This window comes from Quercus lobata, chromosome 2 (genome assembly GCF_001633185.2).
Source record: "Quercus lobata isolate SW786 chromosome 2, ValleyOak3.0 Primary Assembly, whole genome shotgun sequence".
NCBI lineage: Eukaryota > Viridiplantae > Streptophyta > Magnoliopsida > Fagales > Fagaceae > Quercus > Quercus lobata.
In genome coordinates this window covers 103,247,473-103,317,554 of record NC_044905.1, presented here as the reverse complement: position 1 = coordinate 103,317,554, position 70,082 = coordinate 103,247,473, and the positions used below count along the sequence as shown (strand labels likewise).

At 35.4% G+C, this 70,082-nt stretch overlaps 6 protein-coding genes and 1 pseudogene across 20 annotated transcripts in view; 5 read left to right on the top strand and 2 right to left on the bottom strand.

Moving 5' to 3' along the window:
- Positions 1-1,344, bottom strand: part of LOC115977648 (mitotic spindle checkpoint protein MAD1) — a 17,967-nt gene extending 16,623 nt beyond the window's left edge. Inside the window, exons 1-2 of the mRNA XM_031099650.1 lie at positions 978-1,344; positions 796-895 (exon numbers count right to left, since the gene is read on the bottom strand). Of these exons, the coding sequence (XP_030955510.1) occupies positions 796-895; positions 978-1,163 (286 nt within the window). The 5' untranslated portion in view covers positions 1,164-1,344. The remainder of the gene's footprint in view (positions 1-795; positions 896-977) is intronic.
- A 19,063-nt stretch (positions 1,345-20,407) lies between these two features.
- Positions 20,408-30,139, top strand: LOC115977645 (auxin response factor 1). 4 transcript variants are annotated; one of them, XM_031099647.1, is made up of 15 exons: positions 20,408-20,812; positions 21,727-21,824; positions 22,392-22,507; positions 22,981-23,076; positions 23,205-23,261; positions 23,363-23,515; positions 23,634-23,718; positions 24,294-24,384; positions 24,474-24,638; positions 24,978-25,097; positions 25,178-25,253; positions 27,073-27,238; positions 27,324-27,811; positions 28,602-28,792; positions 29,478-30,139. In XM_031099647.1, exons 2-15 carry the CDS (start codon positions 21,779-21,781, stop codon positions 29,647-29,649), a joined length of 2,022 nt encoding a protein of 673 aa, XP_030955507.1. In that variant the 5' UTR covers positions 20,408-20,812; positions 21,727-21,778; the 3' UTR covers positions 29,650-30,139. The 4 variants fall into 4 exon arrangements, with proteins under 4 accessions (XP_030955507.1, XP_030955505.1, XP_030955506.1 ...); XM_031099645.1 differs by having other exon boundaries at positions 20,408-20,813; positions 21,730-21,824; XM_031099646.1 differs by lacking the exon at positions 20,408-20,812 and adding an exon at positions 21,493-21,630 and having other exon boundaries at positions 21,730-21,824.
- Positions 30,140-30,999: 860 nt separating this feature from the next.
- On the top strand, positions 31,000-32,150 carry LOC115977647. The gene has a single exon (XM_031099649.1). It carries the CDS (start codon positions 31,151-31,153, stop codon positions 31,751-31,753), a length of 603 nt encoding a protein of 200 aa, XP_030955509.1. The 5' UTR covers positions 31,000-31,150; the 3' UTR covers positions 31,754-32,150.
- On the top strand, positions 31,869-34,340 carry LOC115974106 (annotated as a pseudogene).
- Positions 34,341-36,143: 1,803 nt separating this feature from the next.
- LOC115977641 (zinc finger CCCH domain-containing protein 5) lies at positions 36,144-45,739 on the bottom strand. 4 transcript variants are annotated; one of them, XM_031099630.1, is made up of 10 exons: positions 44,845-45,739; positions 43,719-43,865; positions 43,479-43,616; positions 43,187-43,375; positions 41,847-41,912; positions 40,467-40,559; positions 39,524-39,640; positions 38,752-38,826; positions 38,317-38,537; positions 36,144-37,657 (listed from the first exon to the last, which is right to left on the bottom strand). In XM_031099630.1, exons 1-10 carry the CDS (start codon positions 45,241-45,243, stop codon positions 36,451-36,453), a joined length of 2,652 nt encoding a protein of 883 aa, XP_030955490.1. In that variant the 5' UTR covers positions 45,244-45,739; the 3' UTR covers positions 36,144-36,450. The 4 variants fall into 4 exon arrangements, with proteins under 4 accessions (XP_030955490.1, XP_030955491.1, XP_030955492.1 ...); XM_031099631.1 differs by having other exon boundaries at positions 36,144-37,636; XM_031099632.1 differs by lacking the exon at positions 41,847-41,912 and having other exon boundaries at positions 43,217-43,375.
- A 123-nt stretch (positions 45,740-45,862) lies between these two features.
- On the top strand, positions 45,863-54,179 carry LOC115977643 (exosome complex component RRP43). 8 transcript variants are annotated; one of them, XM_031099637.1, is made up of 11 exons: positions 45,863-45,994; positions 47,083-47,158; positions 48,455-48,513; positions 49,914-50,093; positions 50,222-50,271; positions 50,383-50,452; positions 50,558-50,663; positions 51,463-51,529; positions 51,692-51,767; positions 52,936-53,231; positions 53,788-54,179. In XM_031099637.1, the coding sequence occupies exons 4-11, from the start codon at positions 49,934-49,936 to the stop codon at positions 53,869-53,871; spliced, it is 909 nt and encodes a 302-aa protein (XP_030955497.1). In that variant the 5' UTR covers positions 45,863-45,994; positions 47,083-47,158; positions 48,455-48,513; positions 49,914-49,933; the 3' UTR covers positions 53,872-54,179. The 8 variants fall into 8 exon arrangements, with proteins under 8 accessions (XP_030955497.1, XP_030955499.1, XP_030955494.1 ...); XM_031099639.1 differs by lacking the exon at positions 48,455-48,513 and having other exon boundaries at positions 49,922-50,093; XM_031099634.1 differs by lacking the exon at positions 48,455-48,513.
- Positions 48,492-64,403, top strand: LOC115977644. Of its 2 annotated transcripts, none has more exons than XM_031099643.1 (5): positions 48,492-48,513; positions 59,730-60,000; positions 61,483-61,588; positions 63,471-63,614; positions 63,761-64,403. In XM_031099643.1, exons 2-5 carry the CDS (start codon positions 59,744-59,746, stop codon positions 64,013-64,015), a joined length of 762 nt encoding a protein of 253 aa, XP_030955503.1. In that variant the 5' UTR covers positions 48,492-48,513; positions 59,730-59,743; the 3' UTR covers positions 64,016-64,403. The 2 variants fall into 2 exon arrangements, with proteins under 2 accessions (XP_030955503.1, XP_030955504.1); XM_031099644.1 differs by lacking the exon at positions 48,492-48,513 and adding an exon at positions 58,717-58,827.
- The last annotated feature ends 5,679 nt before the right edge of the window (positions 64,404-70,082 follow it).

The window sequence follows — 70,082 nt, the reverse complement described above, 5'->3', positions numbered from 1 at the left end:
GAAATCCAAGTCTTTCTTTTCAAATACTTCCACCCAAATGAACACAAAGGAGTTTTGTACAAAACCGCCATCAATGATCTCCTCTGATTCGTTTTTTGTTCCCTCATTAGTGCTTTTTAAAATCACTTGTCTCTTGAGCATTACATGATTACTAACTATAATTTAAATAAATAAACAAGGAGTTTCAATCACAAGGAAGTCTACAAAACTACATAAATAAATATCGAAAGCATAATCATGTATTTAATTTGGAATGCAACCCTATTTGCTTAACCCGAAGTATATGGAGGGAGAGGAATAACCGCATCATCAACAAGTGGAGCTTTCGGGAGAAAAAGATCCCCCCGTTTAAATCCTAAAATTTCCTCTAATTTTAATTTAGATGTACAACGCGCAGCATTTAAAAAATTCAAGTCTTAAAAAACCCATGCAAACCACACAAAATCGAATAAATGCCAATTGAAAGGAATTGAAGGATTTAAATGGGAGGAGATCTTATCCTGAGCTATCATTTATACAGTTTTGAAATCTGAGAGTATTCGATATCGTTGTTTCAGTGGTCCCTAACCCTAGGCACAAACAGTTGTAGATTTTATTGATTCCCTTTCCTGTTGTATGTAAATTTGTGTACATGAGCTTAGCTATCTCCTCCATTCTAACAAAAATTCATTACAGTTCCATTAATTTTGACTTGTGAAAGCATATACAGCAAAATCTTAATCCATTGAAATGCAAATTCCAAAATCAATAATGTAAAAGCAAACACAAGTGGAAACCATTTTCTTCTTAACTCACCAACTTTGCTGAAATTCTCATTCATTGTCTCAAATCTGGATTGGTAATCACAAACTTGCTTCTCTGCACTGCTTAAAGCATCTAGAAACTCCGATTTAACCTAAAAACAACCATAGCAAAAAACCGCTTCAAAAAATTTGGTCCAAATTTCAGCGAAGAAAAAGCAAAATGTGGAACCGTACCATTTGGCGGCATTGGTAGGTGCAGAGGAGATGATCGGAGTGCTGTTGCGGCGACTCGTGGAGCGGCGCCGCCAAAGGAGAGTCCTCGTAGATGACCATACGGCGGTCCGACCCGGCAGCCGATGGGCTCTCCGGGGGCATCGTTTCGGATCGCGGCCTCTTCGGAGGCGGAGTCCGAACTATCATCTTCGTCTTCGCTCTCTCTGTCTCTCAATCGCAGATTCCAAGGGATTTTAGGCTGTGTGTGTGTGTGTGTTTTAAAAAGAGGGGTTTTGAAATGAAAGTGAAGAGCGCCACTTTTCAAAAGGGTGCCTGTGAAGCAACAATGGCCGACAGTGCCACCTCTAGTGTGTAAAGTGTGCTAGTGCACTGCTCGCTTCACAAAAAAATAATTTAAGAAACAGACAAATTGTTAAAATTTAAAAATAATTTTAGTATTATTGAAATGTGTTTTATTAGTATTATAGAAATTTTAGAACAATAAAAAAACAAATTTTTTTTTTATATAAAAGATAGAATTTCTATTCTAATCAAATATAAGTGTATATATATATATATATATATATGTGTGAAGTTCTCTTTTAGAGACTTGAATCTCGATTTTTGTCCCTCATACCCATAAGCACTTATACTTGTGGAATAATTATCGCACCCAAGATATGCGGTGATCAAATAGTTAAATTCTAGTTCAAATGCAACTTTAAAAACTTTTTATAACATTAATAATGCAGTTTTAACCATAACAAATTATACATTACTAGTCTCTAAATATGCATTCACGTGCGTGTTTAGAGGCTCTTCTAGTTGTTTAGGTAAAAGTCAATAATTTACATAAATTATAATTTGGGGTTAATATATTTTCTAATTACAAAAAAACCTAGGGGTGTGATGAGTGTTAAGTATTTGTGGTGAAATAATTTTTTCATGGGTAAACAATATATTTGGTCATTATCTTTTACATCATATTTCAATTTTAATCTCTAACCTTTCAATTGTATCAATTTGGTCCCTAACATTTTAGTGTTGTGTCAATTTAGTCCCTACCGTTATCTCTTTGATGAAAAAGTTTGATGTGTCAAACGGAATAATAAAGAATTAATTTACCTGCATGTCAATTGCCAACTCTATAGCCACATCATATTAAAATGAGAAATGAGATGTCCACAACATTTTCACAGTATTTTTACAACAAATCCAAAGTGGCAAGTTGTTACTGATTGTTATTATTGGGGTAAAAAAGTAATCTTAGTGTTAGTTACAAAATTGAACCAATAACAACTAACCACCTGTAATTTGTTATAAAAATGTTGGGGACGTAGTAACTCTTTATTAAAATATTTATAAATAAATAAATAAATTGTTGTTCTCGCGGAGACTGCGTTTGGGGAAAAAATTAAAATCCCTCTAACTCTCATGTACGCTCATCCTAACCCCTGAACCCTAAGAGCATCTCCAGCAGCTTCTCCAAATTTTTGTACTGTTTGGAGAATGAACAGTGACATTTAACTTTTATCTACCCACTTTTTCAAATACACTTTCCAACAGATTCTCTATTCCATTCTCTATTTCATTTAAATATTATTTCTTCATTCTTTCTTTATTTTTTTTTTTTATCATCATTTATTCTTTCTATATTCATTCCCAACAATTGTATTTTTCAATGGAAAGTGTTATATTCACAACATTTTTCACAATACTTTCATAAGAATCACATCAAAATCTTATGTGAAAAATTGTTACTAGTTCTAATTTAAATTCACTGCTGAAATTATATTTTTACTTACCAATATTAGCTAATAACAATATATTATTTAAAATTTATTGTAAAAATATTGTGGTAGAATTTCTAAATTATCATTTCTTTTTTTATATTATTTTTCATTTCTTTCTTTCTATTCTATCATCCATACGTTTCTCTCTTTTTTCTTTTTTTTCTTTTTTTTTCTCTTGATTTTTCTCCCCCACACATGTATACCCATATATCCCATCCCCCCCCCCCTTTTTGTTTTCTCTACTTTCCACTTTCCAGAACCTCCCTCTGGCTTTCTTTCTTTCCCTAGTTCTCTTTCTCAACTTTTTTTTTTTTCATCTTCTTTCTCTCGTTCTCTTTCTCAACTTTTTTTTTTTCATTGTAATAAGAATCAGAGAAATAGGTAAAGAGAGAAAGAACAGATGGGTTAGATGGCTCCGCTCTGCCGCCGCCGCTCGTCGTCCTCTGCCGTTGCCGCTCGTCTTCCTCCCAACACAACCCAGATGGTAGATAGCTTGTGTCTTCTTTTTTTTTTTTTTCTTTTTTTAGCTTTTATTGTTATGGTTTGATTAATTTTAAGATTATATTTTTGAGTTGTATTTTGATTATGCTTGAGTTTTTAGAGATGTTTGAGAGGAAGAATTGTTATGAATTTTTTTTTTCCATATTTGCTTGTTCTGATTCAATTTTATTTTAAGAATTGGATTTTGTTTTGTGTTTTGTGTTTGGATTCTGTGAGAAACGGAGAGAATGAGAGAAAAAAAAATCCGGAGGAGAGAGAAAGAATTGATATAATAGTAATTGAGATAATATTTTAAGCAGAAAAATAGGTTTGGAGTTGCTACAGTGTTCTCTAAATTAAGAGAATTACTGTAGCAACTTCAAAAATAAATTTGGAGAATTTGGATGTTTGGAGAATCTACTGGAGCATGAACAGTGCTGTTTGGTGGTCCAAATTTGGCTTTACATTAGCTGTTGGAGATGCTCTAACTCTCTCTGCTAAAATATAAGTTTCAGACGGTAACAAGGTTTGGCAGCGATGACTGCCGGTTGATTTTTCTCTTTGGCGGCAGAAGATTCATCTCTCTCTCTGTCATATGTTTTAGATGATGATTTCATATTATAGTTTTGTGTGGAGCTCAGATTGGTTATGGCTATTCTTTTATGCTTATGTCTATTCTTTTGGGTTTTTTATGGTTGTTCATTTGAAACAAAATTATACTCAATCATACGTTCTCATGTACGCTCATATGGAGGCTTGCTAAACAGTGATGTTAGGTGTTTTTGAGGTATTACCGTATTGCCCCACGCTTGAGGACAGATTTCATTATTTATTTATTTGTTATTATTATTTTTATTTTGTAACAATGTAAAAGGAGATTAGTGCCAAAAGGTGTGCACACAAGTCTGGGTTACCAATTCCTGGACTTCTTGGAATATTGAATTGTATGCTTCGGAACGTTCTCCTTTGGATTCGAAGGACAGCTTTAACTAATGTAAATCTTGATGTACTAATGTATGCTTTGGAACTATAATAGTTTACATGGTTTTGTGTTTGATAGCTTAAAGATCAACTAATGTACTAGTTTCAAATGATGTACTAGTGTCATGATATAGCAACCCCCTCATATTCAACAGTTTCCATTCAGGCTGCGTTCGGTTCGATGTAAATCGAATTCCGAGTGTAAAATGAATGCAGGGGAAAATGAATTCCCGTAAGGAAAATGAAATCCAAGTGTTTGGTTCTGCAATGAAAAATAGTTCGAAAAACGATTTTCGGTGTTTGATAACATTTTAAAAATGCTATTTTCCTACAAATGCTTCACATTTTCTCAGTCATTTTCCCAGCTTCCAAACAAATGTTATAACAAAAAATTTCAAAATATACACTTAACACAACCAAAAATCAAAATAAAATCATTTATTCATAGTATATATATAATATACTCAGTGAGAGGAGGAAGAAAGAGTGAGAGATAGATCGGGAAAGTGCGATCTCAGTACCAATGGAGGACTGTGGCTGCCAGATCGAGAAAGAGAGAGATCGGTACCAACGGAGGACAGTGGCAGCTAGATCGGGTGGGTGTGGGTTTGCCGAAATGGGGATTGGATTATGTGGGGAGATGGGTAGCTTGGATGTGGATCAGAGCTCATGGAGGAGTGTAGCTTGGACGATGGTGGGGGTGGTGATGGCAGTGGTGGATCGGAGACATGCAGCAGTGAAGCATGGTGATGAGATTGAGTGGGTCTGATCTCGCCGGTGCTAGGGTGCGATCTCGATGGTGCTTTAGGTGGCGCGATCTCATCGGTGCTGGGGTGCAACGAGCCGGTGCTGGGGTGTGATCTCGGTGGTGCTTCAGGTGGCGCGATCTCATCAATGCTATGGTGCAACGAGCTGGTGCTTGGATGTGTGATCTCTTCTTGCTGTTTCTCTCTCTCTTCTATTTTCCTGGGGTGTAATTCATTTAAAGGTAAAATAAAACCTGAAATTGGTATGTTTGACCCAATTTTCAGTACATAACAAACATGGAGCGTGGTGTAAAAGGATTTCCTAAAATCGTTTTTAGCCGAAACAAACCCAGCCTCAGTTCAATCTATACTCTATAGACAATTTTCTAATGAAGAGAGAGAGAGAGATATAAACTTGGTGCTGCTGGAAGAGACAGGCGCAACCGGAACGAGAAAGAAGGCGCCACTGAAAGGAAGAGGAAGGCGCTGCCGTCCTCGCATTAGGCAATTTGGATTTTAAGGAGATGCGTTTTAGATTGGGTTTGCCCCTGTTTAAAGAGATAAGTGAATTTTATTATCAAACTAAAGAAGATTTGATTTGGGCTGTTTTCAAAAACATTGACATGGCGGTAGAGCAGTTTTTTTTTTTTTTTTTAAATAAAAAAATTGATGTGGCGGTACATCTATTTGTTGATGTGGCAATTTTTTTTTTCTTTAATTTATTCCGTTTGACACATCATATTTTTCCATCCAAGAGATAATGGCAGAAACTAAATTGACACGGCAATAAAAAGTTAGGGATCAAATTGATACAATTGAAAGGTTAGAGACCAAATTGAAATATGGTGTAAAAAATAGGGACCATTTATGTAGTTTTCCCATTTTTCATCACACCCCTTTTTTTTTTTTTTTTTTTTTTTTTGTAATTGGAAAATATATTAATCCCAAATTATAATTGTGGGGCCCAAACGATTTATGGGCCAGGCCCATCTACCCGAGGAGAATCCAAAGGCCCAAGCCAAGGAGGGCTATGGCCCAAGCTCGACAAGATAGCCTATGGATACCGCTGGGGAGAATCCGAAGGCCTAAGCCAAGGAGGGTTATGGCCCAAACTCGGCAAGATAGCTTTTGGATACCGCCGAGGGCAGTTCAGTTCTCAGCAGACCCAGAGTCCCCCCTGAAAGAGGGGTAAAAACGGTATAGGACTGAAACTTGGAAGAAAGATCTAAAATATCCAGGGAAAGCTGCCCTTACTGCCATTCAATGCTCTGAATCTGACAGAGCCGCATTCTTTGGCTTTTACAACCACCCCCAACGACTTTGAATATGGGCTGATGGGACAAGTATCAATCTTGGAAATGTTGACCCTATACGTGGACGAAGGACAATGAACGCAGGCAAATATAAAAGGAAAAATAAGTAACCTAAAGAAGAGGCTGGGAAAAATGGCCAAAAACCAGAGCCTCCCAGCCCACCTCCAGGAGAAAGACTCCATGGGTGAAGATAACCTAGACACGCACGAATACCACGAAAAACCCACCGCCTGGCGATCAAGGCCTAGCCTTTTAAACTCACGCTCTACAAATGATATTGTTTGGGCCTTTTTACGTGGCGCGAACCCGATACTGTTACGGTCCGTCGCGAATCGCGTCCTTACAATTGGCACCGTCTGTGGGAAAGGCTTGTGTGTTGATATAGGAGGTGGGTCGATAGAGTTTCTTTGTTATTTCTAACCGTTGGTTATAGAGTTCTAGTATAAAATTCTGCTAGGGGCTACGTTTCTTGACTAGGGGCTTGGCTGAGGAGCTAACTCCCCTAAAGCCAAGGTCCCCCGTAAAGAGCAAACTAGGCACTTGGTAGTGTTCATCGTATGGATAAACTCTAGGGGCTTGGCTGAGGAGCTAACTCCCCTAAAGCCAAGATCCCACACAAAGAGAAAACTAGGTTTTGGACAGAACCAAGGCATTGCATAGTCCTCGGACTCAAGCCTATGGGAAAACCAACTACCTGGATGTGGAAAACTAAGTTTTGGATAGAACCAAGGCCTTGCATGGTCCTCGGACCCAAGCCTATGGGGAAACCAACTATTTAAAAAAAAAAAAAAAAAAAACTATGGCACATAAACCTCAAAATCCACCCGAAGAGAACTCCTCGTTAACAGTTGGGTTAATCCCTTAATTGCACGGATTCCCCGGTCTACCTTCGGATCCCCAATACCAAAGGGGTTGATGCGATACGGTGCAATATATTACCCAAAAGCACAATCAAAGTCCCTCGCTACTCGGCTACCCTCTCGGACGAATTATTTAGAGTTTATCGCTCTCGGACAGTGGTCTAGCATGCATCGCACAGCACTCGGCGGTTATCCCGGTTGGTTCCAAGAATTTAATTTATTGAGGATTACCCTTGTTATACTTGATAATATTTGTGAGTTTAAACCAGTAGGAATCTGTGTTAAGGCATTTTTCTGCCCGGAATATCATTAAGGGCAAGCTTACATTTAATATTCATGCACCAAGTAGTTGTTGCAGAGAAGAAAAAGTATATATAAAGAAATAAACACATCTTTTATTAAGACAAAGGAACAGTACAGTGTACAATGAAAAGCTGAAACAAGCTTACATTAAAGCTAACTACGTAAGTAAAGAAAAATACAAGAAAATGAAGATAAAGCCGAGGAGGTAGCACAGAGGAGAGGTTGGCTACTTCTTCGAGACCTTATTCCTCCTCAATGCTTTTGCACGCCCATAACTCAGGCAGCAAAAGAACCCAACTTGAGCCTCACACCGCTGAAGGAAAGGTGCAGGGAGCCGGAAGTTGAGGAGCCTTCACCAAAAATTTGCCTGCAACAAGGCAGAGGCGCTAATGGCAGAAAATCTTTCTTCTGACACACCAAAATTCTGGCATGAACAGAACCTGCTTCGAATTTTGACTAAAAGGGGGAGAAACACCCTTTCCCCTCCGTCGAAACGGAATGTTCCCTTTAAATTATGCCTCCTTTGCCCGTGCCTCACTGCTTTGGGTCTTAGGAGGACACGGCGCCTCCGTGGCGGATAGAGTTCCTTTTCCCCTACCCTCGCCTCAAACATGATACACTAAGGGAAGAAACTGAAGGATTTGCGCGCAGGTAAGGCAACTTTCTCTCCTATTTATTTAAAAAGATAAGGTGGTGGCATTTAATTCACGCAGCGTCCCAAGGAACGCTACAGACAAAATGTCTCCGGCTCGATTTCCCACGCCATCTGCAACCATGAGATTAAAGGAGTCTCGTGAAGGCGCACCTCGAACACTGGGACGTCAAAAAGTACCGCGTGACCAAAGACTACGGAAATACCCCTTGATTTGTGGGCCCAGTAAACTCGCAGCCCAGGCCCGTTCTGCATGGGGGCCCAGGGACAGAACCAAGGCCTTGCATGGTCCTCGGACCCAAGCCTATAGGGAAACCAAGTACAAAAAAGAAAAATTTCAAGTTTTGGACAGAACCGAGGCATTGCATGGTCCTCGGACCCAAGCCTATGGGAAACCAAGTACAAAAAAGAAAAATTACAAATTTTGGACAGAACCAAGGCATTGCATGGTTCTCGGACCCAAGCCTATGGGGAAACCAAGTACAAAAAAGAAAAATTGCAAATTTTGGACAGAACCAAGGCATTGCATGGTCCTCGGACCCAAGCCTATGGGGAAACCAAGTACAAAAAAGAAAAATTGCAAGTTTTGGACAGAACCAAGGCATTGCATGCTCCTCGGACCCAAGCCTATGGGGAAACCAAGTACAAAAAAGAAAAATTACAAATTTTGGACAGAACCAAGGCATTGCATGGTCCTCGGACCCAAGCCTATGGGGAAACCAAGTACAAAAAAGAAAAATTACGAGTTTTATAACTGCTCGGATGGAAAGAGTCCCTGACTCAGATACTGTAAAATGTTAAGGCCAATAAAAGTGTTAGAATGATGGTGGGGCACTCCACTATTCGGTAGCCTAAGGCGGCTGTTCATTTTTGCGGGCGATATGTCCTCGAACGATTACTTCCTACACCGCATAGAGCATCCAGTTCTAATCTCGGCATTGTTTCGGGCAATTACCGTTATTCATAGGTACGCATTGCTAGTTCAAGCAATTCTGTTAAAGTTGTGGTGACTTCTTTTTATTAGCAAGCATTTTGGCCTTAGTTGTCATCGATTCAAATGCTATATTATCGTGCTGAGCAGCGTTTGCAAATTTATAAAAACATAGAGACAGAACATGCGAAGTAAAATAACAACAATTTTTATTAATATGAAAAAATTATTACAACGTACAAAGAAGGGCTCAAACAAGCCTATACAGAAGGTGAGCTGCCGAAGCAACACTAACATTCGCAGTACAGATAAGTAAACAGCCGGGTGTCTTTTAAACTCGCCTTCAAAGTCTCTCCAATTTCTGCCTCAGAATTGCTCATATCGAAAGAAGAACCTTCTTTGGAAAAAGATGAAGGAGAAGGAAGAAGAATTTGAAGGAGAAGGAAGAAGAAGATGGAGGAGATGAATGAAGAAGATGGAGGACATGAGTAAAGAAGGAGGAGAAGAAGAGAGAAGAAATGAAAAGAAAGAAAAAGGAGTAAAAGAGGGAGAAAGAAAAGCACCAGGATGGAACTGGTGCTGGGAAGACTAAGAAAGGGAGGAAAAAGGGGGCGCCAGTGAACGAAGAGAGGAAGAAGCAGGGGCACTTAGTCCCTGCCTCGATCCTGACTCCCAACATACTGGAGCCATATTAGGTATGCTCATAAGAGCGCGGTTGGTACTGATGATGGGTGTTCTCGACTCAGTCACGCCGAAAGTTTGACGTGACGAGTCCCTGCTTCGGATTTTGGCTGAAAGGAAGGTAAGACGAATCTTAAGCCTCCGCCATCCTTGCCCTGACCGAGCCATTTCGAGCTTTATTAGAACATGACACTTTGAGGAGGGGTGTGGTTTCTTCATCATTTGTTATGGTGAATGTACTGTGATTTAGTGTATAACTACTGGGTTAAATAAACGCTTAGGGAGGCAAAGGGTTTCAAATCTCAGAAAAATAAAAGGGTCTCTGCACGAAAGTGATAGCCTCCTACTTGTCTTTTTATAGGAAGGGCAAAACGGAAAGCATTGAATTCGTTCAGGTTTCCAAAAGAATCTGAAAACGAAGAGGTGTCCGTTCCTTTTCTCCGCCTCGTTAGACGAATCGTCAAAAGTAAATGAGTCTCGTAAAGGGAAGTCATTAAAAGCGTGTTTTGAATAATCAAACGACGAGAACGCGTCAGGAGTAAAATCAAAAAACGCCTCGTAGATCAGTATATTTCTTGGACAGACGGAAAGCCGCCAGCATTAATGAAGGGCCGAATTAAAGGAGCCATCATAAAAGCTCGGCATTACCAAAACCCCCTTTCCAACCAAGAGGTTGGACAACTGGGTTTTGAGGGGCTATTGTGGGGCCCAAACGATTTATGGGCCAGGCCCATCTACCCGGGGAGAATCCAAAGGCCCAAGCCAAGGAGGGCTATGACCCAAGCTCGACAAGATAGCCTATGGATACCGCCGGGGAGAATTCGAAGGCCCAAGCCAAGGAGGGCTATGGCCCAAGCTCGGCAAGATAGCCTTTGGATACCGCCGAGGGCAGTTCAGTCCTTGGCAGACCCAGAGTCCCCCCTGAAAGAGGGGTAAAAACGGTATAGGACTGAAACTTGGAAGAAAGATCTAAAATATCCAGGGAAAGCTGCCCTTACTGCCATTCAATGCTCTGAACCTGACAGAGCCGCATTCTTTGGTTTTTACAACCACCCCCAACGACTTTGAATATGGGCTGATGGGACAAGTATCAATCTTGGAAATGTTGACCCTATACGTGGACGAAGGACAATGAACGCAGGCAAATATAAAAGGAAAAATAAGTAACCTAAAGAAGAGGCTGGGAAAAATGGCCAAAAACCAGAGCCTTCCAGCCCACCTCCAGGAGAAAGACTCCATGGGTGAAGATAACCTAGACACGCACGAATACCACGAAAAACCCACCGCCTGGCGATCAAGGCCTAGCCTTTTAAACCCACGCTCTACAAATGATATTGTTTGGGCCTTTTTACGTGGCGCGAACCCGATACTGTTACGATCCGTCGCGAATCGCGTCCTTACAATAATTTATGCAAATTATTGACTTTTACGGTTTTACCCAAACAAATAGAAGAAAGCGCATGCTCATAAGCTAGTTTAAACTTAAATCTCTCCTCCCTATCTATACACTATTATTTTACTAGTCTTTTTAAAAATCATATATATCAGCAACAAATTGAAGTCCATTATTGCTAAGCCTAAGAAAGCCAAAGGTTCTCACGAACAAAGAAAACTATGGGAACAGGGTTCACTCACTCATATGCATTATTTTATACAACTACTTAAGTCAATAGAAATTTTTGTCCTATCATGGGTTTAAGTATCAATTCCATATTTGTGCGCTTGCTGTAACATGAAGTTTGCAAAACAATAGGATGATTAAAAAATATGAATACAATGGTATAAACCACAAAAAAAATTCATTCAAAACCACAAAAATAGACCAAAATTACAATTGTAAGTAAATGTTAATGTGGAATTTGAAGATCTATTAAAACGTTTCACCGCATATTTGGTTGATTCATATGTAATTTGGATTGTGAACCTGTAATCTTGACATTGAAACCTACAGGAGGCTTATTTTCCCTTCAACATCACATCTATACTCTTTGAGACCTCAAATACTTCCAAGTTCTTTGTAACTCCCACATGAATCCTAGCATCAAAACTCAAAATGAACAACTAAGGTAATCACCATAAATTCATATAATTTGGCAATAAAATCCCAAAAGTTAATTACACACCAAATACAATAATTTATACAAATTAGAACCATTTGAGCCAAAAATAAAAACTAAAAATCATTAACATATGGAAGTGAAGAAATCAGGAATGAAACAAAATTCCACCCAAGCATAGTGCAATATATTAAGGGAAGAAGAGACAAACCAACGTATAGGAACAAAGCTTGCAAGAGCATGTTAAAAAAGGACTGAGACTCCCAAAGAACCAATAAAGAAGACCATGAACCTTAAATAAGTCTTTTTTTTTTTTTTTTTATAAACCCTTAAATAAGCCTTTATCCCAATACTTAAGTCACAGTTGCAACTTTTACAAACCACTTGCTACAAAGTGTTGATACAACTTTCATCAAATAGTTGCTGCCCACCAAAATGATACCCAAGTGAAGGCCTTGACACATTAACTTCAAGCTCTTTGAGAATACAAAAAATACACATAATCTATATTAACCACTGATTGCAGAAAAGAATGACACTCTTCCACCCAGTTTGAAAGGTGTACAATGATTAAATTTGAAAAGAAAATAAACGAACACATTAAAACCATATAAACATATACCTAAGTAGGGAATATAAACACAATCACATTGGTGAAAATTCTACACTTGACCTTATAACCGCCGAAGGAGAAACATAATAGGACAAAGAAGTTGAATTTTATTTCTCTTGCGTCCTAACTGTGTGCTCTGCTATTGCCTCCACGACTTGACAGTGTTCTACCATAGAAACACTAACTTGATCTATCATTTCACAACACAAAATCTGTTCACTCTAGAGAGAAAGGGATGGTGTAATAAGATGTTAGTTACACAAAAAAAAAAAAAAAAAAGGGAAAATATAAACAATTGTGGGTGTATATTTGCAGGGAAAGAACCATTCCTATGATGCAAATGGTATGTATACATTATTAACATTATTAACAAAGCTATGTGAAACCAAATAGTAACAAACAAAATTCAACATAAACGAACTACAAAGATTAAAAAGAGAGAAAGAATAATAGTTTTTTTTTTTTGGCCAGGCAATTGCTTGCCATCTTCCCTTGCAGTCCCTATTCTTCAATATCTACCCGAACATTACGTAGAGAGAGAGAGAGAGAGAGAGAGGATGGAGTGGAGTCCTTTTGGAGGTTTTCTTTTTTGGGGCGGTTTGTGTGAAGATAGGATACATGGAAAAGGTGGGTTAGGTGATTCTAAGAAACTTGCCTTAGAGAATGCTATGATTTTGTTGGACATGTTTTTAATGGGAGTTAAATATGTATTTTTACTGAACTGTCCTTTAGTTTTGTTTCTACTTAAACTTAGGAGTGTTGGGGTATTTTGGAACCAGAAAAAATCCGGTCCAAACAGGAGAAACTCCTTAAATAGTAGTATAGAAACCCCTTAAATAGTAGTAAAGATATGACAAAAAATTTGGTTATTCAATGCAAAGTCCTTGCATTAAGTTAGTTTTGGTTATATTTTTTTTCTCATGCCTTAAGGTAGTACCTAAATATACTTTAGCATACTAAAAAAAAAAAAAAAAAAATCAGCAAAATGTCTCGATCTTCTAGGCAGGTGTCTTGATATTTTGTCACTTCTTTCTTAAATTTGGGGGTAACAGCCCAATTTTACTATATCCATTTAGATTATTGGTCTTTTGTAACTGTTTGGATGGCCAACGTCTAGCTACCATGTAATATGCACATGTTTAATGTGCATCAAGTTGGCTAAACACACATACTTTCTCTCGGCATTCATGCACGTTTAGTTTGTGTAACAACCAAATGTGTGGTGTAGTAGCAAATTTTAATGTGAGACTTATGGTAGGAATGTAACACATGGTCTTTTAAAATACAAACTATTATATTGCTTGCGTGCTAAAAACAATTCAGCGACTTTAACTTTTACTTGCTTTCCTTAAGAACTCAAAACCTCCCATAATTCCTTTATGCAACCATTGATTTCATCCATATTTTCCAATGGCTTGTGTTAAAAAAGGTTGTAGATCACTCTACCAAGTCATCTCTTGAAGATATAATCCAATTCAAATCAAACTTTTTTGTTACTTAAACACTTCACATTGGCCTTACTTTTGATGAGAACTAAAAAACTGCCAGTATCCTTTATGTAGTCCAAATAGATTTCTTAATGCCATAAAATCCAAATTAGATGACATTATTTTAGGAATGCTTGAATTACAATTCCTTGTTACTCATAAACCTTAGTTTGTAGTTAATGATGAAATTGTGCATGTCATTATATATGACTATAACATATTAATCACGATGATTTATTTTAATTATAGAAGTGGAGATTCTAACTGATATATTGGTGTATTTGGAATAAATTAAGCTAGACTGCTATGATTTGTTGTTCTACTAATGACAATCTCTCGACTGTTATATGCTTCAATTTTCAATAATGAAAGGACAGTTAATTCAAAAGTAAAGTGTAGGTTACTTTGATGTATATCGAAGTGAGATATTATTTGGTCAATATCTCAGTACATTGAGTAATCACTTGTAACGTTGTGAGAAGCCGAGAACAATAGGGATGGCAATGGGGTGGGGCAGGTCTGAAGGATGAACTCTTCATTCCCGCCCTACATGGTTTTGTCTTACCCCATTCCCGCCTCGTCTTGCATGATGGGAAAAATTTTCATACCCCATCCCAGCCCCTTTGGGACCACGAAGTCTCGCCATACCTTGTAAAACTCAACTTCTTATTAATTTGCCCACAACTATTATAATTGTTTTTAATAAAACACATCTTGTTAATAAAAATATACTTGAAATTACAAATAAATTTATCCCATCAAATCAAACTAATTTTTAGCAAAAATTGAATAATATTATTGAAGTGTTTAATAAGACAATATCACAACAAAAATAAAAATCTCACAATACAAAATCAATGATTCAATAGTATATAAATTTGTTTATAATAAATACAAAATAAAATGTTAAAATTGGTACCTTATTTCCAACCTTGTTAGAGAAAAAAAAAAAAAAAAGAGGCAAAAAGCCTTGTTGGGTAGAATAAAATAAGCTGATAATATGTTTGTTTAAATAATAAGAATTTAGGGTATGCAAAATTTACAATTTAACTCTTATCAATGTGGGGTGGAGCAAGTTGGGTCTAAAGAGACTAAACTCATCCCCGCCCCGCCCCATGGTGCGAGGTTAAAATCTCGCCCCATCTCCGCCCAACCACTTTTATGAGGCAGGGAAAATCCATGTGAAGCAAAGGAAGGAAGGGCAGGTTAAGTGAGATGAGACAAAATTACCATCCCTAGAGAACACTATTTCTCATTATGGAATCCATAATATTGATAAGAGACAGTAAACATCCCATTAAGAAATAAACAATGATTGAATATTCAGTGTGTTAGGTCTGGCTTTTAGTAAGTAGATATAAAAATTTTATTCTATGGAATTCGACTCCTATAATATAATAATAATCAAGATATTAAATTGAGTACTTAAGGACTTAAGAGTAATATTAATAGAGTGACAAATTGACTATAACCTTATGAATTATGATTTTACTTATGATTTTATTTCACTATTGATAATTTCATGAAGGAGTTAAATGAAATTTTAAGTTAGGGATTTTCCTACTTGCTTTCTTACCAAGCCATCCTAGCAAACTCATCTGACTATGTCAATAACAAATAGAAAAGTAGAGTCTTGAGGAACTTGTTTAATTAAATAAAAATCCAAAGTATCATTATTATTATATAGTGTAACGTATAATTAATAGTAACTTGGGTTGGTTATGAGATGACCAAAACCCAAGACTCATTGGAAATGGATTTTTATTTTTCATTTTGCTCACACCTCAGACTATATATATATATATAAAGTTCTTAGAGCATCTCCAGCAGATTCTTCAAATTTTTGTACTATTTGGAAAATGAACAGTGATTTTTATTTTTTAGCTACTCACTTTTTCAAATACACTTTCTAACAGATTCTCTATCCCATTCTCTATCTCATTTAAATATTATTTTTTCATTCATTCTTTATTCTTTTTTTATCATCATTTATTCTTCCTATATTCATTCCCAATAATTATATTTTTCAATGAAAAGTGTTATATTCACAACATTTTTCGCAATACTTTCACAATAATCACATCAAAATCTTATGTGGAAAGTTGTTACTAGTTCTAATTTGAACCCACAGTTGAAATTATTTTTTTACTCACTTATATTAACTAATAACAATCTATTACATAAAATTTATTGTGAAAATATTGTGGTAATATTTCTCAATTAAGATTTTTTTTTTTTTTTTTATATTCTTCCTCAAAAAATATATTTTTTATATTATTTTTCCTTTCATTCAATTCATTCTCATCAATACGCTTTCATTTTTTTTTTCTTTTTCTTTTTTCTTGTATTTCTCCTCTACACACGTGTCCAGCCTATCTCTACCCACCCCACCCCTTCTTTTATTTTCTTTTTCTCCCTCACATTCAAGAACATTCTAGCAGCTCTCATTCTCTCTCTCTCTTTTTTTTTTTTTTCCCTCTCCCTAGCTCTATCTCTCTTCTTTTTTTTTGAGAAGCAACGAAGAGAATGAGAGAAAAAAAGAAGCAACGGAGACGAGAGAAAAAAAGAAAAGAAGCAACGGAGATTAGAGAAAAAAAAGAAAAGAAGCAACGGAGATGAGAGAAAAAAAGAAGCAACGGAGAGAATGAGAGAAAAAAGAAAAAGAAAAAGAAATTCGAAGGAGAGAGAAAGAATTGATATAATAGTAATTGGTATAATTTTTTAATCAAAAAAATTCAATTGCTAATGTATAGTAGCCCATCAAATTTGATGAGGTACTGTTCATGAGCCAAAAAAAAATTTAAGGTTTAAAGAATCTATTGTAGACCATTTTTTGGGTCCCATTCTTTATTATAGAGATTATTTTGCTTCTAGCTATACCATTTGAGATGCTCTTAGAGGGTTTTGCCACAGTGTGTTACACACACAATAGGGTGTTCTAATTGCCAAAACACGCCTAGTTGAGAGAAATCTCAATAGGCAGCTACACTAGTGAAAAAAGAAAAATATTCATTCATCCTCTTTAAAGCATAAATGGATTCAAGAGGTTTTCTACAAAATAAGATCCCACACTCTTGGCCAACTATATATTCGTTGAGATGAAGACATGGTTCAATAGTAGATCAAGTACTATTTTTTAATTTTTATTCTAGTGTTCCAAGTTTTAACCATGAAGCTATGTGTTTTCTTATTGAAATTTGTAGATTCAAAATAACAACAGTTTATGAAAAATATGAAATAGATCATAATTTTATTCCACTGAGTACAACACATTCGACGATGTATGTAGTTTTCTAACATTGTCGAGAATCGGAGGTAATATTTCAATATGTGGAAAATAATCAAATGATAGGTTTAAATCCATTTTAACCCTATTAATATTGTGAGAGAAGTAAAATAATCTTCAAGATTCGAGGATCTACCTAAATGCTACTATATTGGTTTTGCACTGACTATTAAAGTACTTGCGGATATGTATTCATTTTCATATTACTATATGACTCATAACTATTATATCAAGAGGTTGTGCTATGATTTTTTTTTTTTAAATGCATTTTTCCATATTGTATGACAAAAATGAAAAGGTTTTGCCGACCATGTTACAAGAGAAAAAGAGAAGAATGATGGCTTTCAAAATGGTACTTAATATTATGGGTACAAATCCAAATTTTAATTGTTAGGATTAAAAAACAAACTAAATTTATAATATTGTTAGTCTAATTATATTTTTCAATATGTTACTAATATTTGGTTTATAGAGGGGACTATATTTATATTAGTTTTTTTCATGAGAATATATTTATATTTAAACTATTAAATGGTTGTATTAAATCTCTCAATCATCATATTTAATAGTAAATACCAAACCTTTGGTGTTCCTAAGATACACGGACTTAATAGTAAATTCATGGTGTTATTTGCTAACAAGTTTCAAAAAAAAAAAAAAAACCTTAATTTATTTTGATGGGTGAATATTCCTTTTGATCCAAAAAGCATCAACAGAGAAAATCTAGTTTATAATTGTTAAATTAGATGTGTACTAGTCATAACAAGGACGCAAAAGTCTTCAACCAATAAAAGAAGAGAGATCAGTAACTCAAAGCTTAAGCCCAATAATTACTATCTCATTAAATAATAATTAACAATAGTTGTAATTAAATATTGAAAAGAAGAGAATAATTAATACTATTTGCAATTAACTATGGGGGAAAGAAAGAAGAAAGAAGAAAGAAGAATTTTCCTTTTGCGCGTGGACAATGGGACAGTGGATGTAACTTGTAAGCTTGTATGGGTACCGGGGTACGCATTGAATCGCATCTATGTTCTCACGTTCCATCTAAAGAGAGACAAGTGTGAGCACTCTTTGCAATTTTTTGTTTAATAAAGCTATGATGTACTCTAAAAGTCAAAATATACCTACAAATATAATCACTTTAAGTTTGCCCCTTCAACCAAGAAATTTGAATAGAATATCAAAATCATTGTGTGCCTACATTTGTGAATTAATGACAAATGTATTTATTCATTAAAAATAATAGTAATATTTTTATTCACAAAAATTAGTTACAGTTTTTTAGATGATGTACATCAAAAGTTAAATTTTATACAAGTAATTGTATTACATTTTTTTTTTTTCAATATCTAAAGTCAAATTGTACTTGTACACTAACGTAAAAAAGACACATAATCATGTTGAACTTAATCAAGGTTTGACTTGATTGTTATTGCTACCTACACATTTGTAGTACCTATTATACTTGCATAGGGATCGAACCACAAGTTTCTCATTCCCCCTATTTACGTAGTAAAAAAAAGTGTTTATTTCATCTAATAATTAAGTATTTATTATTATTTTAACATGTGACCTTAGGCGCTCAATTTGTATTGTAGGTCTTAATTGAATATGACTTTTGTTAAGAGTTTCCATAGTAACACATATTAGGGTACATTTAATGGTCCATTCAATAATATTTATGCTATTTTCAATGAAAAAAAAGTCAGATTTTACACAAATATCAAAAGAAATGCATATAATCATTTCGAATTTAGAGAGAAGTGAATTATTGATGAGTATATATATATATATATATATATATATTTTAATTATTATAATACATTGCATGTCATACTTGAACATTTAATATCCTATTATTTGTGCTCTTACAATTTTATCAAATTAATGAAATTGAATAGAATGAATCATTAAGAAGATATTCTATTTTCATCTATTCCTCATCTAGGAATTTGGTGAATATTAATTTTACCTTTTTTTATCTTGTTGAGTAATTTTACTGCTTTTTTTGGGGGATTAATTTTATCCATATTTTGATAAAATATAAATTATATAATAGTAAAATTATATATATATATAAACTCCAATAGGGGAATAAATATATATTCTTCTTCTTTTTTTTAAATAAAAAAATGGGTGGAAGGGGTGACCAAATGTGACATACCTACTTGGGTGTGACTGTAATAACATCTTACTCATTAGAATTGGGTCTACGAAGTATTAGAATGGGTAGAGTCATAATCTAACCAATACCCATTAAAGGCATCGATTGACATCCACCAAACCTACATGTTCCAAGTCTAATGCCACCAAACATCCAAACCGCCACCCCTTTGGTAGTAAATACATTATATTACTTTTGCTTTACCTCATATTCTTTATAAACACCAAGCAAGATGTATGAGAGAAAATAATACCATATTACTTTTGATTTCATACTATTCATTTATAAACTCCCAAATATATGGGAGAAAAGTACTTTGATATTGTTCACTTTATTTGTAAATTTCCCCTATAAACTCACAAGGGTGCATTTGTTTCAATGGGTTGAAACCTCATTAGCATTTTAAAAAAAAAGATAAAATGTAAATTGCATTATCTGAATTTGGTTGAAATTCATTTTAATTTTCTAATTTTACTTTCATTAAATTGAGTCTTTTATGTTTCAAATTTATTAAATTCAAACATTATGTTCAATTTTGTTAAAAAATTGCCATTAAAAAAATGATTTTCGTATGAACAAAAATCTATAAAATTAATCTATAAAAATCTATAAAAAAATGTATAAAATGAATGAAAATATTTATAGATATTTTATGTAATTATTTAATTGCATACTTAGTGACAATTTTTTAATAAAATTTGACAACAGGCCTAAATTAAATAATTTTGAAATTTAGAGAACTTAATTGAACAAAAGTAAAGTTAAAAACTAAAATGAATGTCATGTCAATTTTAAAGGATATAATCTATATTTTAGCCTAAATTTAATTATCACTTTAAAAGAAAAAACGAAAAATATTCAAACTTTTTAGGGGAAAGAAACTCCACTAGTTATGAGTATCATGAATTTCCTTTTATGAAGTCCTAGTTGAATGGGAAGAAAAGGTAACAAAATTAGTTTTGATTTTCGTTGAATTTTCCTACTTTGTATAGGTGGACAGTACACGCGGTTTACAGTTGAAAAACTCTTTTTAAGGATAGACAGCGCACGATAGTAAACATGTTGGGGCACAGGGGCACGCATTGATTTCCTGCTTTCTTCTCTCTCTTTTTCCCAAAAGAAGAGAGAGAAAGAGAGAGAGTCAGACAAGTGTGCGCATTGCGCACCCGGTCTCTCTATCTCTCCGCTTTTCTCTCGTATATAAAAGCCAGTCCAAGTCAGCTAGAAGAGAGAGAAAAAAATAGAAACAGTAAACAGTGTGTGTAAGAAAAAAAATGAAAAAAGAAATAGAAAGAGCTGAAAAAGAGGCAAAAGGAGAGAGGTCTTGTCGGCTTCAACCAAACACGACCTTATCGATCCCCATTCCATTTCCACTCGTTTTTCTCGATCTCTGTCTCTCTCTCTGAGTCCGAAACTGAAACCCTAAAACTCCGATTCTCTCGGCGCTCGCTATTAGAATTGGACGAACCGGACGATAATCACACAATCTTTCTCTCTCTCTCAGGTAACTTATACTCTTCTATATCTGTTGCTCTCTACGGTTCGTGTATTTTTTGGTTGTTGTTGTAAGAGTAGGATTTCTCTGCGGTTCGGATTGTGTAATTTTGTTCAGTGTGCGGGAATCTATCGTACAGTTAGGGTTTTCTTCACTGTGAATTGGAATCTGAGAGATCGGGATTTAGTAAGTTGTTTGGTTGGTGAGAAAATGAAGGAAAGTGAGGAAGAAATGGAAATTGTTTCTAAATTTGGAGGTTTTGATTTTTCTAAAAATAGAAACTAAATAATCGATTGCTAAAAACGGTTTGGTTATAGTCTGACAGTTTTTTTTTTTTTTTTAATCTTTGAGTTTTAATCGGGATGGAAATTGTTGAATAATTTGGGGACACGTAACAAAATTGCTGAATCGTTAATTTTATTTAATTTTTTCTGTTATTTTTCTTTGTTGTCTGAGTCTGACCAACCAAACTCAGCATTAAATTACTCACTTCACGGTGAAATGTGTGAAGCATGATCCTTTCTAGGGAGCAAAAGTTACGGATCTTTTTACCGTAACTGAATTTGTTTGTTGATTTTGCTTTTAAAACAAATTTGCCGGTTTTCAGGGCTAAAAAAAAAGTGTGAAAGTTTGTGTACTTTTTGGGTTTAGTAATTGGTGTTAAAGTTAGAACCCCCAACTTTTTGTGCTTTCATTAAAGTTCGTGCTTTTATTTCATATACAAAGCACAGCTAGAGAGAGAGAGAGAGAGTGAGAGAGAGAGTATTGAAGCGTCTGACATTTTTGGCTCTGAAGCTTTTAATTATGGGTGATGATGATAATAAATGTGTGATAAATAATGGGTTTGGTTTAGTTGGTTAGAGAATTAATGTGATTTTAGATAATTGCCAGTATTGTCTTTTAAAACAACATTATTGAAGTGCAGGGTTTTATAGATATAGTACTGCTGCTCGGCTGAAGAATTCTGGTTTGTAATGGCATTTTCGGCGTCGAATCATTCCTCCAATGCTTCCCGTGCAGGTTATTGCCTATGATTTGGTGTAGCGTTATAATTAGGTGGAATTGTTGGTAATCTCAAAGGGTATCTCTAGATGTATTTTATGCTGTTAATTGATCTGCATTTTGGAAATGATAAAGTAATATGAATCTGATTTTAATTGCTCTTTTTTTTTTTTGGGGGGGGGGGTGGGCGTGGGTTTTGAAGATTTAAGATTAACTTATCAAAGAATCATCTATAATATATTCATAGGTGGAGCTTAATGAACTTTCTATTTCTCTTATGTGATCTGCATGTGGGATATGGGGAAATTGTGGTTTGAAATCATCTGTGGTTTGTATTTAGGTTAATCGGATCAACTCAAACCTTTTGTTATCGCCTTGTATATTCATTTGAGGGAAACTGTCTTAAACAAGTATGATTGACAGTAACATGCAGTGGTGCTTTTAATTTTGTATCCTTTGGATTGTTCTTGTGTTTTCATGCCTCTGTCTCTAATTACTAGCCTTTTCTAACATTTGACAATTCAAAGCATGTGTATTTTGTGTATTTTTATCCATGTTTTGTAATTTATGATATTGTGTTTATAGGGGTTCCCAATGATGCTTTATACAAGGAATTATGGCATGCCTGTGCTGGTCCCCTTGTCAATCTTCCTCGTGAAGGGGAGCGAGTTTATTACTTTCCACAAGGTCATATGGAACAGGTATTTTGAACTTTTGCACATGTTCATATTGATTTCTATGATGTGCAAAGCAATTCTTTGCAATGTTGGTGTTCAATGGTTTATAACCAGGAAACCAGTGTTTGACCTGTTAGAAAGTAATTGTTTTGCATGTGATTGATATAGGTTGGGCTCATGGTAATCTGGTTTTACATATCCAAGATTTCAATTATTTTATTGTAAAAATTTTATTCAAATATATTTTCCATATAATTTCCACCTAGTTTGAATATCATTGCAATATCTCCTTATTGTCAGTCTTCAGGCCTTTGATATGCACATAATTATTTAATTTTGTTGTCCCTCTCAGTTATTGATTTATGAAATTATTTTGAAGATATGTGGCTCTTTTAAGTTATCACACATGCCACTGTTCACTGTGGGTTTTGGTTTGTATCTGGAAAATATTCTGTGTGCTACCTATCTCTGTTAACCAATATCTGTGTCTTTTACAGCTAGAAGCATCTATGCATCAGGGGTCAGAGCAGCAAATGCCTTCATTTAACCTGCCGTCCAAAATTCTTTGTAAAGTTGTTAATGTCCATCTTCGGGTGAGTATGCCATTATCATCATTATTATCACTTATATGGATCTTCCTTTTTCTTGTTTGTTATGTATTTTGGAAGTTGGAGGTATTTTCTATGATTTTCATTCATTAGAACTTTACCTTGGATTGTAGGCTGAAGCTGAGACAGATGAAGTCTATGCCCAAATCACTTTGTTACCAGATTCGGATGTAAGCTCTCTCTGATTTTCTCTTCTTATTGAGTTCATGGCATGTTCGTCCCTTTCTTTGTTGGTTATGTGTTCCTTATCTATACTTTCCCTCTGGAACAGCAAAGTGAGGTTACAAGCCCAGATCCTCCAATTTCTGATCCTCCAAGGTGCACAGTCCACTCATTTTGCAAGACGCTTACTGCTTCTGACACGAGCACCCATGGTGGATTCTCTGTTCTTCGTAGGCATGCTGATGATTGTCTGCCACCGCTAGTGAGCTTCAATTTTTTTTTATTTTAGCATTTGCTTCTTTAGGAGATACTGGATAGCCCTGACCCATTTTTCCCTGTTTTGTTTCCTGGGCCTGATAATTTCAATATTTTTTGTTCAGGATATGTCCCAGCAGCCACCATGGCAGGAATTGGTCGCAACTGATTTGCATGGAAATGAATGGCATTTTCGGCACATTTTCCGAGGTTGACTGTTTGCATATTGGTTTTTCTTACACTGAATTGACTTGTAGCTGCTATTTTTCCAACAGCTTAGGTTGGAATGTAGTTGTTGCTTCATGCTGTGTGCTACAAGGCTTATATGTCTAATTATGTGACCGTTATTTTCTCTCAGTAGCTTTAACTACTTATCAAAGTATACAAAAAGTTGTAGTAGTATTGGTGCACTTGTAATGTTTCTGGAGGCTGAAGGAGTGTGAATCTTATTGGCAATCAAATTTTGAATGGAACATGGATATACCTTTAATTTCTTGCTATTTCAGAAGCTTTCTAAGATTTTATGTCTGAATTAATTTCTGAATCGGTCCTTTGTTGCATGGTTTATCTGGATGTAATGATAGAAAGTTGGTGTTTATTGTTATTTGCTTTCATTGGTTTGGCTTATATGTCTTCCGGTACATTTATTTCTACATGCTTGTCATATTGTTAGATATAATTCTGTTACCATTTGTTGCCTTGATTTTGTGTATATCTCATTTGGAGTCTTGATTACTATGAAATGCCTGTATCAATATTATATTGATCGAAATCATTCAATTCAGGGCAACCAAGGCGCCACTTGCTGACAACTGGATGGAGTGTCTTTGTTAGTTCCAAAAAATTAGTGGCTGGTGATGCATTTATATTTCTGAGGCAAGTTATATTGTGGTGGAGTTTTTACTTTTGTTACTTTGTTGCCACCAATCATTGTGTCATTTGTTTTATCCAATTATTGTTTCCAGAGGTGAAAATGGGGAGCTGCGTGTTGGAGTAAGGAGACTCATGAGACAACTAAGCAATATGCCATCTTCTGTTATATCTAGTCACAGCATGCATCTTGGGGTTCTAGCCACTGCATCTCATGCCATTGCAACTAAAACACTCTTCTCTGTGTTCTACAAGCCAAGGTTTATGTCTTTTCATTAATTTCAAGTGACATTTTAATTGGTTCCTATTGTTAATATTGTCATGTTTTCTAGTGTAATTTTAAAGTATATAGCAAAAAATTATTTGTGCAAGTATAAAACTATGTCAATATAGGTGATATTCTGTAATGGGATGCCATCCTATCTTGATTTATAGGGCCTCATCCATTTTCACATAAAATTATTGGTTTTTGCTCACCCTTTATGGTGCTTTTACACATACCAAATGCCTTTTCAAACGTGATGTTAACGATTGGGAATTGGAGGCAGTTGATTCTTTGTTTGATGTTTTGAGTTTCTGAACTAGTGTTTTTATGTCAGAACAAGTCGATCAGAGTTTATTGTAAGTGTGAACAAGTACCTTGAAGCTCGGAGCCATAAGCTATCTGTTGGGATGAGGTTTAGAATGAGATTTGAGGGTGAGGAAGTTCCTGAAAGAAGGTATGTTGTTTCCCTTGCATAATATTGTGTTCTTGGATTTGGAGGAAGTTACGATGCATCACCTGTCTCTATCATTACAGGTTCAGTGGCACAATTGTTGGTGTTGAAGACAATAAATCATCTGGATGGAGTGATTCTGAGTGGCGATCACTAAAGGTTAATTTATTTCTTTTGTCATACTTATTATTTTTTCGGAATTGGTCCAAGAATGTATTGAGGATGTCTGAACTGCTGTACATCTTATGGAAGTAATTGATTGTATATCTTGACTCCTTTCTTCCCTGTTTCTAATGATATTGTGGATTCTTTAAGGATTGATTTTTTTTCCTGGTTGGGTTAAGAATTTGTTATCTTGTACTTGCAAAGTCAGAATTGGTAGCTAGCTTGAGACTAAGATCTATGTAGTTTAAAATTATTGGATGCTTTGATTTCTGTTTGTCATTGTAGATTGTAGAATTTTTTTTTTTTTTTTTTGAGGATATTGAAGAAAGGTAAATGCTAGAGGCAATCATTCAGTACCATTAATATTCAAATAGAAAAGCTTTTCAATATGGGATATTTTGTGGTGGCTTGACTGGTTTTTTAGCTTTCTGTGCCACTATGTTGCATTATAATTTACAGAGATCCAAAATTTACTGTTTGAAGCAAATGTCCAGGCTGCTCTATTAAGCTTGAGACTAAGATCTGTGTAGTTTAAAATTATCGGATGCATTGATTTCTGTCTGTCATTGTAGATGGTAGAATTTTATTTTTGAGGATATTGAAGAAAGGTAAATAATAGAGGCAATCATTCAGTACCATTAATTATCAAATGGAAAAGCTTTTCAATATGGGTTATTTTGTGGTGGCTTGGCTGGTTTTATAGCTTTCACATATAAATGCTTGTTGACATTGATGGTCCTCTTCCTTCATCGTGGGAGTTCCTCCGTCAATGAGTGGTCTCATATTCCATTGCCTTGTGGAGCAGCGTTGCTGCCTTTTAACTCTTGGGACTGGCCATGAGACATACATCTCTATTACTATGATTTTGTTTTACTTATAAAAAAAAAAAAAATGTTGCACTATAATTTACAGAGATCCAAAATTTACTGTTTGAAGCAAATATTCAAGCTGCTCTATTAAGCTTTTCAACCAAGAGTTATCTTAGCAGTAGCACTTATAATCTCAGTATCTCTTGTTCTTGTGAGTTGCAACTTAAAAGCTGTGCATTTTAAATTTCTGGATTATTTTATTTCTGGACTTCCTCTTGCCCTTGACTCTGCCTTTGTCAAGGGTTTAATTTTGTTGTTTAAAATTATAAGTGATAAATTATAATCTACCAACTTTTCTTGGTTTGGGTTTTAGGCGGACCCTTAAACTATCTGGTTGCAATGGTCTAAATTCAACTTTCTAGGTTCATGTTTCCGACAAATGATGGTATTGAGTCTTGATTGCTCAGGTCCTACATATAGTTGGAGTTTAATTTCTCTTAAGGTGAACTTTGTGATGCAGCTCTGATGAATTTGCCCATTGCTACTTTTAACGTGGCATTTTTTCTTCATGAAGTCTTTTATGTGCATGCACCTGGAAACTATTGACTGATTTATTTGTTTTCTGTTGTAGTGACCCCACTTATGCTTGCTTTTAGCAGAGGGGAAAAAAATCCTCTCCCACTTAAGTCCTCAAATCCTCTCTAATTTTAAGTTAGATGTGAGACGCGGTATTTAAAAAATTCAATGGTCTTGGAAAACCCATGTAAACCACTAAATGACCATTGGATTTTTAAATGCCATGTGTATCATATCAAGCTAAAAATTGGAGAGAATTGGAGGATCTAAATGGGAGGGGAGTTTCTCCCCAGTGGGATATTGACTTGTTTTGATTTTTGACTTGTGATTTTTTTTGGGGTGTGTTTTAGGTTGGGTTTAATTGAGTGGTTCTTCTTATATTCATATTTGATATAATTTATCTCACTGTGAATGGTATTGTATTTCAGGTTCAGTGGGATGAGCATTCATCAATTGTGCGTCCAGATAGAGTTTCACCATGGGAATTGGAGCCACTTGTGGCAAACTCTCCACCAAGCTCGCAACCCACACCACGGAGCAAGCGGGCACGGCCTGCTGTTTTACCTTCACAAACACCAGATTTTCCTGTACTTGGTATGAAAGTTTTCTAGTGGGAAATTATTTATGCCGATTATGCTTGTTGGTTTGTGATTAAAACTTTCTTGCTTTTGTGTATCAGGTGTGTGGAAATCCCCAGTTGAGCCCTCTGCTTTCTCATATTGTGAGCCACAACGTGGGCGAGACTTCTATCCATCGCCTAAGTTCAGCTCTGCTGCAAAAGGAAACTCTTTCAGCTTTAGTGGTAACAACTCTTTGCCTGCTGTTTCCAGCAACTCGGCATATTGGTCTAATAGAGGGGAAGCTGTAACAGAGTCTTTTTCACCGGTTGTTAACAAAGAATCAGGTGAAAAGAGACAGGGAACTGGGAATGGCTGCAGGCTCTTTGGGATTCAGCTACTGGACAATTCCAATGTAGAGGAAACTTCTCAGGTGGTTATGTCCAGAGCAGTCGGGGATGAACAGCCAGTTCCATATTTAGATGCGGATTCTGACCAGCATTCTGAACCAAATCGATCTGATGTTCCTTCTGTTAGTTGTGATGCTGAGAAATCGTGTTTGAGATCTCCTCAGGAGTCACAAAGCAGGCAAATTCGGAGTTGCACAAAGGTATTTTGGCTCCTGTGCTTTTTCTCCTTCTCCTCTATTTAAGAGGTTTTGTCAGTTCTTTGATCAGTATCTGGTGCAGTTATGGTTTTATAGATTAATGGGCTGATGATCTGTCTCAAAAAATTTGGTTCTAGATCTCTTTCATGCCTTTTGCTGCCTGAATCAAGCCCAAGGCAGGCTGATATTAGATTTTTAAATGCTCACACTGTGAATGGAATATTTAAAACAATTTTTATAGAAGGCTTTGTGGTTTGGGTACTTTCTCCAGGCAATTAGAGCTTTTACATTAATTTCTGCTTGGGGTTTCATGTCTTGTTTGAAGATAATGTAAATTTTTAAGTTCAGATCAACTCTTCTCTTTATCTCTGTTAAATTACCGATTGTCCCAAAAGCTTAAGCTATTAGGAAATGGTGAGTTTAATCACTTAACCATAATTCTAACACCCCCCACTTGTGGGCCTAAACTTCCCCGTAGTAAGTGGGGGCCCAACATTTGGGAAATAACATTTTAAATGGGAGGTAGAGAGTAAGGACATGGATCAAACTCAGGATTTCCTGCTTTGATACCATGTTAAATTACCGATTGTCCCAAATGCTTAAGTTATTAGGAAATGGTGAGTTTAATCACTTAACCATAATTCTAACAATCTCTATGCATGTTTGTACACTATACAGTTCCTGACAATAATAATAGATCATGTCATGAATAGGAATACTCAGTTTTTTATTCTTCAGCTGGGTCTGCTACATGCTATTTGGGAATATCTGAATAGTATTTGTCATTTTCCAGGTCCACATGCAAGGGATTGCTGTTGGGAGGGCTGTTGATTTAACGCGGTTTGACCAGTATGAGGATCTGCTCAGGAAACTGGAGGAGATGTTTGACATTGAAGGTGAGCTTTGTGGATCTACAAAGAAGTGGCAGGTTGTATACACCGATGATGAAGATGATGTGATGTTGGTTGGGGATGACCCATGGCAGTAAGTTCATTTGAGTTTCTATTTGATTTTTCCACTCTCGGTCTCTCTTACTTTTGCTAAGTCCCCAGCACATATTTACCCATATCTGTCATTTGTCTTTGAACTTGAAGAATGAATTGAGTTTCAGTTGAACCTGTGGTTCATGTTCAATGGTGTAGCGCTCACCAATAATTGGACTTCATTTGATTGTGACTCTAATATATTAGACCATGAAATGTGGAAATATTCACAACTACTCAAATCATATTCCTGCACCCCAAAGTAATTATGTAGAAGTAGATAGTCTAAGCTCATCATATCAAGATATTCTCTCTAGATTGTATGTTGGAGTTCCATTATTGTTCTGTCATTATCTTTTTGTTGCAAGGTCACCTTAATTTCCAGTAAATGTAAATTGTGTTAAACACATCATCCTTGCTCTATTGGGCAAAAAAAAAAAAAATAATAATAATAGTAAGAAAATTCAGGTAGATCTTCATGTTCAACCCTTTGGGGTATGAACTTCGTATGTTCCAGTGTTTTCTTCGGTTGATTTCTGCTTTAATATATGGGTTTGCTGAGTCAGACTTATATAGACAAAATGCTATTGGGATTATAGGTAGAGACGTAGAGTTACCTGCCACCATGACTTCTAACTTTATTCTTTGATAGTGAAGTTGATTTTATTTTCCTATATCTATTGCAGTGAGTTCTGCAGCATAGTAAGGAAGATTTTCATCTACACAACAGAGGAAGTTAGGAGGTTGTCGCCAAAAATAAAACTTCCAGTACCTTCGGAGGCCAAATCAGGTATGCCAGATTCTGAAGTGGCTGTAATTATTGAAGACCATTCATCAGTTGTTGGATCTGGGTGCTGAAGTACCCATGTCTGGTTTCGCCTGAAACCTAGTTTAGCTAAACCATGAACGCTGAAAAGAAACCAGAAAAGCAAGTTACGAGGTAAAGAGATGCTTTGACTGGTAAGGTTTTGTGTATAGTTTTACACGGGTGTTGCTCTACAACAAAAACATATTTCGAGTGGAATGGCCAGTACAGTTTCTTGACATGCTGCATCAAGGACAAATGGAATAATACGTGGATGCACATGCCATCTGGACAGTGTGACTAGCTTTAGGGTTTGGGTGTTTTGGTTATTATTTAAATTTAAGGTTTAGTTTTGCCAAAAGAATTGCTTGTTCAGACTTCGGATAGGCGACAAGTTTGTCAGCCTCAGAATGGAAAGGATTTGCTTCTTAAAATATATATATTTTACCTTTCTTTCCCCTTTCCCTTCTCCCCAAAGTTTCTTTTTGTTATTTATACGATACATCTATCTTGTATATATGTAAATACATATATCTTCTCTTATCTCTTGCAATTTTTATTGTCCTTTTTGGTTTTAATTTCTGGCAATACAAGGTTTTGCTTTGGATAGAGTTTACCTTGAATGGTTTCCTTAGAGATGAAGCATAGTAGTGGCAGTCTCTGCTTATTTTCTGTTCGTTGATGGTGGATCCAAGTGCTTGGAACCTTGTGCTTTTGTCAAGGTGGCTGTCTATATCGTGTTATATACTGTAGTAGATTGGAGCTGGACTTGGATATATATGGAATCATCAAATGGCCCTGGGTTGGAGAGCAATGACCCAATTATATGTAATCTTGTGAGTAAACGTGGAGTAAATCTTACATCTGGGTTGGGCGAGCGGTCTGGACAATGTATATTCTGGCCAAAATAGTGTATACTCAAGATGCAGAGTTTGTGTTTTCTCTCTCTCTCTCTCTCTCTCTCTCTCTCAAAAAAAAAAAAAAAAAGAAAGTAAAGAAAAAGTTTTGTATTTCTTTTGCAAGGAACTTCGAGAATGGAATATTTATGGAGCAATTGTCTCGTGAATCCACAGGTTTTTTTTTTTTATGCGTTCTTTCTGTTAAGTAGGACAGACCAGTATTGGGATCCAATATTTTCGGCCTTCTTAAGGGTCGAAACTCATGTTTTGGTCCAACCTCCAAGAGGTATTAAGCCTAACTATTAGGGAAGCGTGTTGATTATTGACCACTTTCTCTTTCTCTTTCTCTCTCTCTCTCAACCAATCTAAGCTAGTCAATTGATAAACAGTAAACCAAAATGGTCTGCAAACATTGAACCGGAGATGCACCTTTTGTCATTTTGCTGAATATCCCGACAGGAGCAGAACAAAGCATATTTGGTGGGGCCGTGGGGACAAGTGGGCTTGCAACGGTCACAAGATTTGAAAATTGTAAAAAAAACACATAAAAGTAAACGTTTATATTTTTAGTAGTCTCAACAGACAGACAATCCACCGCTCCTCTTTTTTTCAAAGATTCCGTATCAATGCTGTTGAAGAGTGCATATATGCATCTATGAACTCATCAACAATTTCATCTTCAGCTCTCACCCAATTTCCAAACCTAAAAAGAGTGTTTTGCAACTTCGCCAGCCACATGAAAATGCTGAAAGCAGTGAAGAAGCTCAAGTTCTGGTCAAGAAAGAAGAGAAAAAAGAAGACCCAAGAGCAAGAACCCTATTACCCTCACCCTCCCCGACCATGTCATTGTTGTCAGTACTCATCATGCTACTCAACAACTCAGCCCTCAGCTCCACCCTTACCACCATGGCTTGAACCTGAGCAGACCACCCATCACCATCATGCCATTCCAGCAGCTCCTTTGGTCCACCAGCCAAGTCAATTCCAATTCCAATTACCCCCACAAGAAGAGATTGTCTTGGAAACAACGACTACTCCATTGTATCATCCAACAGTGCCAGTGCCAGTGCCAGCTGCTGCTGAGAGCAACTACTCATCTTATCAGCAATACATGGTGCCAAATCCTGTCTATGGCATGCCTGTTGTGCAAACACCAAGGAGAGAGAGAACTGCAGGCTTTTTTGGATGTCTTGTTAACTTTGGCACTCATCTAATCCGATGCTTCTGCCCTTGTTTTCACATCCGAGAAGTTCACTGACATAGCATTAAGCAAGCCAATTATCATGACTTATTAGTTGGGTAGAATTCTATGCTACACACCCTTTTTTTTTTTTTTTTTTTAAATGTACTATATCTACATATTATAATAATAAATGAATGGGTTAAGAGTAGGCAAGTATGGTATACATATATATAAAAAAGAAAAAAGAAAAAAAAAGTGTGTATTCTGGTTAATTAGGCAAAAGTCAACTATGTGTATTTAGCAATTGGCATATGAGGGTGTTTAGTCTAGTCTAGTAACGTTGTTTGTATTTTTTGGAAATACGTGTGGGTAAAAAAGTGTGAAAATACGTATAATATTGTTTAAATATTGAAAACTGTTGTTCTAGTTACACTACCAAACAGCCTCAAAATCTATCAATAACAGTTTTATTTGCGAGTAGCTGAAAGAATTCATAACGTAGGCGGTGACTCGTTAAATTTATATGGTCTTCCCCCCCCCCCCCCACCCCCACAGAATTTTATATTAAAAATTCTCAGTTTACTTTATCTTTTATTATTACTATTTTACTACAGTTCAAGTCAGCTAAAAGAGAGAGAGGGAGAAAAGAAAAAAAGGCAAAAGAAAAGAGTGTCTTGTAGGCTTTCAACCAAACACGACCTTATCGATCCCCATTCCATTTCCACTCATTTTTCTCGATCCGATTCTCTCGGGGCTCGATATTTTAATTGTACGAACCATACGAGAATCATTCAATCTTTCTCTCTCTCTCAAGTATACTCTATATCTCTCGCTCTCTACGGTTCGTTTTTTTTTTGGCTATTGTTGTTTGCGTAGGATTTCTCTGCGGTTCGGATTATGTAAATTTTGTTCAGTGTTCAATAATCTTTCATACAATTAGAGTTTTTGTCACTGTGAATTGAAATCTGTGAGATCAGGATTTTTTAGTGCATTGTTTGGTTGGTGAGAAAAATGAAGGAAAGTGAGGCAAAAATGGAAATAATTTTTAATTTACAAAATATTTTTTTAATATTTAAATAATCAGTTCTTGCCCACCACTTGTTAATCAAACTTGTAGGGGCAACTGACCCCACTCGCCAGAACTAGTTACGGGCAATCCACTATATCATATAGTTGTAACCATGACATTTAATTTCTTGAGGAGAAGTCTAGCCTTCTCATCAGTTGTGAATTCTAATTTTCCTTTGAGGGTGTGTCGTTTTTGCTCCACAACAATTCTTGATAAAGAGACAGACATAACAACACCTTCAGTACCTCTTCTAGTTATTCTAGTAGTCTTCATCTCTCTCCATTGTTTACTGATGATGATAAAGCTCATTTGGGTAGTTATGATATCGAGCTTGTGGATCATGATACATGGAAAGTTTCATCGGGTTTAGCACAAGCTTGGCGAGAAGTAGATGGTGGTTCTTCAGTGGGAGCAAATTCTCTTATGGTTGATGAACAAGTTGATTCTTGTTCTGAAGTTGTTGAGTGTGATCAGGACTTCGATGACATTGATAATATGAGAATTCGTGGCAATCTGTTTTATAAACTTGACCGGGATTCCAAGGAATTTGAGGAGTACAATCTTGATTTCCACCGGAGGAAATCTTCAAATCGAGAGAATGGTCGAAAGGAATGCAAAAAGGCAGAGAAAAAGGAAATTCCAAGTGGTAACATGGCTCCAAGAGTTGAAAAACTTCCAAAGGCAGTAAGCAACAAATTTGTTAGTCTCCACTTGATGAAATGGATAATGCTTGTGTTGGTAACAGGAAGCTAAGGACTCCGACTTATAATCAGCTTACGGGTCCTTACCACGAACCTTTTTGCTTGGACATTTACATATCCAAGGCTTCTGTTCGTGCCTGTGTTATTCACAGGGTGACAAGTAAGGTTGTTGTTGTGGCACATTCCATTTCTAAAGACATGAAATTTGACCTAGCTTCAACTAGGAATGTGACTGCTTGTGGTGCTGTAGGGGCGGTTCTGGCTCAGAAAGCATCGGCTGATGATATTCATGATGTGGTTTACACTCCAAGGAAGGGGGACAGATTGGAAGGGAAGCTTCAGATTGTGCTTCAATCTATCATTGATAATGGTATCAATGTGAAGGTGAAGCTTAAGCAAAAGAGACCCATAAGAGGTGGTCTGTCATCTACACCTTAGAAGCATGGTTCAATTTGTTCTTTATAGCTAGTCCAGTCAGTTGTCACCTGAGTCTTTACTCTTAATTTTACTTCTTTAATTGAAACTAGCTCTGATTGCTTTTTGATGTGAACTATTATAGTTTGATCTGACCATTATGAGTTCACAGCAGGAGAAAATTTTAGTGAAGGCCCTTTGAAGAAGACAAGGACCTACAACTACAACAATACAATTCCAACCCCAAAGGTTGTCAGATTCTGAGTGTAGTTTTGTTCACCTCTCTCTGCTCTACAACTAAACACAGGACTAGAGGAATTTAGTCGACCGTGGTCACATGATTCTGTAGCAGGCTCAGTTATTTATTAGGGTGCTCAATATTGTCTTGCATCATCTCTTGTACAATCATTTGGAGTTCTTGGATTTGTTCTTTGTAATGTATGAATAACAATCAAATCTTAACTGCTACACACCCTTCTTTCTTTAATGTACTATATTTACGTTTTATAATAATAAATGAGCGGTTAAGATTAGGTAAGTATGGTATACATATGTAAAAAAGAAAAAAGAAAAAAGAAAAAAAGTGTGTAATGTAGAATGACCTGTCAATTAGGCTAAAGCCAACTATGTGTATTTAGCAATTGGCATATGAAATCTATCAATAACAAAATTTTATTTTTTAAAAGGTTTGTAATTAGTTTTTATTTATTTATTCTAAAGAGCAGCTGAAAGAATCCATAATGTAGGTGACAATTTATGGTTTTTTTCTCCTTAGAATTCCTAGTTTACTTTAAACGTTATTGTTACTGCTGTTTGGAAAACGAATCTTGATTTGTATATTTTCAAGCACAAAGAGTAAAGATGCATGTATAGTGCTGATTGTCGAACTGTTGTGGTGATAAATGATCACTTATTCCAAAAATTATACCTGAATTTATCATTTAATGTACTTTTTCAATAAATAAAGGCTAAATGCAATTTTCTCACTAATTATCTTAATACAAAACCTACTATCACTCTTCATATACCAAGATGTTTTCCTAAACATTATGCTCAGTCTCTTCAATAACACCATGATGGTGCTTAGGCTTGCAAATTTCAGTAAGAATACCTAAGATTATCAAATCAAAGGCAAACCCTATACATTTTGAAAGATGATATAAATAGTTGTGTTAATTTGAATAAGTATGCATGTCTTTTGCATAAAAAGTGCTTCATGTCATCCTTCACAGCCAAGAGAAGTGCTATTAAAGACAATGAGGGACCACACTATTATGATTTAAGTAAATCTAGCATTGCATAAACTTTTGCCACAACTATTCTATGTGACAGACTATGATTGACTATATGTCACTTTCATTTAGACCCCACACTTTTTCTCTACCACTCATAGTATACCACATGGATAGTTGTGGCAAAATTTGTGGATTATTGTGTGGTCTTAGAATTTTTGTTATGATTTTTGCTCTTCCAAAATTCTTCAGCCGTGTGTCCCAAACAAGAGATAGAAATAGATACCCAAATAGAAGATGATTTTCATTTTAGATAGATATAGTCGACTTCGGAGTTCTCAAAATAAGCACCATAATCAATCTCTGAGGCCTTGTTTGGATTTTTTTTCATCACTCATCACTTATCACTCAATTTCCGTCACTCATCGCTCATCACTCATTACTCATCACTTAAAATACCCTACCCGTTTGGCACCATCACTCACTTGTCATCATTCAATATTTTTCACACTGTTTGTAGGCCCTATACCTGCACTCAGTGCAGTTTTTTTTTTTTTTTTTTTTTTCCCCAGTCCCCAAACTCACCAAACCCAATGAAAAAAAAAAAAAAAAAAAACAAAAACCCAAACTCACAAAACCCAGTGAAAAAAAAAAAACCCGAACCCAATGAAAGAAGAAGAAAAAGAAAGAAAGAACTGAAGACTGAAAATATTCTGTGATAAAGAACCAAAAAAAAAGAAAAGGAAGCACGAACTGACAAGATTCTGGCGAAAAGGAAGAAAAAAAAGAAAAGAAGAGAGAGAACAAACCCAAGAGAAGAAAGAAAAGTGGAGGAAAAAAAAAAAAAGGTCAAAAGGTGCGGCTGACCTGACTAGTGGGTCCTTCAATGTGTGTTTAATTACAAAAATGCCATTGAAAATAGCTAAAATGTGTTTTCAGTTTCCATAACTCATCGCTCAAAAATTAGAAAATTGAGTGATGAAAATAGAATTATTGAAATCCAAACAAGTTTTTGAGTCATGTATCCCATCATTTTTGAGTTATGAGTTATGGAAACTAGAAATCCAAACACCCCCTGAATATTTGAAGATTTAAGAAACAGAGACTGCAATCTCACATGAAAATTATATGCAACATTAAAACCTAAGACTATCAACCTAATGCTGAATCTAGATCCTAATTGTCAACAGTAGAGGCAGGAAAGATTATATGCAAAATCAAGAACTAAAGCTAAATGTGATTTATCTGGACATCATGTTTATCATCATTCATCCCTTCTATCATATTGACCCAGTGTGCCAAACTAGTAACTCTCAGCAATTGTGATCTATCTTACAAGTTTCTCGTAATTCTAACTTAATCAGGTTCCCAACGGTCCTGCTTGTCGATATATTTATCAGAGTTGTAGTTTGACTCAAGGTCATGTGATTTGTGTCTCTGGACATACTGATCTGAACTGTTGGACTCACGACTCCCATCTGATTCCAAATTCTCATTTATGCTATCCCATCTTGAGTGACTATGCATGGAGCCTCTTTCCAGACCAGATTTTTCTATGCTGGATTCCCTACTGTGAAATTTATCTTTCAATTTTTTTGCTGGCTCCCCTTCATGATCTGAGTAATCCGATGCTTCATTCCTGTGTCTCGTATGTTTCCTAGTTTGACTCTTGTGTTTTTCTCCATCACTGTCCAACCAATCAGAGCTAAGATTAGTATCATCAGCCCTGTTTTTGCTACCCCCACGATTGTGGTCACGTCTTGAGCTTTTCCTCTTTTTATGATGGTGTCTATCTCGGTTGGTGTCCCTATCTGACCACTCTCCTTCAGGATCATGACTTCTGTTCTTGCTGTCCTTATGATAATCTGAATGTTCTACTTTCCTCAGATGTCTTGAGCTTTCACTCCTTTTTCTATGGTGCCTGTCTATGTCTCTCTCCCCATCTGACCACTCTCCATCAGTATCAAGAGTTCTGTTCTTGCTGTCCATATGATCATCTGGATGTCCCACTTTTCTCCTGTGTCTTGAACTTTTGGTCATGTAAGCATCATGTGTTTCCTGGTCTCCATCTCTATCTGACCAATTGCCACCAAATTTTTCTTGGCCTTCACAATCATCCACAAATTTAGCATTTCTGCTGTGTCTTGAGCTTTTCCTAGCATGACTGTCGTGAGTTTCTCTATCTTCACTCCTATCTGAATAGCCCCTCTCAGATTCAACTTCATGTGTTCTATGATTGACATCTCTGTTCTGGCGTCTTGAGCTTTTCCTTGCACTACCATAGTACCTATCTTTGTACCTGTCAGACCATTCACCCTCAGAATCAGTATCATGACTTCTACTCTTCCTATAATAACTGCCTTTAAAGTTCGTATTCTCTCCATGCATATCCTCATCAAGAACTTCCATCTGCTTTCTGTCGTTACTCGTGCGCCCCCTCCGTTGTGTGCTCTTTTGAATATCATTTTTGTTGTCATTTCTTCCACTAGAACCACCACCATTCAAGTAGTCAATCTCTTTGGATTTAGATCTTGAGTAATACCTGCCATGGAAATTTGAGGAACTATAGAAAAACATTCAATCATATAGAAGAAACAGAAAGGGGTAGACCAATTTAAAATGCATAAAATATATAAGAGTTGGATGAAACAGAACATGAAATTAGTACAAGTTTGTACAATTAACTAGGTGCCATTAAAAAAAAAAAAAAAAAAAAGCCAACAAACTTGGATTCTGCCTTAAATAACGCCAAAAAAGATTTTGCATGCAATGGCCAAATTAAGAAACTTCTACTCCAGTCAACAGGAAAATTCAGCACATTGAATTGAATATTAGCAAGAGTTTTTTATAGAGCAACATTACGATTGACAACTATTTTTTACCAACCAATTTTATTTCCTTCTTGCATATTGATACATTGTTGTGCACATTATCTGGCCATATTTTGAACATTACACGATTTACAAATGCCTTCAAAATTTATAAAATCGTTTGACAGCTTGTTGGGATATCTTGGAATGAGAAATTTGAAAAAATAAATCAACACTCCTAATAATTGAAAGGTTTTGATGAAAATAGATTAAAAACACTTACTCTGGTCTGTTTATATTGAAAAAGTTTAGGATTACTAAAACATTGAATTGCAAAACATAGTTCAATATACCAGGTTTCACAAACACTAGATACTGCATGCTGCATCTACTGCTAAAAGTATATGCACACCTGTCTACATCAGTTAACCTCTTTCTAGAGTGCCTCAGCTGACCCAAACTTTCTTGCTCCACCTCTTTCTGGTACCCCACTTCATCAGAATAACCAAATAAAGAAGCCATCTTTCTCACCCAATATCTTGGGGGTGGTTTATCAAAATCAGCCCATTCATAGTCTCCACCAGGATTGCGGAAACAATGGATAAAATTGCATGCAGTACCATGAGAACATGTCTGTAAAGATTCAACAAGAAAGGCCATTAACAAGAACAAAGGACAGACTCAAATTAACATAGAAAAGTGACTCAAGATTGATGTTCTTATATTATTCAAAACAAAATTTTGGAAAATTTCTGCACAAAATTAAAAGCATAACAGAAACCAGCAAAAGCCAACAAAGAGAATGCAACTGCCTCAAATAAAAATAAAGGTGATGGGCTGGTTGTACCTTGAACCTTGACTTCATATACTCCCCACAAATGGCAACTTTCCATCTGGTGACATTGACAAATTCACAACTTATCTGCCCAAAAAAATACCAATATCAATAAACCACCCTCAAGAAACTAATGTTGAATTTATTATTTATTTTTGGTAAGAAGATTTTGGCACTAAGGGAAGGGAAGGCAAGATTCAAAATTTTAAACTAGTGACCTCCGATTCATGAGGTGTGGGTTCAAGGTCGAAAAATGAAAGAATTAAAGTTGGGCAGTTAAAAGACCACTACGGATATGGCAAAGGAGCAACAAATTATTGATATTCTCATCTGGAACTGGGATAAAAATATTATCTCAATTACAGGTGGAACTGGGACTACTCCAAAAACTAGATTAAAATGATGTTTTAATTTCATAGGACACTCATCTGTCAAAGGAAAATGGTATTTGTAGTCAAAGGTACACAGAGAGAGAGAGAGAGGGAGAGAGAGAAGAAAAGAGCATACAGATTGTGGAGTATAAAAACCATAATTATCATTACTAAATCCATAAAAACAAGTAGTTATATAACAAAGACACAGCACATATCAATTAAATGATAAACCATATCAAACACCAAATTTCTACAATAAAAAAGTATACAATATGAAATATGGTAGAGGGTAATACGCTGGGGGATAGAGCCAAGTGCTTGTGCAAGAAATACACTGCCTACTAGCTAAAATAATCTTAGACACAGTGACTCATATTGAAGAGACTTCACATTTGAAGCAGATGCAGTACCTGTTTGCCAGCAAAGTACCGACCATTAATAGAATTATAAACAAGAACAGCTGAATCCAGTGACTTATATTGTACATAGACATTTCCCCGCAAGTGGAATGCACCATTTCTGCACACCTGACAAAGACATGACATTTGTTACTCTAAGATTGGAAACAGATACAAGATTTAAGAAAGTCAAGTTCCAGGCCACATATTGTTGCTCCACAACAATATGCTTTGGGTGTTCTCCCTTTCAATATCCTTAAAGGCAAAATAAGGGAAGCTAAAGAAAATTGCTTAGACATATTCAAATAATCTTAAGAAGCAAAGGATTTTTGAAGAGTTTCCTTTTCATTGTACTTTCTAGGAACTGACAATGAGCTCTAGTTACTAGCACCTCCTCCCCTTATAAGAGTGGGGTGGAGGATGGGGTTGTGGGTTCAATGGGGTCAGTGTGTATCTTACCAATTAAAAATAAAATACAATAAAAAATTTCCCAGGAACCAGAGAGGTTTAATACATCTCTCGATAGAGTGTAGCATACATGAGTTTAGTAAAAAAAAAAACTGAAATTTTCATGGACAAAAAATGTTTACATGAGAAAAGAGAAGGGGGGCGGGAGTTTTCTAACATCTAGAATAGGCATTAAGTTTAACCATCCTAAATGAGTAAAACAGATGCTTATTTTCTTGTCAGGATATTTTCTAATCTCAGAGAAAGATATATATAACTCTACCAAAATGAAACAAAAATCCAAACTCTGTGCAGTTTTAGCACCGGATAAACAATTCATATTTAATAAATATAAATAATCAACAAATCCTCAACCAACAAGTTGTTCGATGGACACATATTTGTAATAATCCTCAACCATCCAAAAACACAACATCCCACAATCAGGTGAGAACATGTTACTAACATATTTGGCTTTAAAAAAAATGCATGGACAGCAGTCAACAACCTTAAAATTTACAATTTCCCCAAACTTCAAAAACTCTGTATGCACATCCTCATAAAATTCTTCATAACAACCTTCAACCTCTTCATCTGTGTGCTGAGAAGGAAAAAAAAGAAGAAGAAGAAACAATCAAACCATCATAATTTATCAGATATAAAGACATTAGGCACTTATAAGATGATAAGCAACATGATGGATCCTGGTATCTCAATTTCTCAAGATCCATGTAAAAAAGCCTGCCAGCCTCCACAAAATCATGCTCATGGTTTTAACTTTGGCTAATATCCATGACTTTTTGATAATATAAAATCGGGCAGCTATGGAGACTGCCCAATTTGAGTTGGTGTAAAATTAGGCCGTGATTAGGAAGTTTGGACACCTTTTGATAAGACAATAATGAATTAAAAGTTTGGGAAAAAAAATTTTACGTGGTAAGATAAATAATCTAAAATTCAAACCAAAATTAAAAGATGTATGTACATTTACAGTAGTCAAAAAAAGTTTGTACCCTGCACGTTCAAGAATTAGGACCTATTTTAAAATTTGTGCTGCAAACTAGTTCACCCGTCAATTAGCAAACTAAAAAACACAAGAAGATCAATGACATAAACACAAGCAAGCGCATCCATGTGCCCAGACACCATCTCTCTCTCTCAGTGACTGTCTAAGCACACATGTAAAAGAAAAATGGCAAACCAGCATTGGCTCAATTATAATGATAAGAAAAAAGTCCATATAAAAGCTAACTTATCATATTGGACTTAAAATTGACACAAGATACTTCCCCTAAACTGGGGCATGTATATGCAACCATGCAAAAAATGTAGACAAGAGGAGGTAGCATATAGCTAATTTTTTCACATTAGCAACAAGACTTAGTAGTTGGAAGGTTATGCTTCAACCCAAGGAGGCAGATGACTCTCGACTAGTTAGGAGTTAGGACCTTCAGGCAACAGGGACAGAAAGGGATATCTTATGACGCTCAAAAGAGCCACTAAAATTAGGAGGTATGAGAAATTGTAAATCCTGGGAATATATTAAATAACTCAAAAAACTTTGGCATAATAACCCTAGATAGTCCTAATGCCTAATGCAAATGCGTAGCATGACAGATTTTGCAGAGTTCATGAGAACATTATACTCTGTATCAAACTTGTGATGCATAAAAACCAAAATAACTAAAGTTAATTAGTCATTTAGTTGCTAATTGGATTAATCATGGTATACAATGTAAGCTTCCATGAACTATTTACATTTCTCATTATTTAATACACACACACGCAAAATAAACATGAATTTTTTTTGTTTCATGATAGCAGTGACGCATACGCTCTTCCCTCTTTACATCTTTAACACAAGAAAATGCCAAATGTATCCACATACAAGTATTGTTGCCTGCATTCTCAAACCTCGCAAGGTAATGGCCATTACCAGCAGAGAGCTCCAATACTCCCAGTCAAAAAATCCACTAGTCGTCAAGGAAAATACTCATGAAGTAAGATAACTATAATAAATTTACTAACAAAAAAATCTCAAATATGAAACCAAACTCGGTTTTATGGAATATAAATAAATGAAAAAAAAAAAAAAAAAAACCCTTCCCTTATTAACTATTTTTTGATAAGGAATTTTTTTTTTGAAGTTCACAAATGATGGAATAATGGTTTCATTTATATAAGATCAAAGGAAAAAAATAAGGAAGAAAGAAATAAAGAAATGAAAGGGTAAAAGGAAGCTAAAAATAAAAAAACGTAATAATCTAGGAGATGAACAATTACTAGTTAAAAAAAAAAAAAAAGGAAGACATTGTAAGATAACCACCCCTGAGAGCAAGTAGGATACAAAATTGCTAATTTCTTTTACTCCAACCAACCAATGCCAAAACCATGAACCTTCATTGAAGTGAATCTTGAGATGAATTTCTGATTTAAGGTCAAAGAACAGCAACAATAATTCTAAACATGAAAAGGACTAAATTAAGATCTACGTATAATATAAAATCAACCACAGAAAGACTAACACAAATATAAAAGTTTCAAATCATAACATGACCTATGACTAAAATAGCATCTGCATTTAGGATTTACAGGGGAAAAAGATGCAAATATTATGCACATATTACATAAGAAAGTACAGGAAGCAGTATATAGTTCTGCATTGAGCTTAGTTGAGCTTACTGTCACATCATGATTTAGCAGCAACAGTAGCTGAAAATCAGTTTGATATGTTTAGCAAGATGTCAACCACATGCTGATGTTGATAAAACACTAATTCACAAAAGGATACACAAGACATAAATCACCAATTAAGATGTGCCAAGTATTGACAAACGCCATCCCTGACATTATTCTGTGCTGCTTATATGAGACACTTATAGTAGCAACAAAAGAACCCAGCAAAAGAAAAAATTTATATAGTAGAAACAAAAGAAAGATCTGCATAACCATGATGCATCATCCCAACTTATTTAAAAATTGTTAGAATTATGTGGTTAAATTATTAAATTTACCATCCCAATAGCTTAAGCTTTTAGGACAATTAGTAATTTAACATGATATCAAAGCCAGGTTAAGCTTAAGCTATTGGGATATGGTAAATTTAATCATTTAACCACATAATTCTAACAAAAATAAATAAATAAAGTTTTATTTTTGATGATCCCATCTTTAGTTACCCCACACTGTTCAATGACTGTAGAAGCTTTAGAGTTATTATCAGGATACAAGAATCACATGAAGGCAGCGTTTACAGACCTCAAGCCCCTCGTCTTGCTCCCAAGCAAGGCCAGGACCATTGTACATGTTCCTGATAAGCAGTGTGCATGATTTATCAGGGTAAAAATGAACTCTGCTGCAACGCTGACCAAAACGACAAGCTCCAGTTTTTAAATGGAAAGGACAATGAGCTTTATCCTGCGAAATATACAAGTACACAGCTTAAAGATTAAAGACTATGCACACGTACAAGACAGACATATTTAAAGTAATCATGAGAGAGAGGACGTATCTGACTAACCTGTTCGGTTCCAAAATTTGGAACTTGTTGAGTAACATTTTCAATGATCTGTTCTGCTGATAATTTGGGTGCATTATTATAATCAGCAAATGCTTCAGACTGTGGAGGAAGAGGGTTTGACGTAGGCCTATCAGCATTCTGCAGAGTAAATGATAACCTCTATGAATCTTCACATCCAAAACATAATACACACCACAAAGACAATTAATCTAAATTTAGTTGATGATTGACATAGCATACGTCTATTCTTTGTTGGTTGGCGTCCTTCTTTGGAACCTTGACCCTTTTCTTCTTGACAATGATCTCGTTTCCTTTCCAGATAATCTCAGCAGGCCCTTCTACATATTCCCAATCGTCATCCTCATTGAGCTCATTTTCATTTTCAGCCTGCCATATTATGCAGAGCAATTTAGAAAAATCATTTCTGATATACAAAAAGAATCTCCTCCTAAATTACAAAAAAACCACTATGAGTTGCTGCCATAATAGCATTCTTAAACATCAATTCTCGCTTTTGAAAAAAACGTATTCTTAAAAATGATGGCTATTCTTTGTCCCCCTGATGAAACCCTTCATTTTAAAAATTAATCAAATCCACTTATCCTTAAGATAACCACGTATAAAGACTACAAGTTTACAATATACTTGACTCACAAAAACCAAAAAACAGTTAGCATCAACCAAAAATATACTAAGCATCATCTACGCATCTCTAAGTCAAATTCCCAAGTTTGCATTTAGATTTGAGGGTTTCAAATTCCATTGATTTGAGCTCTGAGGAATTTTGCTCTAACAAAATCATCTACACCTAATCGTTTCAAATCTACCTATTAATAAGGCTCAAATCCATACATAAATTTCATCAAATAGAAAGGAAAAAAAATCTGTATCGATTTTCTATTCAAGTCATTTAAACTAAAAATTGAAATACAAATCCTTTTCTTCAAATTCTTCCATTCAAACGAACCATAAACGATATAACCATAACCTCTTTTCTTTCACATCCCACACTTCTTCCCTAAGCTACAAGATAGCAATTGAAGTGGTTTCAAAACTAGCTTCTTTTATTCCACATACTTTTCTCATCATTCAAACAGAATCACAAACTTGAAAATAGAACAAAACAACAAAAAAGAACAGCCAAATTTTCATAAGCCTATTTTCTTTCTTTTTCCCACACTTTCTCAGCAGCCAAACGAAACCGCAAACATACTCAACATATATATCTACATGCTTTCTCATCATTCAAACAGAACCGCAAACTTAAAAACACAGAATAATACAACAAAAATAAACGCATTTTCTTTTCTTTTCCCACAATTTCTCAGCATCCAAACTGAAACAATGATCAAATAGAAAAACAAACCTGTTGTTGTCTTCTCGAATCTTCTTCAAGAGCCTTCTTTCTTCGCTCCTCCTCTTCTTCCTCTTCCTCCTCCTTCTTCTTCCTCTCCATGGCTTCGATCCACGCCTTCTCTCGCTCCTCGAACTCCTTCCTATCCCTCTCCATCCTCTCCTTCTCCTCCTCCTCCATCATCCTCAGCTTCCTCTGCTCCTCCGGATCGTTCAGCCTCGCTTCCTCTTCCTCTCGCTCCTTCTCCGCCATTTCCTTCCTCATCTGCTTCCTCTTCATCTTCTTCTTCGCCTTCCTCTTCTCCTTCCTCCTCATTCTCTCCGCCATACCCTCCGTCTCTTCTTCGACTTCCTCCATCATTTCACGCTCTTCTTCTTCTTCGTCTTCTTTGCCTGCTATTGGCTCTGCCATTAGGTTCTTATTACCATGACAGAAGAAAATCGCGCTTGCGAGAAATTTTCCCGGAAAGTTTTGGTCGAGAAAATTCGATGCACACAAATTTTCCCTCAAACAAACAGAGCCCTCTCACTCTCAATCATTCACCACCACAGTATACAATTTACAAAGAACTCACCAATTATGAAATTTTATGATGGTAATGAAACGCACCGTTTAAATTCCCTCTTAAACGCGCCGTTTTCTAGTTAGCGGTAAATAGCGCTTTTATTTAAAATGGGCTGAGGAAGGCAGCGGCAAAGATGAGCTGGGCTTCGAAGTGATGAATCGGGTCGGCGATGGTGCGTGAGCTTCGGTGGCGGCGGTGAGGAGGTTGATGAATCGGTGAGAGTTTGTGGATGAGGATGATGGGAATCGGTTTGTGGAGGATGAGAGTTTGAGCGCTGTGATATCCATTGGGTAATGGATATCCAACTCTACCCGATTCAAATATTTCGGGTAATACTCGGTTCTTAATGGGTAGAATTCAACCGGATAGGATATGGATATTATCCGAATTTTTCGGGTAGGGTATGGATACGAAAAAAAAAGAAAAAAAAAGACCTAAACTCTCTCACCGTAACTCAGTCTCACACTCTCTCTCTCTGCCTCTCCAGTCCTCACCGTCACTCTCTCTCTCTGCCTCTCCAGTCTCCGCCTCTCCTCGCCGTCGTTTCCGCCCCTACCTTCCTCCAAATCGCCGATCGCGTTGAAAACCTCCTCCACGGTATCTATCTCTCTCTCCTATAGTCTTTGTTTGGTTGCTCAGAAAATTTTGAATTCTAATTTTACTTTTTGGATGTCATATGATTGACTGAGGTGGTGCTAACTTTTGGTTTGGTTGGTCAGAAATGTGAGGAAACATTTTCATACCCATTGGTTTTCCCTCTTTTGCTAGTTTGGCTTCAAAAGAAAATTCTTTTCTGTGGTTATCTGGGTTTGACGTTTTGGGAGGATTTTGTTGATAATTAGCTTTTGTTTCCTTTTCTAGACTGAATTTGTCAACTGGTGAGTTTTTTGTTCTTTGCATGTTGTTTACTTGTGTTGTCTTGTTGAATTTGTTGTCTGGGTGTGTGTTAGATTTTGATTTTAGAGTTTGAATTCAGCTGGGTATGTGTCAAATTTGGTTTTTGATTGAATTTTATCAACTGGGTATGTGTTAGATTTGGTGTTTGATTGCATTAAGGTGTTTGATTCTATATGGGTATATGTCTATTAATAGAGAGGAGTGTAAATGCTATGATTAGTTCAGCCATCATCTCCTCATCCACACAGAAGCTTGAAATGACCACATATTTTAATTGGTAATCTTCAACCCATGTGCTCTGTTAGTTCGAGCAAACATTGAATAATAATATATATAGCTATATATGTCTTCTTCAACATGGTAACTTGCTAGCCTTTTCAGGCTACATGGTTTATTGAAGTAATCAGGTGCATTCTTAATCAAAGTTGATTATCATGTCCTTTTAACTTTAATGATTATCTACTGTAAACCTTTGTATTTGTTCTCTCATCTGTAAAGTTGGTTTACCTAGTTTTGTGTGCGCGCATGTGTATGGTTTTTTTTCTCCTCCAGGTTTTGATGCTTCTAATATTTTTTTAATTGTTTCTCCAATATATTATTGGGTTCTGTTGTGACTTACACGGTCCAAACATCCCTGCTTCTGTACCTAAAAGTTTGAATTGGCTTTTTAACTTTGAATTTCCAACAGCAATATTGTGGAGTTATGTGTTAAGTCTTTCATTTTGTATTTCCCTTGCAATGTTGATAGCCTTCAGATATTGTTTCTCAAAAGATCCGATTTCTTGCAGTGTAATTGTTGAAGCTCTAAAGGTGGATAGTCTGCAGAAACTTTGTTCATCATTGGAGCCTATTCTCCGGAGAGTTGTAAGATAATTTTTCTTATGAATTTTGCTGTTTTCCATGAAGATTTAGGATAGTTGCTTTTTCATGTTTCACCATGAAGTGATAAATTCAACTTGGCAACTGCCCAATTGGTGATTAAATTTTGATCATGGGGCTTAAAGACATTGGTTTTTGGAAACTATGTCTTACTAATGTCAATTATGTCTCTCTAGCATTTGATGGTCCAGTTTCTTATTCAAAATTATAAACTAGCTGAAAATGTGTCGGTTGTGTGGTCTTTGTGCTTCCAACATGTTTAGAACTCCTTCGAAGGATTGAAGAAGTGTCTCTGCTGTTTGGTTGGAGTGTTGGACATGCTAAGTGAAATTCTTGTATGTTGATTTATAATTTTGGACAGCTAGGGAATTTCATTAACATAGAGCCCTTGGAATAGTATAACAACAAGATTTTCTCTTGCTGAGCAGCAAAAATGGCTTTGGCTTCTTCTGTAAAAGTGGTTCTAGGCTCAATTGCTTTTGCAATCTTCTGGGTATTGGCAGTTTTCCCAGCTGTTCCTTTTCTACCAGTTGGGAGGACTGAATATGATGCAATTGATCTTCAAATCCTTGGTCTTCTCTTTGGGACCATGGTTGTCAGTGTATATGGTTGTCAGTGAACATGATGATACAATGAAGGAGCTATTTGTCAACTCAAAGTTATAAACTTCTTATTCTTTCTTTTCTTATTTGCAATCTTTATGTTTTGATATATGAATGTGTTATGAAAGTTTAGATATGGTATGACTCTATTATGATATATAAATGAAACTTTCTTGGTTTCCATTTATCACATTTTTTTTATTGATTAGTTTTTTCTTTTTTAAGATTGGTTAGTTTTTATGTTATAATGTTTTGAATAAAAAAAAAAAAATTAAATGGGTTTCGGGTTCGGGTAGGGTATGGATATCTATGGATAATATGTTCGGGTAAGATTCGGGTATGGATATTATCGGGTATTGATGATCGGGTATCCATGGGTAAAATTTTCAGGTCGGGTATGGGTATACCCGATCCATGGCCATCCCTTGTGAGAGCTGAGAGCTTGAGAAGGAGCTTGAGAAAAGAAATAGAAAAAGAATTAAATAAAGAAAGAGAAGAAATATTATTTTAATGCTAGTGGTAGAGGGAATAAAATAGTAGTAACATTTTTAAGCCCATTTATCTCTCTCTCTATATATATATTTTATTTCCTTTTACACAATACACATACATATATTCCTGAGCCCTGACTCTACTTCCTAATTGAACTCGCTCTCTCTCTCTGAGCCAAAATCCCCAGTTGGGACGCACGCTGTGTCTCTCGCCCACAGCGAGCCTTTAACCATCTTTCTTGCTTAGGTACTCCTCCGCTCTCTCTCTCTCGATTGTCTTCTTCTTCTTCTTCTTTTTTTATTTTTATTTTTAATATATGCTATAAATTATTGTTGCATTTGAATCTTTATCAGTAACTTTCCAATGCTGTGTTCTGTTTGTTGAGAAATTTTAGTACGAGAATTTTTAACTTTTTAGGTCTCAAACAATATTTACGAAGCCATGTATGAATTCGTGACTTGAATAGAATAGAATAGAATACCCTTTTTTTTTTTTTTTTGATAAGTGGAATAGAATACCCAATTTGGGTGCGTTATGTGTAAACTTACCAACAACAAAAAAAGTAGATTGGATAAAATGAGAACATGGGTTCTCTTGATTTTGCGTTTTTATTATTAAGTTTCTTGGCTTCCAAATGGAGCAACACATAGAATTGCGGCTTTAGGTGATGAATGTTATCTTTCTGCAGGCTGAAAATATTTTCATGCCCCTTTTCAGTCCTTATTAAAACAGTGTTTTGCTGGGACAAAGTTTTGCCCCAAACACTCAAATTGAGCAAAATGTTTTACAACAAAACGAAGGCACTTTAGTATTTGGTTTGTATAGGATGAATTAGACAGATTCACTTTATAATTATCAATATCAATAGGCCTCTAATCCTACCCGTTTTCAAATCCAAAGCCCAATGTCTTGTTGGTAAGCACAGTATGTTTGGGAATCACAGAATGTGAATCTCAGAATCTAACGATCTGTGCTTGTGGACTTGTGGTGTTTGTGTTTTTACTGATGAGTGATGAACTGATGTTGGTGAATGGTGATTGTGAATTGAATTTTTTCCTTTTTTTTTGGCTTTGTGACTCTGTGTTTGTGACTCTCTCTCTTATATTATATAGATAAGAGAGATAGAGAGAGAGAGAGTAGAGTTTGTAGAGATTATAGAATATATTAGTGTAGTGTTTGACTGTTTGCTGGTAGATGATTGTATCTTAATATATTAAGAAATAATGATTTTTGTGTATTTGTCTTGGTTGATAGTTTGTTAATACTATATGGAAACGTATTTGAAAATATTTTTTTCTCTTATCTGCGGCCCCCAGCTTGAAATCCTGGGTCCGTCCCTGCTTACCCTTATCTCAATACTTTCTTTAATTCCCTAGAATTTAAGTGTAGGGTAAAAAAAACATGTTCAGGTTTTTACATGCTTTGTTTAATTGCATCAAAATGATTTAGTCTTTGTTTGGTTAGCACCAAAATGCTGCTTTTTAATTGCATTATCTCCTTAGGGAAAAAAATAAAAAATAATGGCAAAATTCTGCTTTGGGAAGCAAAAATGTATTGCACTGTTTTAGATATCTTAGTGTTTGTATATAGTACTATAAGGCTGCCATATTTTTTTTGTGCCTTTTGAAAGTTGAGTTTAGTATTAGGTAATTAGAGAGAGGAGATAATGGGATTGCCAGATGCACCAGGAGATTTGTCATCAGAAGTGGATGTTGATGCTTTTAGACGCCTCTTCCCTCTTCGTTTTTACGAGCGTCATCTCACTGAATCTATAAGGCCAGATGGCAGGCCACTTGGAAGAGCTAGAGATACAACTATAGCCCTTGGTTAGTTATCGCTTATGTCATCTATTCAGAATCTTATTCTTCCACCTCTCATATGGATTTTACTGTATCATTGTTTGTACTCAAACTGAATTGCTCAATCCTTTTTTCTTTCCAAAAACAAAATCAAGGAGCTGTTGCATCTGCTGAGGGTTCAGCATTGGCAAAGATTGGTTCAACTGTTAGTGCCTTTCTCTTACTTTCTCTCTACATTTTGTTTTGGGCTCTGTAAGTCTAGTTGTTTAATTTATTTTGTGATCTAATAACTCAAAAATTCTTGTTCCTTGGATAGACAATGTTGGCTGCTATTAAAATGGAAGTAATGACTCCTTCCATGGACTCACCAGACGAAGGCTGCATAGGTTGACAATTAACTGCATATTTTCATATGTATTTTTTTTTTGTCTTCTCTTGCCTTTATATGTTTTATATATGGGATGTCAATATGTAAATCTTTGTCATTTCAGCTATCGATTTCCACATGCCTCCAATTTGTTCTCCAATTGTTAGACCTGGCAGGCCAGCTGAGATAGCACCAGTTGTGTCAAAACAATTGTCTGACACTATTTCAAGGCATGTAATTATATTCTCTGTGTACTTCTTTCTGGTTGAATTTTCTTTTCTGAAATCCTTTTAAGTTGGAACAATGAGCACCAAACCATTGACAAAATTTCAATGGAAATTTTATTGATCAAGAAAACTGTAACTAGGGTTCCTTTATATAGAGTTCCAAACTTATTATCCTTGTAGGATGGTAGGAATAGGAAATAGCTCCTCTATCCTAGGAAGAAAAGGAATTAAATTCCCGAAACAAGTAGGAAAAGAAAATAAGGTTTAATTAATTAAAAAATAAAATAAATCCTAGACATTAATTATTTAGGCCTTAGGCCCAACTAATAGCAGACTTCATTCATAATGCCACCGGTGAGGCAATCTTCTTCTTGCGTCTACATCCATAAGTATGCTATTTGGAGGCCTTTATTGTGTCTGTACTCTGTACCAGGGCATTATATGTTCACATATGCCAGTTAGTCTAGTCATTTAGGATAGGATCATGATGCCCAATGAATTTATTGTTTCAGATGAATTCAAAAAAAAAGGAAAAAAGAAAAAAAAAAAAGAACAACAGAATTTGTTATCAAATTACACATTTAGGCTCATCTCCATAACTTTCTCTTTGGTACTTACTTGTTCCTTATCTTGCACTTGTTGTGCCTTGAAGTCTGAAGCATCACCTTTTTTTATACGATTATTTGTAGGGTTGATCAAGACCTCTATTTGGTGGTCAATTATCTTATCTAATGTTACTTTCTTAGCTTATTCAACTTAAGTGTAACTTTACTGTAGTGACTAGTTATATGTGCTGTTGCAGTTCTGGCATGATCAACTTGAAAGAGTTATCCTTGGTCAGTGGAAAAGCTGCTTGGATGGCATACTTGGTAATGGTTTTTTATTGTCTGCATCATTATCATCTTTATCTGTTTGAATTTAGAAGTCTTCCTTTTGATGCTTTCAGCATTTTCTTTTGGACAGATTGTTAATTATAATGGTCCTTTTTCTCTATTGGATGATAAAGAAAGACTCAAAGTCATATCTTGCAGGACATATACTGTTTGGATGCTGATGGTGCTCTCTTCGATGCTGCTTTACTATCAGCTGTTGCTGCTTTTTCTCATTGTAAGATTTACATTCTTTCTGTCATTTGGTATTGTCTGTGACCTATTTAGATGCTAGCAACAGGCCTAACAGAAGCCTAGAAAATTTATCATACTTGCACACAACTCAACACGCCCCAAAAATTTGAATCTCGATTATACTGTTTCCTTACCTTTCCTGATGTATTGATGGTGAAGAGAGGCATGACTCTGGTTTGTACCCTATGTATGTAGCTTGATCATACTTGGTTATGTATATGAAATTACGCCTTCTTTTCCCTGTTCAAGTATATGTTGCAAGTTTTACGATGTTTCTGTTGGTTGTGTTTTACCTTTTGGTTTACTTGGAGAAACTGTGTAAATGCACATCAGTTCTTTTATTTATCTTATTGTACAAGCACTGTAGAAAGCTTCTTGATTGTATGGCGCAAGTCCAACCATGTATTGGACCTCCACCAATTTAGTGGTTGAAATTTTTGGATAGTGTTAGACAATTTTAATTTGAGAATTTTCTGTCACATGATCTCCCAAAAATAATTTCATTGTCCAAGCCAATGAGCTCCTGCTTAAATTGTATCTACTATCATTATAAGAACAAATTTTTACCTGTCAAAACCTAGTGGTTGAAAGCTTGGGATGAGCTTTAAATCCAAACATCTGGGGCTTGATTCTCACTAGGAGTTCCACTGAATTACTCCTCAGGGTGGGTGGCCCTGCCTTGGTGAGGTTCCACGTCGTTAAAAATATATATATCATTATGAGAACAACATGGAGGGTAAGGATGTGGGTTCAAATTCAAAACCCATAGGGTATGCATGTAACTTACTAATCAAAAGGAAAAAAAAGGGTGAGGTTGTGGGTTCAGAACTCACTAGATTTATGAATAACTTACCCAAAAAAAAAAATCATAGTCTAATTGCTTTGCTAGAATTAGATGGTCTAAAATTGATTTGTTTTATTGAAATCATAAACTATGGGCGGGATCAGATTTATTTATTAATATTTTTTGTAATCCAAGTTAGTGATAGATTGAGTGTTTGTTAAAGATTTGTTTCTCAGTTTCAAGTTTTTATAACTACATAAAATTTTTCAATTCATATGTTTTCATACGTATGAATGCAGATTTAACTCAAAATCTTTAACTATACCTGCAGTACCTTATTTGTTATAAAATTGTCCATGCCTTGCAGTACAAATACCTGCAGTTTCCCTAAATGATGATGGTAAAATAGTTGTTGTGTCTGAGGAAAATGGAGGAAAGCTGGAAAAGGATGCTGTTAATAAAGAGAGGATGAAACTGACGCTGAAAAGCATTCCTTTCTCACTAACATGCGTACTTCACAAGAATTATATCTTGGCAGACCCCACTGCAGAGGAAGAGTCCATCATGGAAACTGTTGTTACTGTGGTTTTGGATTCTTCAAGTCAACTTGTTTCTCTTTACAAGCCAGGTGGACCAGTTCTCGCCTATACATCTGCTATCCAGGTTAGATTTCATCCTTAAAAACACATTTAAAGGATCCATCAAAAGTGTCAATTTGTTGAGCAATTTTAGTATGTTCCAAACTTTGGTTCTACAATATACTCAGTTAAACCATAACAATTATAGTAGAATGCTTTTTGATTGTGGGGAATATGATCATAATATATCTGAAACTAAGATTGTAAAAACTGGTTGACATTGATTCCATCCTTTTGTGGAATCAAATTGGAACCCAGGACTCGATATGTTGTTGGAAGGTTTGAATTATTAGACCTTTGTGTAGAAAAGGAATTAAAATTTTGAATGGCTGGGAAAAAAGTTATGATGGCATTATACTTGATCAAATTTTGAACAAATCACCCCCCACCCCCCTACCAAAAAAAGAAGAGAAAAGACTCAGTGGAGACCATTTTTATACTGGTTTATCCAATTTATGCACAATTGTTCGAAGGAGCATATATCAGTAGATATTAGCCAATGCCCTTTCAACAATGACCTGTACAAATACAAAGAAAGTTATTAGCTGAATGTTGATGATGAAAAGTTGCTGTTGTTTCAGGATTGTGTTGCATTGACAAGGCAAAGAATGAAGGAACTACAAAAGATTTTAGATGAAGCCAATTCTGGTATGGAGGTTGATTAGTGCAGTTAATGAGTTTGGCTGTTCTCTTTCACAGCTATATTTATGTATTCTTTGTTTTCTGTAGTGACATTGTTAAATTTATAAAATTAAAAAAAAAAAAAATTGAAAGGGGTCTTCATTTAAAAAAAAAAAATCTTGGCTGCACAAGTGGAAGAGTTTGTTCGTTGCATTTTGAGAGAAATTGTGTAACATTTTTTTATTCTCAATGGTAAATCAAATGCGACTTTCATAAAGAAGTCGACCTATCACTTGTAATATCTCTTCCATTCTACTCAGTTAATTGCCATTGACTTCCATGTTAGAGTTAACGACTTCATTAATGCCCTCTTCTTTCTCTCTCTCTCTCTCTCTCTCTCTCTCTCTCTTTTTGATAAATAATTGCATAATTGAAGGTTTTTTTTTTTTTTTTTTTGATAGTTCAATTTTCGCAAGTGGGAGAAGAGGGATTTAAACCTTTCTTCTCATAAAAGAGAACAAGTAAAGCCATTGAGCTTCAAGGCTCTTGGAAATCCATAAAGGAATCCATATATACCTTATTTTTTTGGGTTGTAAAATTTAGCGTTCCTTCCCTTTTATTATTATATTAATAAAGACAATAAGTAGTTTGAATCTCTTCTTCCTCCAGCGTTGGGGTTAATACTTAAATAAATTAAATTAAATTAAAAAAATAGAAAAACAATAAGGTTAAAGATCGCTTACTGTTGGATCTTGATGGAAATGTTTGCAGTCTAGACATGGTTTAAAACTTCTTGATGTCCGATGCAATTATGAACTAATTGATAAGGTAGCATATAAGAACTAATTGATAAGTTAATGTATAAGACATGGTTTAAAAAATGTAGAGTGTAAGAAATTAAATATCCAAGGGATTAAACTTCTTGTTTGCCTTTTTTCTCAAAAAAAGAAAATTCTTGTTTTCTTGTCTTTTTTCTTTAAGCTTCCGTTTGGGAGGAGGAAATTGAACGAAATGAAAATAATAGTTTTAGAGTATTGTTTTCGTCCCTTGTTTGGGAGTTTAATAGAGGAAATGAAAAATCCATTTTCTTGTTTGAGAATTTAAGTGAGAGAATGAAATTGGTAGAGGGAATATTCATTTATCTCTATTCCTTTAAAACCTTAAATTTTCATTTCCCCAAATTGAGAGGAACTAGTGGATATCCCGTGCAATGCACAGTGCATTTTGATAAATTTAGTAAAAAATTATTTATGATCCATTGATTTCATGAATACTATCATTGTTTGTCATAATTAAACTATGAAATTTTCTAGTAAAACAAAAGTGAAACTAAATAAATTGGGGGGAAAATTTTTGTAATTCATTCAACTAACAAATGTTACCGTATTACGTTCACATTATCACCTACAAACCTGGTGGTTCTTAGGTGTTTTTCTTGTATGATTTATTCTTTATATATAGATTTTATAGTGTTAATTTCTATATTTCTTATACCACTAAAGTTTCTATCTCCACTATATCAACATCTATAATTTGTATGTCAGTGAAAGTAGCTTCTTTTTGTTTTTTTGAGAATCAAAGTAGCTTTTCTTTAGTTTCAGAATTGATATGAGATAAAATTAAGGCCCATTAATATTTTAATTAAATAAAAGTTTGATTTTCTAAGACCTTAATTATAATAGGGTGAAAATTGAAAGAATGATATCTTAATCAATTAACTATAAAATTTGCTAAAATACAACAACAAAAACAATAATGTCATAATAACGCAATAATATCAATTAGCTATAAAACATTTTTAATTTTTACTCTTCTTATAACACAAAACTACGTCATTTTATAAAATATTAATATTACTATTTATAAAATATTTATGTATAAAATATATATATATATATATATATTACACTAGTTTAGTGGTAAGACACGTATGTGATAATATTTTGCCCAGATTCGAACCCCACTAAAAACATTTTTAATTTTTACTCTCCTTATAACACAAAACTACGTTGTTGTATAAAATATAAAATATTACTATTTATAAAATATTTACGTATAAAATTTTTATGTAGAATTACACTAGTTTAGTGGTAAGATACACATGTGATAATATTTTGCCCAGATTCAAACTCCACTAAAAACATTTTTAATTTTTACTCTTCTTATAACACAAAATTACATAGTTTTATACACTAACTTAAAAAGAAAAAAAACCCGTGTGGGTTTTTGGTTTCGTAATTCTGTTACCAAGTCAGACTTCACTGCACTGCGACTAGGATTCTTCAAGGTTAGGTTTGCATCATTTCTATGTACCAAATTATGCGCATCTATTTCATATGCCATTTACCCTTGCAGGAGCACTGCCCACATGCTCCAAAATTTGATTTTCACAAATACATGGTGCGGACACTTGAAATTGATTTCAAAAAAGTTGTTGGCATAAGGTAAAACTCAAAGAAAGGTTTAAATTTAATTATTTAATTATTATTTTCCAAGATTCAATTTGACTTTTTAGATAAACGTTGTTAACTGTAGCTGGTACCTATGGCTGTTTGTTGTAGTTTTCTTGCTACTGAATGTGACAGGTAATTTCCAAATCTTGATTGATTCACCTTGTTTCATAATTGGAATTAGCAATGGTAGAATAGGACCTTAGAACTCATTTTACGAAAGCGTCAGACCTGATTTCCTTCTTAGCAAATGCCCATACTAGAAATTGTCTAATAGTATCAAGACATTGTTTAAGGTGTAAAAACTAAAAAGTTAAAAAAAGAAAAAAGAAAAAAAAAAAGATCCTCATCATATAATATAATTAGATGGTTTTTCCTGTGTTGGATGTTTCTGTGTCTTTGATTTCTTTTTTAACCAACCAACTTTCTATTTACATAAAACTAAATAAACAAAGAAAAAACAATAACACAATTAATTAGTTTTTAATTTTTGGATAATCAAAATTAAAAGCAATACACAGTATTCTTTTTTGTTTTGGTCAAACGAAACGATGCAATAAAAGAACAACACAACCCAAGCTAGAACTAAAATCATTATACAGAACTTTTCAGCTCTTGAAAATTGAAATTCAATCAAGAGAGACTCTCATCACTGGCCCAACAGCTCTTTAGTCACACTCACACAGTCACACACACTGAAACTCACGGTTCTCTTTTATGTGAGCGTTTGGGCTCCGCGTTCGCTGCGTCTGCGTTTTTCCAGTTCGCGTTTTCTCTTTTTTTGTTTTTTTTTGGCCCGCTTTTGTTGACTTTGGGAGACAAATTTCGCTGTTATAAACAGTAAATATACTGTTCATGCACTGTGCTGTTACTGTTTATATATTAAAAAATATTAAAAATGAGTCCCACGGTACTATTTACACATTTAAAAATTATTTTACTACAGTGTTTTCAGTTTTCAGTTTCAGCAACAATAAACTCAATCCAAACGGACCCATATATCTGCTTCAAAATAGGCTTCTTCTTTAAAAACTTGGGCCTGGGCTTGATTTTTAAGCCCATTTAGCTCTCAATGTATACATTTTAATTTTTTTTTGGGGTAAATTTCACTAACTACCCCTGAAGGTTTGGAGAAATGCCAAACAGGTCCACAACTTCTCAAAACTAACCAATTTGGTCCAAGTACGACTTATTCTCTAAACACACTTAACAGACGTTAATTTTTAACTCTATTCTCTCTCTTCTCCTCTCTGACCCAAACTTCTCCTCTCTTCTCACTCTATCGCATGCGTTTCTTCTCTCTTCTCCTCTCTGACTCAAAGCTCTCTTCTCTCTCAAATCACCACTATAACCACCGAGACATAATCGGCCAGACCTATAGCAGAAGGCTGTGGAATGGGCTTTTTCTTCTTGATTTTTTTCCCGGTATGCCACTCCGTGAGCAAGGAGAGCCACGCACGAGCTACCTCTGACTCGCCAATCCAGTCGGTGATGTCACTTTTTGCCAAGGATGTGGGCAAAGGCAGGTGATCAAACTTTCTTTAGCAGCTTCAACGGAGTTCAAATCTCGGCGGTGAATCTTGGTTCGAATCTCGGCGGTGATCAGACTTTCTTTAGTAGGTGATCAGACTTTTTGATTTGGTATTTTCTGATGTGTTGGATTTTTTTTTTGAATTGGTGGCGATGGTTTTTTGTTTGTGGGTCTCATTGATTATGGGTTTGGGTTTGGGTTTGAGAAGAGGTGGGTTTTGTTGAATTTTCTGGTGTTTCTGGGGTGGGGTTTGTGAACCTTGTGTTTGGGTTTGTGGGTATTTTCTGTGTATTTGAACCGGGGTGCGTGGGTTTAGTGGTTTGGGCGGCTGAAATTGGTTTGATTTGGCCGTGGGTTTTTGAATTGGTTTGATTTGGGTGACTTTGACTATAAATCTGTGGTGGTAGGGCTCCTATTTATGGTTTTGGTTTGTGGTGGTAGGCTTTGAGACGATGGTGGTGAGGCGGTGGTTTTCGTATCTCAACGAGTAGATTTGTGGGTTGTGGTGGTTTTTTTTTTTCTTTTGGGTGCGATTTGAGTTCGGACTTGTCATGAATCGGCGGCGTATGTGGGTTGTGGACCTGTGGTGTTGTGGTTTGGTGGTGGTCACACGGTAGTGGTCTGAGATAGAGTGAGAAGAGAGAAGAGAAGTTTGGGTCAGAGAGGAGAACAGAGAGAAGGGAGAGTTAAGAAATAACGTCTGTTAAGTCTGGTTAGAAATTAAGTTGTACTTAGGACCAAATTGGTTAGTTTTGAGAAGTTGTGGACCTGCTTGGCATTACCCCAAACCTCAGGGGTAGTTAGTGAAATTTATCCTTTTTTTTTTTTTTTTTTTTTTTTTTTTTTTTATTTCCTTTTACGCAATACACAATTGCACATACATATATATTCCTGAACCTTGACCCTAATTCCTAATTGAACTCGCTCTCTCTCTCTCTCTCTCTGAGCCAAAATCCCCAGTTGGGACGCACGCTGTATCTCTCGCCCACAGCGAGCCTTTAACCATCTTTCTAGCTTTGGTACTCCTCCGCTCTCTCTCTCTCTCTCTCTCTCTCTCTCTCGATTGTCTTTTTTTTTTTTTTTTTTTTTTTTTAATATATGCTATAAATTATTGTTGCTTTTGAATCTTTATCAGTAACTTTCCAATGCTGTGTTCTGTTTGTTGAGAAATTTTAGTGCAAGAATTTTTAAATTTTTTGGTCTCAAACAATATTTATGAAGCCATGTATGAATTTGTGACTTGAATAGAATAGAATAGAATACCCAATTTGGGTGCGTTATGTGTAAACTTACCAACAACAAAAAAAGTAGATTGGATAAAATGAGAACATGGGTTCTCTTGATTTTGCGTTTTTATTAAGTTTCTTGGCTTCCAAATGGAGCAACACATAGAATTGTGGCTTTAGGTGATTGGTGATGGGTGGCAATTGGTGATGTGGGGATGGGGGGATCGGTGATTTGGGCAGAGACAAGTTGCCGGGCGGGAAGGGATGAATGTTATCTTTCTGCAGGCTGAAAATATTTTCATGCCACTTTTCAGTCCTTATTAAAAATGTTTTGCTGGGACAAAGTTTTGCCCCAAACACTCAAATTTGAGCAAAATGTTTTACAACAAAACAAAGGCACTTTAGTATTTGGTTTGTATAGGATGAATTAGACAGATTCACTTTATAATTATCAATATCAATAGGCCTCTAATCCTACCCGTTTTCAAATCCAAAGCCCAATTTCTTGTTGGCAAGCACAGTATGAGAGGTTTTATGCTCAAAATTATAACCCACAATTCTCAGTTTACTTTGCCATGCAATTTGTTAATACAGAGTTTTGGCTGTTTTTGAAGGTGTTCTTTTTTTACTATCAAAATTTATAATGATATGTTTGAGTTCTTTATGTCTAACTGTAATCATTAATCCCTTTGAAGCTATTGCTGTTTTAATGGAGGGAGGAGACAGCTTGTTAGATGCCATCTATGAAGAGGATAACTTAGAAGGCATTGATGATGTTGAGATGCTTGATGTTGAAGAAGGAGAGTTGGTGGAGCCCAATTTACATAATGAAAAGGGAAAAAGCAGTGGTGGAGATTTCAATTTAGAAATTCAAGGATCTCAAAGTAAAAATCGTGGGCTTCGGGCTAGAAAGAAGAAGAATAGGAGAAAGAAGGGTGGCTCAAGGCCAGTTACAGACATAAATAGGTAATGTTCTGCTAAAGTTGGAAGAAATGGTTTTGCTTTGTTTATATTAATGAAACTTCTGTCTTTATTTAGTTACTTCTTGTACATGGCTTCTTGATTCACATATATGTTTATAATATAGAATTTCATAATTCTAGTAAGCTTTTATGTCATTGCATATTGATTAAAGTATTATAGAGTTGTTTCAATTTAATCACATCACTTGTTTGGTGTTGTTCCCTTTGGCATGTGATGCATGATAACCAAATAGTCTTGGCTACCTTTGTCTAATTTGTTTAGTGTTTTCAAGACTTAACTGCAAAACAATTCATTTATAATCCAATAGATATGCAATTTTTCTTCTTTGCTCCTGTTTTCATATGATGGAAGAATGTATTATGCGCTCTCTCACTTATGTTATCTGACTTAAGGTTTCCTTAGGGAATCTCCAATAGATAAGGCAAAGCCTACTTTTATTTTTATTTTTCTCCCAAATTTGGAGAGCTAGCCAAATATGTTGCTCCAACAGACTTGCTAATTGCTATCCACTAGGAAAATTTTGTAATTGCTAGTCTCTCCAAATGTGGAGGGCCAATGTAGCTCTCTATGCTCATTTTCATCCATTATTTTAAGGTAAATTGCACTAAGAGTCTAAGACCCCCTTAAATTTTATGATGTTGCAATTAGAACCCCCTTAATTTATTTTTTTCGCCAATATGGTATGGTAACTTTGATACTGTACCAAATAAACCCCTTCTGTCAACGCCTTTTCAATGTCCTAACAAAAAGATGATGTGGCAGCACAGGATTTAGAAAACAAAAAGCTTCAAGCTTTATTATTTTCTTCCTCTTATCCTACATTTTCTCAACAACCAAACACAATTCAAACTCAAACTTGATTAAAAAAAAAAAATTCACCTTCAGAATAGAAAATTTTCCAAGCAAGCTGAATGCCTGGGAAAATGCTATTCAAGAAAAAAAAAAAATACTATTAAAAAGAAGCAACAATGTACTTTAGAAACCCACCTCCAAAACAACTAATCAAGCTAAAAGTTCCTGAGAAAATCAATCCCAGAAAAAGTAACAATAGAAAATTGAGCTAGGAACCCCACCACAACCACCTCTGGCAACACCAACACCACAACAGTCGCCACACACAAACATGTCATGAAATGAATCATAAAAAATCAAAGCACAGTTTGCAATTTCCAATTTCTACTAAACTCTCAAATCTACAATCTCAAAGATCAATGTGATTTAATCTAAAAAACAAAAAAAAGAAAAACCCTACCAATGGAAAGGTGGCTAGCTGAAATAGATAAGTTAATTTTTAGCTAAAATTTGGCTCACTCGCTGTAGAATCGGAGATGCTGTTATATGCAATAAACTTTGCAAATGGTGTACAAATTTATCAAGATTTTTTAATTATTTTGTGCATTCAGTTTAGAAGGATTTTTAGTAGCTCATGCTTTGGTCCTGAAATTTCTTAACTTTCCCTTGCAGGTTTGTGTTAGATACGTGTAGGCGTTTGAAAGAGAGAAAATCATACATGGTATATACGGCTGTAGGTTGTTTGGGAGTTTCTGCATTAAATGATCTCGTCAAAGAGGTAATATACCTTTCATGCAATCTAGTGCTTTATTCTCAGGAAGAGCATAATAGATCAATTATAATAAGCAGCAAAATGGTTTGTCTGAGTAAATGAAATTATTTGTCTTCAAGGTTAATTACATAAGAGAAACTACATTCTATAACTTAACCCTGATATTATTGTTCGTTATTATTTGCCTTGGTATAGGCAATGTGGAATTACTTTCGGCTGCTTTCATTGTCTTCTTCAAATATTGAGTATGGTCCCTATTTGATTATTTGCCTTTGCTAGGTTCTCGTTCCTTTCAACCTTCTTCCCTCAGCTGTATAATTTTTATATCCATCCTTCCCTTGGTTATATGCCTTCGATGGGTTCTCGTTCCTGGCAACCTTCTTCACTTGTCTATATAATTTTTATATCCATTCTCTTCTGACTCCTTGAATACCGCTGGACCTTGTAATTGTTATTGGGTAAATGGTCTCTGCACTTGAGCTGCTTTGTGGATACCCTAAACTTCATTTTACTTCTTGAGCCATCTGCCTCTTCTTCTGGTGCTTCTTTAGATTGTAATATTAAGGGGAAAATAAATCCTTCGGTTTGGAGTTGACGAATATGATATGCTTGCTTCTTGTGAGGAAAGGTGAGAATTTTGGTTGTGCTTGAATTTGGACCAGCCTAGGGCTGAAAATGCTTGCTAGCCAATCTATTTAAGACCATACAGCCTTTCGTAGTTTCTGATGCTCAATATTGTTTCCCTACCCTTGCAGATTTCTCTTGCAGAAGCCATTTTGCTCATTTCAGTCATGTGCTCTGAGCTGTGATGTCCTATGGCTGAAACACTTCATGATTTGCTGTATGTGTAGGTTGATGTCTTTTTTTCCCCCTTGTTTTATCAGTCAGTATGCATGTAAAAATTAATTTCTCACGATAGGATTAAATGTATTTGATATATTTTTTTTGATTGAGAAAAGTGTCAACCGAGTTTGCAAATCAGAAATTTCTCAAGTGAACCCGAACTTTTTTTTTTTTAATAAATACTCTAGACTGAATTACTAATAATAAATAAATATTTTAGACTGTTAATTTGGAAGATCACCATTTTTTGATTGAAAGCACGTGTCAATCATGTTTTCTAGTCAGAAATTCATAACTTTCTCAAGTGAAACCACAGATTTGTTTCATAAATATATTATAGACTGTTCATTTGGAAGATTTTTTTTTTAGCTGATCATGTGGGCATACTATTACATATTGTGTTATTATCCTTTAGGCCGGTAATTTATTTGTGTGTTAATTGTTTTCTTCTTTTTCCTTTTTACCTTGTCATCTGTTCATTATGTACATTTTATTGAATCTTCTACAATGTGATTGTAGCAACTGTTTAGAAGAAGTGAGGACTAGATAGACCATTGACTTAGAGAAAAAGATCGTTATAAATCAATGGATTTAGGGTTTTCTCGAAGTTGCTGTGTGTGTGTGTGTGTGTGTTTTTCAAGGCTAGTAGTGTGTATAAGTTGGAATAGGAGTATGAATTTACATTATGCACGTTACATGTTATACTGTGTTTAGGCAATGGCCTATATTGAAACATTACCTAGCCTTGCTCAATAGCTTTTGGGCAATCATGATTGAGTGCTATGCAGGGACAGCTGACTGAAATTTTCTATCATTAACAGATTTTACCTATTTTACAATGTAGAAAGAGGGCATATCTTTATTGAAGTAATTAAATCTTATAACTAGTTTCTATGTATTTGCGATCTTGATTGCTTGTAGGTATTTGATACTTGAGGAAAGGGTCTGCTGACTCTTAATATTGTTACAGTCGTTCTCTTTTACTTTCCCCCAGTACATGCCCCTGTGCAGTTCAGTTATCTTTTACTGATTGTGAGATTTTCAGGTGGATGCAATTCAGGCTTGTGGAGGTCAGATGACTGCTGATGGCAGCCGCTGTCGAAATGGTGGTGGCATATTATGGAATATCATTAAAGCACGAGAACCAAAAGCCTACAAAGAGATAATGAAAAAAGTGCAGGAGTTTGAGGCAAATAACCTTCCTTTATGTCATAATTTTCTTTTATTGGCTGCATTTTATTATTCCCAGATATAAAATTACAATATCACAACAGCTTTCATGATGATTTTTGAAGTGAATATAAAGTGCTGATTTTTTTTTTAATCATTACGCAGAAGCAATTCAAGCCATCAAATAATAGACGAGGAGGGGAGCCAAAGAAGGAAGGTAATTCACCAGGAACCACCCATTCATTTGCGGAAGGTACTCCTGCCACTTTTTCGGATAATTCCCAGCCAATATCTCAGATGCAAAATGAGCAGACAAATACTGGTGGTATTGAACGAGTGTCTGTTTGTGATAGACTAAGGATCCCAGTGTCTTATGATGATGACCTTCTTGGAGAGGATACGAAGGGTGATGCAGCTTGATTTTTGGATCATAAGAACTTTATATGGCTTGGTATTGTAGGTTTCATTCCCAGATGAGGTGCCAGATTATTGTTGTGTTTATGCCATAGATGAAACAAAATGTTCCAACCCATTTCCATTTGGGTGGGGATGGGGGAGATTCCTTGTTTTGTACAAGAGAGGCTGCTGCAGTATTGATGATATTGGATTTTGTTTTAAAAGAAAATTTCCGATAGAATCTCAATTGAAGAATGATCCTAATCACCATTTTTTGTGATGTATTCATTGTTTTATACCCACTAAGCCTTTTTGATGGTGGATTGTTCGTGATTTATTCAATTGATTCTCTTGCTACTCTTTGTTATTTTGGATGAATATATATTATCTTGTTACTCAACAATTACTGAAAGCAATTGTTGTGTATTCCTTTTCCCCTCAACTAGTTTTGTTATCCTCAGTTGTAGCCCGGATTGTACAGTTTCAGATAACTCAAGATTGTGCCAAGGACAAACCATACCAGGAATGGCCATAATCAGAGGAAGAAAGGCTGTTAGTTCAGGGCAGGGGGCAAAACTTAGCAATCTAGTTGTTATTCCTTTGCAATTCTTATTGGTAAAGATAATACTATTGGTGTTGCATTTATCAATGCGGTTGTGTTTGAATTTAATTGTCGAATTTCACCCAAGTTTTAGAACGCAGTGAAGGTTAAGACTTAAGACCTAGCTGTAAGTGGGTGATCAACTGGATGTCAGTAATTCCATTTTTGGTGATTGGCCCCTTCCTATAATTTCATTCTTAAGCAATCTAGTCAAATAAACACAAACGTGATTCCCCCGAAACTAAACTAAAAACACAAACACAATTAGTCTGTCTTTTGGATGATCATAATTTAAACCAATACAACGATTCATTTTTGTTTACCTCCTAACCCAAAAACTATAATAACTATAAACAACTTTTGTCATCAGCTCTTGAAATCCTATCCAACAGTTAGCTTCACACTCTCACTCTCACGGTTCTCTCTAATCTGCTTATCCTTCTTCTTTTGAAGTTAGGCCAAGGCTTGATGGGCTTGGTCAAGAAACTATCCAAGAGAGAAGTCTAGAGGGGTTGTTTATTGGCCTATTGCATGATTTGTTTGCTACGTGTCACAAGGTTGTGCGCATATTTAGTGTTTGTTTGGCAACATATTATCTAGTTTTTTGATGAAGTTTTTTTTTTGAAAGTACTTGTACCTTGAAAAAGTGAAAAAAAAAGCATGTAAAAGTAGTGAAGTTTTACAAAACTGCATATAAAAACTAAAAACTAAAAGTCACAGGAAATTTTTCAAGAGTCATTGCCATGATAAATAATGCTGCAGCAACTGTAACATAGGGGTACTTGTACAGCAACGCCATGGCTGATTCCAAAGTCAATGCTGCGGCAACTTCAAAGATTGTGTTGTATTTGGCAGGCCTAAGCAAAATGATTATAGAGAGGGCATTGACTGTAAGAAGTGCAGAGGCTAGTAACCCTGCAATTTCAGAAAAGGCTTGTGATCTATATGGGGCCACAGCCACAGCCACTGCTGGGTTTGGTACTGTTCCATCAGAAGAAAGGCCTAAATATTGAAGCCCTGTTCCAGAACTGAGAAAACAGACCCTTGATAATTTTCAAGAAAAGCAGTGCACCTGCCAGGGTGTATGAGCAAAACTTGTATGGCTGCGGAGAGGGTCACCCCAACAAAATAGTAGATGATGTGAGCATAAGTACCATGAATTCCAATTGTGTAAGCATAGAATTGGCTATCGGTAAATATGCTTAAAGCACACAGAAAGCTTACCAAACCAATAAACAACCAGAACCTCCGACCCAGCTCACCTGGGTTAGGGTATTACTATTAACAGAACGTGCGTTGGGACTAGCCATAGTGATATTCAGCACTGGATTATGCTTAACTCTTCTTGGCAAGGGTTGATCAGAAGGCGCTTTCATAGAGACAGGATTCATGAGAAAATACACAGGTTATAGAAAGAGAGAAAGGTTTGGGCTCGGAACTTGGTTAGTTCTGATACATATATATATATACAAGCTCTTCTCCCTTAAGCCTTAAGGCATGAAAATGTTTATTTATTTAATTATTTTTTAATACAAACTCTTCGACCTTCTTGAGCCTTAAGGAGTGAAAATGAAATTTTGTTAAAAAAAATAGAAACTCTTCGCCCTTAAGCCTTAAGGAGTGCAAATGATTTATTTTTTAATACAAACTCTTCGCCTTAAGCCTTAAGGAGTGAAAGACCGATCCCAAGGTCGGTGCGCAGTTAGTAAAAAAGTCATAGCGTTAAGCTTACAATGATCGGTGGTGCTGGTTTTAATGGTGGATTTTGGTGGGAGTTATTTACAACAAATAATATTTTATTAACCCACACGCCCAACCTCTCCCACACGCGTGAATGAAGACCCAAACTTTCTACCCTATCTCATCTCGTTCTCTTTCATGCAGAATGGCAGAAACAACGCAGCTCCCACACGCCCAACCTCTCTCTGTTTCTGCCTCTTATCTCACTGCCTCTCCCTCACGCAGCCAAGCAGATGCCACCATCGCCCATGCTCGGATTTGTGGGTTTGGATTGGCCGTGCTCCGATGGCTCGATTGGGCCCGATTGTGGGTTTGATTTTGTAGTGATGTGGGCCTGATTTGGTGGGTCTCAGTGCTAGTGGGTTTTGGTTGTGTTTGTATCGGTGGTGCTAGTTTTAATGGTGGATTTTGGTGGGTTTTAATGGTTTGATTTGGTGTTCGTGTTTGGTGTTTGTATTGGCGTTTGTATCTGTGTTTGGTGTTTGTATCGATGGTGCTGGTTTTAGTGGTGGATTTTGGTGGGTTTTAGTGGTCTTATTTTGTGTTCGTATTGGTGTTTTTATCAAATTTTGGTGTTTTTATCAGTGGTGCTAGTTTTAATAGTCTGATTTGGTGGGTTTTTTTTTTTTTTTTTTTTTTTTTTTTTTTTTTTTTTGTGGTGGATTGTTGATAACGGTGGTTGTCGTTGTCGTTGTCGTAGTGGTTTTGTTTTGGGTTTTTGGTTTTGCAGTGGGTTGTGGCTGTCACAGTAATAGTGGTGGTGGTGGTGAAAGGGCTGTGGTGGCTAGGTGCTGTGAATTTTTGTGGCGGAAGTTTTATTTTATTTTAATAAGATGTTTATATTATTTTAATGAGATGAATGTTAAAATAGAGTCTTTGATGTTGAGTGTTTTGTAAAGTAAGTTATTAAAATAGATAAAATTGTTTTTTAAGTTGCTAAAGCTTTATTTTATAATTTTCTTACTGTGAATGCTCGTATGCAACCAAAAGTAGCTACGTACTGTATCTCTAAAGGTAAAATATTTAGATATACCTTCACTATTGTAGTGCACTTTTTGTATTTTGGTGAACCTAAAATAGCAATATAGCTATTTAGCTTCACTAATGCTAGTGCTCTTACAATTTACAAATGTGCAAGCCAAAATGGCCAAATACAATATTTGGCCAAAATATTGTTACGGTGGCACTTGCTAACTTAGATAATTTTAACTAAAAAATGCCACCTGAAACTCGAGTTTGTCAAACTCGAGTTCCTTGTAATGTGTTACTTGAATTTATAAAACTTGAGTACCATAGAATTGAGATCCATATCTCTAAAACTGAGATCCTTGTCTTTAATGGCATGTTGAACTAAACATAACCATATGTTTATGTTTATGTTTAACCACTACCGAATCATCTAACTCCAAAATATTTTTCCTAAACTCTAACGCTTAAAATTTGTTTTATATAATATAAAAAAAATTTATTCAAAACTGTAAAATTCTAATCCAGAATCTAATTCATTAATTACTGCTGCAATTTAATTCTTTAATTTTGGAGTACTTAGTGTATTTTCATTTGTTTTTATATTTACTAAGTTTATTGGCACAATATTTGGTGTTCTTGCGATACTAAGACTTGGGAAGAAAAAATTGTTGCTATTTTCATTTGTCTCCATTATGAGTGCAATGGTACTTTATGGGTTCCTTTTTGCGCCCAAAAATCTAAGCCCAAAATAGATCCAAAACCCATACAAGTACGTAGACATGGCAATACGGGTCAGAATTTTCTGACTCGAACCTGATTTTTTTTTACTCGAAGTAAAAACGGGTTGACTCGTGACCTGACCTGATTTTTTTGCGGGTCAACCCGACCTGACCCGGATAACCTATGACCCAACCAGTTAAAAAAAAATTTGCTAAAAAAATATTTAAATTACGTCCTGATACTAGGTGCATAAAGCACAAAGTACCAAAACTAATAATCAATATATTACAGAGAATGACTATTTTATTCATCAAAACCAATAAGAGCTAGCTAGCCTAGCTTCAGTGCTTGCCAATTGCCATGAGACTGACAACACGTTACACAAGGGCCAAGGCTGTCAAGAGTTAAGACAACCATTAAAAAAAAAAAAAAAAAAATCTCATTCAGTTGAATTGTAGTCCATTGTCCAAAGCCAAAGGCACAAACAAATGAACAATTCACAAACGGTAAACCTGAAAGTTGAGTTAAACCAAACCACAAAGCTTCCTTTCCCAGTTCCTCTACTCTTTCTCTTGCGCCTCCGGCCTCTGCCCTACTTCACACTTTTTTAGTTTCACACAAAGTAGTCAAAGCTTGTGCTTTTGCCCTTCTCTACTGCTCAGCAGCCTCTACTTTCTCACTTCTCTCGGTTCTCTGTCTCTCGCCACCCACAAGCCACACAGCCTCTCTCGCCACTTGCTGACCCATTTAAGAGGAGCACAATCACAAATCATCAACTATGGTGAAGGTAAGTTAAATCATTTTCATCATTCTCTTAAATCCCTAAATGTTTTTAGTTTTTGGATTGATTTTTTAATATTATGAATTTATGATTTAGCAATAATAATATAGTATACTGCTCTGCCTCTACTAACTTTATATTTAATTGTTTGTGTTTGATTGTTGGAAAAAATGAAAATGTCATTGACTCATTGTCATTTGGATGAATGTCTTATGTTCACAGTTTCTTTAGATATTTTAAATAGACCAGAATTTTAATTTTAACTATATATTTTTCTTTGATAATTAGAGTACAGTGGCTTCTTCGGTTGTAAATTTGGAAAGTGATAATGATGCTGTAATTATGGATACTTCTACTAATCCTTCACCATCTTTAAGAGTTAATTCAAAATCAAAGTTTAAGAAACCAAAAAGAGTTTCAGGGAAAAATAACAAGGAAAAACGTCACACTTCTACGGTTTGGACTGAATTTGTGAAATTGCCTATTGATGAAGAAGGGTTAAGTAAGGCTACTTGTCAATGGTGTGGGAAATTTTTTTTGGTGGATAGTCATCATGGAACATCAAACTTGCATTGCCATCTTCTCAAATGCTTAAAACGAAATGAAGTAAAATAAGATGGTGAAGAAGAGGGTAGGGTGTTACAAAACAAGATAACTCAAGAAGAGTTTTGTGAGATGTTAGTGGAGGCTATTATTAAACATAATTTACCATTTAGCTTTGTTGAGTATGAGGGCATTAGAAAAGTTTTTAGCTATCTAAATTCAAATGTTAAACATATTTCTAGGAATACTTCAAAAGTTGATGTTCTAAAACTTTACAAGAAAGAGAAGGATGATGTTAAAAATAAGTTGAAATCAATTCCTGGTAGAATATGTTTGACTTCGGATTTATGGATCTCTGTTACAAGTGAGGGATATATTTTTCTTACGACATATTATGTGGATGAGAATTGGGAATTGAAAAACATCATCTTGAATTTTTGTCATATGCCACCTCCACACACGAGAACTCTTTTATCGGAGAAAATTTTAAATTTCTTGGAAGAATGGGGTATTGAGAAGAAAATATTTTCCATTACTTTAGATAATGCATCTAATAATGATAATTGCCAAGATTTCATAAAGAAAAAGCTTAATGAGGGAGGTTTATTGTTATGTGATGGTATCTTTTTCCATGTGTGTTGTGGTGCTCATATATTGAATCTTATTGTTCAAGAAGGATTGAAAGTAATAGATGACTTGGTGATTAAGATCCGAGAAATTATGAAATATTTTAAAGG

What these genes read in the sequence shown, in the direction of transcription:
- LOC115977641 (XM_031099630.1), bottom strand. Translation starts at nt 45,243, where the DNA reads ATGGCAGAGCCAATAGCAGGCAAAGAAGACGAAGAAGAAGAAGAGCGT. An exon ending in GCTGCCTTCATGTGATTCTT is followed by an intron (nt 41,913 to 43,186) that starts GTATCCTGATAA and finishes TTTGACTGGGAG; the next exon opens with TATTGGAGCTCTCTGCTGGT. An exon ending in GGGAAATTGTAAATTTTAAG is followed by an intron (nt 39,641 to 40,466) that starts GTTGTTGACTGC and finishes TGTCTTTGTCAG; the next exon opens with GTGTGCAGAAATGGTGCATT.
- LOC115977647 (XM_031099649.1), top strand. Translation starts at nt 31,151, where the DNA reads ATGAACTCATCAACAATTTCATCTTCAGCTCTCACCCAATTTCCAAAC.
- LOC115977643 (XM_031099641.1), top strand. Translation starts at nt 49,934, where the DNA reads ATGGGATTGCCAGATGCACCAGGAGATTTGTCATCAGAAGTGGATGTT. An exon ending in TGGCAAAGATTGGTTCAACT is followed by an intron (nt 50,272 to 50,382) that starts GTTAGTGCCTTT and finishes TTCCTTGGATAG; the next exon opens with ACAATGTTGGCTGCTATTAA. An exon ending in TGTTGCTGCTTTTTCTCATT is followed by an intron (nt 51,768 to 52,935) that starts GTAAGATTTACA and finishes CATGCCTTGCAG; the next exon opens with TACAAATACCTGCAGTTTCC.
- LOC115977644 (XM_031099643.1), top strand. Translation starts at nt 59,744, where the DNA reads ATGGAGGGAGGAGACAGCTTGTTAGATGCCATCTATGAAGAGGATAAC. An exon ending in CCAGTTACAGACATAAATAG is followed by an intron (nt 60,001 to 61,482) that starts GTAATGTTCTGC and finishes TTTCCCTTGCAG; the next exon opens with GTTTGTGTTAGATACGTGTA. An exon ending in AAAAAGTGCAGGAGTTTGAG is followed by an intron (nt 63,615 to 63,760) that starts GCAAATAACCTT and finishes ATCATTACGCAG; the next exon opens with AAGCAATTCAAGCCATCAAA.
- LOC115977645 (XM_031099647.1), top strand. Translation starts at nt 21,779, where the DNA reads ATGGCATTTTCGGCGTCGAATCATTCCTCCAATGCTTCCCGTGCAG. An exon ending in CTCCAATGCTTCCCGTGCAG is followed by an intron (nt 21,825 to 22,391) that starts GTTATTGCCTAT and finishes TTGTGTTTATAG; the next exon opens with GGGTTCCCAATGATGCTTTA. An exon ending in GTTGGGGATGACCCATGGCA is followed by an intron (nt 28,793 to 29,477) that starts GTAAGTTCATTT and finishes TATCTATTGCAG; the next exon opens with TGAGTTCTGCAGCATAGTAA.